Source organism: Pinus tabuliformis, chromosome X (assembly GCF_031772625.1).
Source record: "Pinus tabuliformis cultivar Carrire ecotype Pingquan chromosome X, CPIR1, whole genome shotgun sequence".
Lineage (NCBI taxonomy): Eukaryota > Viridiplantae > Streptophyta > Pinopsida > Pinales > Pinaceae > Pinus > Pinus tabuliformis.
This window is the reverse complement of record NC_142308.1, coordinates 1,643,552,426-1,643,624,514: the sequence shown is the minus strand read 5'-3', so window position 1 is coordinate 1,643,624,514 and position 72,089 is coordinate 1,643,552,426. Positions and strand designations below refer to the sequence as shown.

Below are 72,089 nucleotides of genomic sequence, written 5' to 3'. Positions count from 1 at the left end.
CTTTGATGATGTCCATCTCCTCCTCTATCTCAGCCAACACATTAGCATCATAACAACCAACAACATCATGATGACACAGACTACATACAATGGCATCATGATGCATGTATGAGCTACTATAATGCATAACTATAACCATGAAAATGCATGCATAACAACATATAAACAAATTCATAACAAATGCATATACAACTGACATGCATACATGACATACACATCCCAACAACAACATCATCAATTCCCTACATGGAAACACAACTGTAACAATGAATACCACCATGCATACATAATAAGCACATATACATCCTTCACGCATGCATGACAAACACATTTCACCCATCCAATCCAAAGGGTGAACGATGCTCTGATGCCACTCTGTAACACCCTCCTCCCACATTTACCGAAGCGAACAGGCCAATTGGGGTAAACGTGTGAAAAAGAGTTACTATGATATGATTCAACTCCCCATGTATAGTTAAGGAACTGGAACCGACAATCCAATACCAATTTGGCCTTCCACAGGAGCTACAAAACCTTAAGGAGACAACCAACCCTTCCAGGTGCCCGACCCATGAGACAACTTGATGTTTTGCTAATCTATGCTAGAAAATCATAAATGCACAAAGATTTTATTTATATTAATAATTAATTGTGATATTATTGTTTTTCGTATGTTCCTCTTTTATATTTTAGTTCATCAAGCAATTACCAAAGTAATAGCACAAATATCACATGCACCAGATTTAGGCAGACAGCTAGGGAAAACCCCCTATCTAGGGTAAAACCCAATCAACAACTCTTCCTTAATAATATCATGAGATGATCCAAGAATATTGGCCTAGACATAGACTTCCTCCACACCAATTCAATTCAACCCTTTCAACAATAACTTTGACCTAGCAGTAACAACTTGTAGCAGCAACATAACTTTGATGTTACAGAACTTCGACCCAACAGCAGCCTAGCAAAAAATTTGATCCAACAGTTATCCCAGCAACAACTTCAACCTAGTAGTTAGCCTAGCAACAACTTTGATCCAGCATCTAGCCCAACAATAACTTAAACCCAGTAGTATCTTCATCCTTCCAAAAAATATCCCAGTAAATCCACACGAGTGAGAGAGAGACAAACCCATAAACTTTAATCTTCCTTCTTCTAGCAACTTCACACTTTTTCTACTCTTCTTCTCTTAGATATCGAACTTGTGAGTGTGAAACTCCAAATGAATTAGAAATGATTGTATATATACCCTTTTGGTGAGGTTGAATTACCATGTTTGTTGCCGATTTGATTTCCTTGAGGTTGACTTGGTGTGGAGGTGACAAATACCTTATTTGACTCCGTAATAAATATATTTACATGATTCAAAAGCCCAAGAAGGGTCTCTTTAAGTAGAAAATGGCTCTGATGACTCAAAAAAAATCCTAGAAGTCCTCAATGGGGACTTTGACCTAAAACATGATGACCCAAGCATGAAACCCATGCTTTAATAAGACATATCAATAATAATAATAAATCCTTTTTCTTTATTTTGATAAATACATTACATTAAGACTCAAATACAAATATGAAGCCCGAACCTAGTTACATTATTCAACACTCCCTCTTAACTAGGAAGGTATTCATACTTACATATACAAGCACATGGCAGATCTCAAAACACACAAACAATGAAGAGTTTCGGCACTTACGGTGCCACAGACTATATTCCTGACCAAGGAAATCTATCCAGGTGGGACTAAGATGGAATAATGCTTGCAACCTCTCTAGGTACCATTAGGATTACTTGCTAACCATCAGCTAGGGGAACTAGGTGAAAAATGCAAGGTGAGAGCTCTATGACCAATGCCACCCTCCCTACTACTTCGAGAACTAGACATCACATATGTTCTCCAGATGTCCTCCCAGGAATTTACACACAAAATGCCCCAACACATCAAATATCTCTAACCTTAAGAATGATTTTCAAAAGTTTCAAGAGATTTACTTGAAAAGTCACAACCCCAATTAGTAGCAACCTTTTAAATGCTCATGAGTAAACACAAACCTTCATGATCTTCTAACATCTTGATGTTTCTTCATAATTTATCATAGTAGGACTTAGAGGATTCTCAAACAAATAAAAGGTTTCCTCAATCACTCATATTCCTTTCATATATCAAATCATGATTTGTTTCTTTCAGCAGCACCTCAATATGCATTGTCGAAATTCTTTAAGGTATCCATCATGACTATAACATGCCCTCCCTCTCAACTCAAGAGATATACTCTTTTATTTATCCAGGCTCCCTCTTAAGTTAGGTATATCAACTTATTTTCTACGACATTGGATAATATTTCATGGATTCCGCCCTTCTTATCAGAGTCATCTAGATCATCATCATTCATATAACTTCCTTCATCATGCTTATCAACCAAATCAATGAATATCTTTAGCATCTTGAAGATTATGCACCTGCACAACTTAGATAGAAAGTACAACCAAATACATATATAGAGGCATGAATTTAACTATATCAGAATCATATAATAGTGGAAGAATTAAGCTTTAGACAAAAAATACCTAAACTTAGTTAGGTTCACAAACAATAATAGACACATACTTTTTACTTCAACTTATTTTTCTTGTACCGGGTTATAACCCTTAGATCACATCAGTAACTTAATTTTCTCATTATATCTAGGGCCTCAATATTTCTTGCAGAGGTATGGCATACTCTACTATAATATATTGCAAACCGTAGAAGCAATTCAAGAAAGTACACATATAATGCATTTATACTTCTATTGGGATTTAATGCAAACCCTAGATTCCATCTTATAAACACTCAGCCTTAGATGTCAACAATCAAAACCAATCACATCATAATCTAAGGTTTCAACGATATGACCAAGCTCTACCTGTGTTTGTTGTAAACCCTATATTTTATCATAAACAATATCTCCATATCCTAGAATATCAAACTTCTATTATGGCTTAATTACAAACCCTAGAATTTATCAACCAACAAGTCATCACATATAAATATCTAGAATAATCATGCACAAGCATATCATAACATATATTGGACAAACCCAAGACACAAGTATCACTACATTTAAATTCAGACATATAACAATCTCGATTAGGATCGGGTTTTGATCAGAGGGACAAACATTCATTTAGGGTTTCATTCCTAGGAGCATATTCTCGATAGATAAGGGTTTTACTCATAAACCCTAATTTATTAAAAGATAAAGGTTTAGGAACACATTACCATCCAACCCTAAAGGACTAGGGTTTCCATAATTAATACTAAAACTCCAAAACCATCAAAACCCCAAACATTAAAAGAATAGTATTTTCTATATTTCATCAATACCCCTAAGTAGATTAGGGTTTTTCACATTAGCATTGACATACCCTTAGGTTAGGGTTTTACAGGGAACCTATTAAGGTTCCAAAAAAATAATGAATTTAATGAGAGTAGAGTCCATCTAATGATTAATCTCCCAAACAAGAATCTCTATGATTCAAAGGTCCTTAGACATAACACTTGTTAGTAATGTAAAGCAGATTTATTAGAATGAATGAATGTACCTTTTTCTTGAATAGAACACAGCTTAGGGTCTAAGACATACCTTAGAGTTTCTTTTTAGAAACACCTTATATAACATCAATTCCAATACTTTGTCTTGTGAGATATTTTCGGTAGCCCTTGAGCATATCAGCAAGCATTTCCTAAACAAGGAAAATATAAAAGAAATGTTATTAGCATCAAGTGTAAACATATCTAGATAGGAAAAGGAAAACCAAATATAAAATATAATACAAGGGTTAATATACTTGTCTTTGGAAAAATGGTGAGGGATCCCTCTTAATCCAATCTTCGAGGGATATATATAACTTTAACAAAATAATTCAATAATGTCTTTCCAAAGAATGCTAAACCTATAAGTTCTAGAAATCAAAAATACAAAACAAATAAAAAACTTAGAGTAGAAGGACTTAGTAGTATAAGTCCTTTACTTCCAATTCTTCGGTCTTGTACTTCTTTGGAGATCCTTCTTCGGAAACATTTTCATGATCCCTATTTCTCTTTCTACTTCTCAGATTCTCAATAAAATTTCTTTTATAGTGACCCATATTGTGAAAATTGTAGCATTAAACTTTGGATGGGTCTATCTTCCTTCTATGCCCTTTAGAATTCTTGAATGATTGTTTGTTCTTGTAATGAGCAGAGTAGGAATTTGAAACTTTTTCTTCTTCATTCTCTTTGTTTCTTACCAGAGAAATTCTAACTTCTTCTTGACTGCAAGCATTCCATAGTTGTTTGAATGTAGGATTTTCATTCCAACTTCTAATACCTAATGAGAAGTCACTCCAAGACGATCGTAATTCTAGAAGTGTAATAATTACAAGATCCCTTTTCAGGTACTATTTCATCAGTTGTTTGGAGTTAATCTCTTAATCTAGCTATTCTCACAAAGAAGGATGCCACAATGTCTTCATTTGTCATCTTTGTAGGTCTCAACTCATTCTTAAGGCTCTTTATTTGACCAAGATTCTTGAGAGTGAATAAATTGGATAATGTGTCATACATCTCTTGAGCAGAATCTATGTTGGATAATTACGGGATGAGGTTATCCTTTATTCCATCCACCATTAGTGTCATGGTCAATATTTATGTTACCCTTCACTTTTCCTTTTTTGCATCACTTGACTCATTAGTAATCTTATTTACCTTTCCTTCGACTAAATCCTATACTTTATTCTTCTCGAGGACGAGGTCTATCCTCTTATTGCATGCCCTGTAGTTGGATGCTCCTTCTAATTTGTTTTCTACCTTCATTGAGTTAGATATTTCCCTTGAATATGGTATACTTGACTTCTTATATGATCCTTTAGATGATTCTTATTCAAATTTCTTAAAACTCCTTATTCTTCTGCCTTTTTCCCTTTGTCACCTTAGCTATGAAACCATGTTAGAAATTAGAAATGGCAAAAATATTTTATTTATATTGATAATTACTTGTGATATTCTTATGTTTTTAGTATGTTCCTCTTTTATATTTTAGTTCATCAAGTAATTACCAAAAAAATAGCACACATTTCACAGACACCAAATGTAGGTAGACAACAAAGGAAAAACCCCTATCTAGGGGAAAACGCAATTAAAAAATATTCCTTAATAATTTCATGAGATGATCCAAGACTCTTGACATAGACACAGACTTCCTCCACACCAAGTCAACCCTCTCTTCCTTCTATAGATGATAACCTTTTCAACAATAACTTTGATGTAGTAGTAACAACTTGTAGCAGCAATAGAACTTCGATCTAGCATAACTTCAATCCAAAAGTAGCCCAACAACAAATTTGACCTAGAAGTTAGCTAAGTAAGAAATTCGACCTAGTAGTTAGCCCATCAACAAATTTGATCCAACAGTTATCTGAAAAACAACTTCAACCTAGCAATGTCTTTATCCTTCTACTAAATATCCTAGTAAATCCACACGAGTGGGAGAGAGACAAACCCAAAAACTTCGATCTTCCTTCTTCCAACAACTTCACACTTTTTCTTCTCTTCTTCTCTTAGATATCGAACTTGTGAGTCTGAAATTCTGAATGAATTTGAACTAATTGTATATATACCCTTTTAGTGAGGTTGAATTACCCTGTTTGAGGCCAACTTGATGTCCTTGAGGCTGACTTGGTATGGAGGTGACAAATACCTTATTTGACTCAATAATTAATCTTTTTACATTATTCAAAATCCTAAGAAGGTTCTCTTTAAATGAAAAATGACGCTAATGACTCAGAATAAATCTTAGAATTCCTCAATTAGAACTTTGACCTAAAACATGATGACCCAAGCATGAAACCCATGCTTTAATAAGTCATATTAATAATAATAAGAAAGTCTTTTTCTTTCTTTTGATAAATACATTTCATTAATACTCAAATACAAATATGAAGACCGAACCTGCTTACATTCCTCAACAATCTAGATTCCAAACCTCTCCCATGAGAAGCCATGCATGTGATTGAGACCCTCCAGTTATTGATTTTTGAGTAGCTTGGGAGGTACTCCAAGCCCTAGGGTTCGAGGATTGGAGGACAAAGCACCACAAGAGTCACTTGTGGGCTTGGAACCCAAGGTAGGGGTTTTTCAGCCATAGTAATTTGGGCCAAAACCATGAGTACATATCGACATGTGATGGATGAGGATGATAGCTCTTGGTGAGACGAATCTAATGCAATGAGAATTATCTGATTATGAGTTGTAGAAATGGAGATAATAATTTTTAAAGTTAATGCTTGGGTTTGCACATAAGGAATCTAGGTTGGCTTGGTGTTAAGAAGACATATGACATATGTTCAAGACCTATTATTACATTTTAAGGATCCCTTCTATTGGTGTATAAATAGAAGGTGTTGGAGGACACTTTAAACCATCCATTTGTGCAACATAAGATCACATTAAAGGAGCCTCAGGAATTCAGTCTAGGGAGCAAGGGAAATTTTGTTAGGGTCGCAGGACTAGGGCTACTTCAGTGAGGAAGATAAGGCATTATGGAGCCTTCTAGGGACTATTTGAAGGGAAAATTACTCTTGCATGGAGGCCAAGTAAGACAGTGTTGGACACAAGTCTATTTGGAATCGAAAAGAGGTAAGGGAGGTTTGTTTTGGTTTGGCTGTAGGTGACAACAAGGAACTATGTGTTAGAGAATTATATATTACAGAGCAATGGAACACATAAAATATATTGCAGAAATATAAACACAAAAAACACATAAAACAAGAGAGACACAAATATACGTGGTTCACCCAATTTGGGCTACGTCCACAGAGAAACAACCAGTCCTTCCTTTTATATTATCCAGCAAACTGAAGAGATACAACCTACAATAGATCCGTTGTAATTCCCTCTTCACTCTCACACAATATCCTCTCTCTTTCTCACTTAGGATATAGATCTATATAGAAGCAATACAATTTTCTCATATATAGTGATGGGTTGCGTTTTAGGGAAAAAAAACCCTAAATTAAACATAGCTTCTATCGTTAGATCTTCGCCTAATGAACGACCCAGATTGACTACGAAATTACAACATTTTTACAAGGAAATTTTACATCTATTTTTAGCTTCGGGGGTGCTGCACTTGATCTCCCACTAGGGGGGGCCTCCAAATAATCATTGTCGCCCCCCCCCCCCCCAAGAACCCCCTAGAGGCGTTGCCGCCACTTTACAAACTGCGGTCCTATGCTGTGATACCTCTGCATAAAGAAGATAATCAGGCTCCACACCCAACACTCTGGTAGGTCATTGATCCAGGTGGATGTTGGTGGCCACCCACCCATCCCGTTTGGACCCCCACAACTGTCTCTTTCAGTGTTTTCAGTTTCCTAAATTGTAGCACAGTATACTATTTTTAGTAGTTTTTCGGGCCCTAAACTTCCGGAGCCGTTTTGAGGCCCTAAACGATGTTTTTTGGGAAATCTACCGCCAACAATTTTTCTGTCAAAAAATCGTATTTTCCGTCGTAGTCCTCGGAGAGATCTTTCCAACGGTCTATCATGCGCGTCAAAGTAGAAATAATACTTCATTTCATTAATGGAATACTGAAATATGCTTACAAACAATAATGGAAATAAACAACTAGGGCGATGGTAGCTTATCTCTGAGAAGAGATGTGGTGGCTATATGCCTCTGAACTATTCTAAACTGTGTTACAATGAGGCTCAAAGGCCTGTTTATTATTGAGAAACAATGGAAAACCCTTCACATCCCAAAACCTAACCCTAGAAGATGAAATGCCAAATTGTGGGCCCCGTTTTGGGGTGAGTTGGACAGCCAACTTCCCAGGGTTGCGAATTGGTCATATTATCGCTGTTTGACGTGCATGATAGCCTGTTGGAAAGATCTCTCCGAGCAATACGACAGAAAAGATGATTTTTTGATAGAAAAATTGCCAGCAGTATATTTCCCAAAAATCGTCATTAGGGCCTCAAAACGGCTCCGGAAGTTTAGGACCCGAAAACCTGCTAAAAATAGTAAACTGTGATACAATTTAGGAAACTAAAAACACTGAAAGAGACAGTTGTGGGGGTCCAAATGGGATAGGTCGGTGGCCACCAATATCCACCTGGATCAATTGTAGTCCTTACCAACCTAAAATATGGACAACGTGGAGGCGTTAGGGGCTACAAAGTGCCTAGAACAACAACATACATTGGGAGGATCTTTCCATGATGGGGCCGCAGCCATTAAGGGTTGTTTTGGTGCATGGTTGAGGGTTGTTGCAACATGTTGGATGCCCTAACGAGTCACAGTTTGGAACAATAGTAACACAATAGACTTGGATCAGAATAACCTTGTCTTGGATCATAGTTTGTGACCTCTTTTGGATTTGTTTCATTATCAGCATGTGGGTGCCATTCAGAGGATTTTTTGTGGAGGTAAAAATTCCATCCTAGGAGTAGAACTTGCAGTGAAGTATTGGGTGTCATTGATCTGGTGGAGGGAAGTCTGTTGGCTACCCAAAGTAGTCGTATTCAAGCTACCTTGAAGTGACAAAGAGATTTGAAGGTTGGGTGAAGTTTGACCCTAATGAGCAGCACTTTGATGGATAAAAGTGACTGCTAGACTGGGAAATTGGAGCTCAGGTATTGGCCAGCCTAGAGAGTAGATTGGATCAACCCATGTACATGCAACAAAAGTGACTTGCAGCAGTGTTAGGTGGCCTCCCTCCTGGAGTCTCGATGTGTTATCCCTTGAAGGACTAAGGGGAAGCTAGTGAGTAGTATGGGAGCGAAGCGCCGATAGGACAAGATACGACATAGAAGCTGCAACGAAGTTTGTCATTGTATCTTATATACCATATATTGTTGTATTATTCATATTTGGTTTAATATAATGAAAATTGGGTTGTACATTATTATACAATATTTGTTAAAAATTATGTATACTTGTGCATATGTGATTTATTGCTTTATATTTTCCATTGTGCAAATTAGTTCTTATTGAAATTCTTGGTCTGGTAGTGTCAGAGATTTTAAGATTCTAACCTAGACGCAAGATCGTGGAAATTCAACATGGAATTAGAGCTAGGCATAATGAAGTACAACTTAAGAGGGAATTGGTTATACTGTAGGTGACAATGTCGAAATTGCAGGCTCATATCCGGTATGAGGATAGGTTGGAGGGGTTGTCAAACTATAGTTGATGGAAGGAAAGGATCAAGTTGGTCTTGCAAGTCAAAATGATCTAGGAGTTCTCCAAGAAAGTTATCAAGAAGCCAACTAACCCAAATGAGTTGGAAGAGTACGAGGATTTTGACGAGGGGGAGATTGATCATCCTTGATGGTGTGAAGGATTCCCTAATACCTTATCCATCTGGGAAGAACACCACACATGAGATGTGGACGGCTCTTTAAAATTTGTTCCAGAATAAGAACGAGAACCGGGTATTGGTATTGGAGGATAAGTTGAAGTCCACCAAGATGATAAAGGGTGAAGGCGTGACTTTGTATCTGACGAGATTCTCTCAAGTCAAAGATGAGCTTGTTGTCATCGATGTGACTATTTAAGATGGAGATATGGTGACGATTTCCTTGAAATGGTTCATCGAGGAATGGAATCCCTTCATCAAAGAAATACTTTCCATTGAGAAGTTTCTAGACTGGAATAGGCTATGGGACGACTTCATTCAGAAAGAGTTGAGAGACGAGGATATTCATCCCAAGAAGAAGAATTTTGATGATGATGTGGCACTTGCAGTGCGAATGAAGGGTAAGTAGAAGAAGGACTTGATTATGGTCAAGTGTTTCAACTATGGTGAGATGGGTCATCTTTCATCGATATTTCAGCTAAAGAAGAAGGGCGATGACAAGAAGAAGAAAGGAAAGAAGGTCATCGGTGCTTCCACTTCTACTGAGATAGATGATCTTACCAAGAGATTGGAGGAGGATGACTTTGCTATGATCTCTCATTTTTGGTAGGGTACTATCAATGAGAATGGATGGTACATGGATAGTGTTGTGAAAAAACATATGACAAGGTCACAAGAGGTTTTTAAGACTCTACTTGAATGGGACTCGAAGTTGCACATGGTGTTGGGCGACAAGAGCCAGAAGGAGATCCAACAATCGGAAGTTGTGCCATTCAGGATGGAGACATGCTTGAGTGATGTGGGTCTGAGATGTATTGTTTGTAACAGGACTCAGATATAGTGTGATTTATGTCTCGATGATTGAGAAGAAGGGGTTTGAGGTCTTGTTCTAGGATGCAAAGGAAAGACTTAGGCCTAGAGGCTCTAGCTCTGATGGGATATGCTTCAAGTTAGACTACATGGTCTATATAGGTTGATGGAAAAACCTATGGATCATGGGAAGAAGCAGGTGAAGTAGGCGTAAGTTCCAGAGAAGCAGGTGCAGGTGCAGGCTTCAGAGGAGCAGGTACAGGTTCCCGAAAAGAAGGTACAGGTTCTAGAGACATAGAGGGAGTCGAGTTCTAGAGGGAGCTTGCACATTCAAAGGGAGACTTTGAAGTCCAAGAAGAGTGCATGGTCAGTGGCGAGAAAGGGTACTCCTATAGCTGCCAAGAAGCAATCATGGAGAGAGTGGAAGACATTACAGGATAAGAAGAAGAAGCAGGGTGCTTCCAGTAGTGACAGTGACACTTCCGAGAGAGGCGTAGTTCACAAAACAAGGATTGCTGCAATTGTGAGCACTAAGAGTTGGGAAAGTGTTATAAGTAGCGATGATGTTGATGAGTTACTTCCTAGTCTTGGAAGTACCTTCGTTTCTAAGAGGGAGTGTTGATTTTTTAGTAGATTGGGAGGTACTTGTTACGTGCAAATTTAGTGTATTTTCGAATGACTAACCCCCAGACCTAGTAACAAGTCTAGAACAACAGTTAAAGTAATTCCACTTCTTTTCCTATAACTAACAGATAAAATAAAGAGGAGAAAAAGTACCAACCTGTATCTCTCTCTCAATCCCTCTTCCCTTTGACCACTTTCGCTGCTCCCTTCCTTAACTCACTTGAAAGGTACCTGCACACAAGGTGAGATAGAAAACCATCAAAGCATACATATCGATCTGTTAACTAAACATATTATAGAAGAAAAAGTAAAATATACATCACATAACACATGAATGGGAAAAAGCATAGAACTCTTTATTCATAGAAGAAAAGATTACAACCCATGCAGATGCATGTTCAATTCAGTGTCTCTCCTCATGGAACAACAATTTGACATGATAACATTACTCTCTCTACTAATCTCATCCAAGCAACATTTCCTTAGCTTAAGAAGTCTCAACCTTGACCAGCCAATGGGAGCTTGGTCCTTTTATAGTTGAATAGAGAAGTTAGGCCATTAATGGCCCTCATGAATGCTTTGCCATATTTGGGAAGTGGTTCCATGGAGGAAGGGATAATGGATTAAGGTTCATTCATCTCCTTCCTCATCCAAAAGCGAGCCCAATCCTTCTAGAAACCTCTAGAATCCTCCATTGGATGAGGAATCCAATGGATTCATTTGAAAATTTTGATTGATATTGCTCAACGAAGGTGTAACAAAGGCTAGGTGCAATCAATAACACCCAGACAGTGTAGTGCCTGCCATTCATTGCAGCCAGATAGAAGGCCACCTGTGATGATCTCCTTATGGACATTTTTTGGATGAATAGTGTCATGAAACTCTTGGGAAGCAAGCATGATGTGGGTTAACTTCATAAGGGAATGAAAAAAACTAAATTAGGGGTTGATGGACCCTAATATCATTGATCTAGAAGTTGGGGTTGATGTGCCCAAATTTTCCTGTAACAGATGCCCCCTAAAGCATGAAGTCAAAAATAACCATGTCAAGTGATATGCTTTAGCATTTGGAGAGAAGGTTTCGAAGCGGAAGGTGACCTACATCAGTTACAATACAAATATCATAATACTTTGATTTTTTCTCATAATTAGTTGAGGGAAGGCATACCCATGCTTAGCTTTATAAACTTTCATTACATGTACATATATAGTCGTCTACAGATGTAGACCCATGAATGTATGACCATGAATGTAAGGCCACTGTACATTTGATATAGTACTCCTAAATATATCACAGCTCGGATGGATGAAACTAGATCCAGGGTCTTCAATCTCGTGCAATCTTTCTCTCAAGTACAAGTCTAACCATGTGAATAGATGATCTGAAGTTGAACATGGAGAGACATCATCTGATTACCAGCCAATGATGTAAGCCGTTAACAGATGCAAGAGGAATCACTGATAATGATAATGACCCTCAAGGTACTACAGTACATTCCATGTGGTGTGAACAAATGATTTGATGTCGAACACCATACGAAGTCTTTTAGTCGAAGGCTAGTGATGTCAACCTATTGCTGGAAGTGAGAAACCTTCCATTGATGTATGCAAGCCTCAAGGTACTGAAGGGGTGTTTCTAAGTCAACTTCTTGGATGATGTGTTGATGTCGACAAGAAGCGACTCATCGCAGGTGGGCCTTGATGTATCCCACATCATGACACAAAACAAGGTAATGATTTTGGAGATGAAACATCGACTGATAACACAAGATTTAGGAATGACGGGCATGAAAATGAAGGTTTACTGTATTGTAAAGGATGAATTTTTGAGCTGAATGACTTCTCTTTGAACATATCGGTGACACTGAAGTGAATTGGTAGCATTGACCCAAAACAAAGTGATGGATGATATGATAGACCAACAATGTGATAACCATCAAGCTGAATGACCCAACCCACATAGTCATGATGATGAGGTAAAAGTGTCAAGTTCAAGAGTGACCTGCTACCATAAAGTGTTCCCAACTTTTTCCCCTTTTCCCCGGTTATTTCTGACCAGTACCTCTTTATTTTTTATCAAGCTTGAGGAGGATAACATATGCTTGTTGTATAATTCCACCCTTCGAGTGAATCCATCGTTATTTGATGTTTTAATGAGTCTAGCGAAGGTGAAACAAGGTCTTGTCTAGATGGACAAGTTTGTCGCTATTTAATGTTTTTAACGAGTTTAATGACAAAGATAACTTGGTCCTTTTCATATTTAGAGAGTCTGAAAAGGAACTGAAAGGAAACTCCACAAGTTCTTTTTCGTACATTTGTCTCTCACGTCTGAAAAAGCATAAAACAATACAAGAGAGAACCTATTGATCATGTTTGACCAATGAGTACCTTTTTTGTAGTTAATCTATCTCAGCCCGAAGAAGGGGTAAAACTATACTGAGTAGATATTGACTCTAATCCATTAACGATCTAGAAATGACAAGTGCTCGACAATCTTTTCATGTTTAGAGAGTTTGAAAAGACGTTAAAGAGGACTCCATTTTGAGGAATGAGTGGTGTCTAGGGTAGCAACTGGTTCCGGCGATGTTGGAACTTCTCAAAACATGTTGATTTATGTGAAGAGGCTGGCTAATAAGACCACTCATTGCAAATGTTCCTCAAAAAGGGTAAAACAACCAAGTGAGAGGGTATGATCGGACAAAGAGATGGCGGTGATGGAATGAAACACCAAGGCTCATCTGATAGAAAAGGTTGATAGAATGGAAATCAAAAGTGTTAAAATGGAAATGGGTTCATTTTTAGACAAGCTTGAACCATAGGGAACTATGCTTGGATTCAGTTTCATGTTTACACAAGTTTGAAATGAACAAACTATGCTTGGATTCAGTTTCATTTTTATACAAGCCCGAAACGAAAAACTATGCTTGGTTTCTGTTTCATTTTTACACAAGATTGAAATGAAGAACTATGCTTGAGATTGGTTTACATGCCCACGGCATGATGAAAGGGAGAGTCTCTTGAAACCAGATGGAAGTCACTGCGGTGAAGCAGGATGGTTATCCAACACCTTTTTGGGTTTGTGTTACACTAAAAAATGTCACCATGACTACTTACAGTTAGTATGGCTCAAATCAACAGTCATGCTACCCTCTTAGGCAAGTCTTATGCCTCTGCTATCCATCTCAAACTCAAAGAAGAGAGAAAGTCTTGTAAAAAATGTGTTTATCTCTGGGGTCGCAGGTTCTCTCTAGCCTTACCTGCGGGGACGCTCACAATGTTCACAAAAGTTGCGTCCATGGACGCTCTGTATGTTAAGGGACAGGTGCGTCCTTCTGTAAAAGGCAAAATGCGCGAGTTTCATCTTAAAAAAGTTACTTGTGGTTACTTCTAGAACTTTCTAGAGGTCGGTTTGATGAATTGGATGCGCCTCCAGTTGGTTCATGTATCTCTATTAAGGAGGAAATTATCCCATCAATAAGGGAGCTATCCCACCCAAAGAGGGGGATTATCCCATTGATGGTGGACCTGAATAACCTCTTTACAGCACTATAAATAAAGACATTGAGCCAGAGGGAGGAGAGGTTGGAGCTATACATTTTCTTTGGGTAAATGCTGCAGGAATTAGGACTCCCATTTAGAACCTTGTGAGGAGAGATTGTCTTTGCTTGATTCTACTTGGAAGTGGGTGAGCTTTGTCAAAGTAGAGGAAAACCCTTGATGGACCCTGGGAGGAACTTGCACAACACCAAGGCCAGGTTGTAAGAGTTTCTTTGTTTCGTTATTAATACAAACTGGTTTATTTTTCTCAATAGCTTGTGTTAATGAGTTATTTCATGTGTTCCTTGGTCTGCATGTTGAATATATGTTTTATTATATGAAATGCAAGTGCTTGGTAATTGTTTGATTGTTTGTGGTTGCAGGAATTGACTTGAAGGAGGAGCTCATCCGGATCGGCAAGGACGGACTACAACAACAGCGTTTTGGAATAAGGTAAGCCTAAACACTTGTAGTTTTCATGTCTTAAAAGGTATATTTAGAGAAAGATCACTCCATTTTGTCTTGTTTGTCGCTAGAGAGTTTAGACTCCTAGGGAGGTCAGTTGTGTCCGCACAAACGACTTTTTCCGCCACGACAAATTGGCGACTCCGCTGGGGAATCCATTAATGAGAAAGTCTTTTCCTTTGTGTGAACTTTGCTCTGAGAAAATCATTTTTATTTTCTGGTTTTTGACTGTGAGAATTAGTATTTGGGTGGCTTAGCTTTAGATTTAGTTAGATTTGGTTTTTCTTAACTTTTCCAGAAGGACGCACCCTCTGAGTACTGCACAGTGCGTCTTTGGACGCGCTGTTGCCGTTTGCACAGAGCGGGCCCGCACCTGTTATAACGGGTTGCCTGCGTCTTCCTGTAAAATTTAGGAAAATTCCATTTTTTGCTTTAATTGCTTTTAGATTTTGATTTTTCTTAGTGTTTTCTGCCCAGATCCTTTAGTACCCTGTCAAGAATTTTCACCTGAACTTGTTTTGTGAGCTTTGAGTGTTTTAGTGGTTTTCAACGAAGTTTAGGCCTAGGGTTTGATTTTTCAATAGGTCCTGTAGTGACTTTGACGGTAGAAAGTTGTCCAGCCTTAGATCTCTCTGGTTAGTCAGCCTTCTTAGAAGTCGGGCCTGTCGTAAAGTCTCCTTGTGTGAGCAGCTTGCCATTTAAGTTGTTTTGGGTCAAATTTCGAATTACTTGTTTATAAAGTGTTGATTTCCATTTTACAAAAGAACAAAAAGATTAGAGTTTTGTTTTGACTAGTTTTTGGTTCTGCAATAAGCTAGTCCTTGATTTGATTGTGATCAAGTAAAACACCTTAGAATAATCATTGTTGGTTTTGGCCTCGTTAAGATTGCTTAGAGTAAATTTACCTTTTAGTTTGCTTATGAGTGAATTTTCGTAGATTTTAATAGTTGGTAAGATTGATTTTTGGTTATATTAGATTTATTTGCTTTATTAAAAGAAAAATACAAAAACATCTTCTTTAAAAGTCTTGTTTCAAGTAGCTTTTTGTTTTTGAAAGAGAAAAAGGGTTTTTTCGTGCATGTAAAGAGCGGTCATGTTTTTATGTTTGGAAAAGACAAACGAATTGTTTCTTTGATTGTCTTCACTTAAGAAGTTGCTTTTATAAAGATTGCATTCTCTCAACTTTTTAGTTAAGCAATTCATCGAAAAAGTAAAGTAGTGGGTAAATCATCCTAGGTGCATTTTGTAGTGGTTTCGAGTCGAGTCAACACACCACTGGTTTCACTTCCATCACCTTTTGACTTAAGAAACAACCTTAAAAGTAACGCTTAAATTAAAATCAATCTAGTAATCTTTATTTTTCTAGGGCTCTGAAACACCAACATAGCTTAGGCTAGGGTCTTGGAGTAGGTGAGTACTTAACTCTCCAAGACTATAAAACCAAACAGATAGTTTATCTTGAGTAGATTAAATCCAATTGTTTCAGTTATACTCTGGGAAAGCTCCTCTTAAAGGAGAAGCACGAGCTCGTGTCCGAACCAGTGAGGGGATCATTCCTCCCTCGTTGGGAACGACGCCAGACAGTACGTATTACAAACGGTAAACCTCGGATTAACCATTGTCGAGGAGCCAGGGGTCACTTATCGGTAAACCTTGGATTATTGTCAAGGAGCCGGTAAGGGGATTGAGCTTGTTACTCTGCCCTTGCGTGCTGTCGGAGTTTAGACTGTTCCCCCAGGTGTAATTGTTGTGATTGGTAACTTTAGTGACCATAATCTTTAGGGTTCTACCGAGGTGACGGTGGAGGGAAGGTCCCACTGTACCTGGAGCAGACGTCGGTTATACTCACTTGGATTTTCCGGGGGGTTCACTTCACTTCGAGACGGTTAAAGTGGAGGAACTTGTGCCGGTCTATTCATTAAGCAGGTTGCCGGGGTAACTGTTCCACCCACCATTTCTGTACTGAATCCTGCGAGGTTGGGCCTAATCACCAACTAGCGCTTTTGGTCCGGAAGACTACTGTTTGTGTTTGGTTTGACGCTCTAGATTCTTTAGGCGTGTGCTTCAAATTTGTTTGCTTCTTTAGAAGACTTTAGGTGGTTTGATTTGAAATTTTTACTTTGTTTTCGTGTGTTGTAGTTAAAAATCTTTAATTGTGGCGGAATTACCGAGACAGTCCCGTAGACTTCGGGGCCAGTCTCCTGAAGTTGTTTCTGTGGCCGAATTGTTGAGAAGATCCCGTAGACTTAGGGGATCCCCTCCTCGAGACGACCCGGGTAATTTAGAAGGGTTAAAGGTCCTTGTAACTCCTCCTAGTGACAGTAGAGTAGGTTCACCTGAAGAAGGAGAATCTTCCTTGGTAGTCCATCCAGATTACCAAAGTTTAGAAACAGGTTACAATCCCGAAACTGTTACAGTTTCCGAGCTTGCTGGTAGTTTTTCATCTGCCAGTGAAACAGGCGAAGAACCTGAAATTTCCGAACCTGTCACTCCAACTTCTAGTGTCCCTGATTCACCGAGAATAGAAAGAATTATCACCGAAAATCTACCTTCTGGTTTGATTGCTATAGAAGAACTTGCTCCAGAAGAAGATATAGGTGTCTCTCACCTTGAAGGTCAACTTACTATTGATCTAAGGGAGCGTGAATCCATCTTTTACAGTCCTCCTAGAAGTACTTCTTGGTACCTTGCGTTAACCAATTTTTTAGACAACTCAGTCGGTTTTTCCACACCTCGTACTCCTTTTCCACCTGGAGGTATTCATACTCCTGTAAATATGTCTGGTCAGTCGTCCGTGTTTACACAAAGTCCTGAATCTTTTTTACACGGCGGTCCTTCTGTTCCCACTGGGTATCAGTCACTTTCTGGTACCTTTGCGGGGGCATCTCCTCAACCCATTGATCATGGGTTATTTGCTGGAAACAGTGGTAATATACCATTGGGTGTAGGAGACATTTACATGATGTCAGGTTCAGTTCCCGTTTCCCAACCTCAAGGTGGCCAATTACCGCCTGGGGGGCAACCGCAGTTAACGCCTGGGGGGCAACCTCAAGGTACACAAATCGTGTCTGGGGGGCAACCTCAAAGTCAGTATGTACCTATGGTGCAATACTTGCCTCAAGGTCAACCTCAGCCTCAATATGTACCCCAAGGTCAACCTCAGTATCGATATCAACCTCAAGGATGGCAACCCCAAGGATGGCAACCTCAAGGGTATCAACCCCAAGGTTATCAACCTCAAGGGTACCAACCTCAAGGTCAAGGTCAACCCCAGTATCAGTATTTACCTCAAGGTTATCAACCTCAAGGTCAATACTCAAGTCAAGGTTATCAACCGCCTCAAGGTCAGTCATATGTTCCAAGTATGGGAACTGCACCTTACAATTATCAATCCTACCCTCAATCTGGTTATGGATCTCAGTACCCTCAACCTATTACGGGTCAGTACCCTGGAATGTTAGTGTGGGATCCATCACAGGGTCAACAGGTGTTGCAGCCAAGTGTACAGATGGTTCCTCAAGCTGGACAACCCGTAGTTTCTGGTCCAACCCAGCAACCGCAACCTGTCCAGCCAAATGTTCAAACCACTGTAGCTTCGGTAGTTACTCAGCCGTCAATTGCACCTAGTACTCCATCTCAAACGGCTGCTGCAACTATCGCTACATCTACCATGCTTACTTCTGGAGTATCGACGGCTCCAGTTTCTACTGTCCCTGTTACCACACCTCAGACATCTTTACCGTTGTCTGGATCTACGATTCAAACCACAGTCCAGATGCCTGTAGGTCAGCCTGGTATAAGTACGGTTGTGACTACTCAACCTCAATTTGTTCAACCTCCGTACCAGGGACAGTACCAACCTGGGCAAGCTGTCCAACAACCGGTTTACCAGTATCAACCGTATCCTGGGTACACTTATCAACAACCTCAACAACCCCAGTACGGTCCGGTTAATCCTGGTTTTCCAGGAGGATATAATATCCCAAATGCGACTCCTGTTCCTAGTTATCCTGGATATCCTCCTCCTGGGGCTGGTATTGTGACCCAGAGTTTTAGAGATCCTAACCGGCAGTTACCGTTTATTGCAACTTTAGATTTACCCGACTTGACGCGCCTAACGAACGATCCAATTCAATATCTTCAGTTCTGGCCGCCAATGCCAAATAAGTTGCCCAGCGATATACCCAAGTTCGAAGGTAAGTCTGGAGAGGATCCGTCCAATCATGTGATGACTTACCACCTCTGGTGTGCTTCGAATTCTATCTCAGATGATTCCATCCGCTTACGTCTTTTCCAGCGTACACTCATTGGTCTCGCGGCCAAGTGGTACATTGAGTTACCACGGGCCTCTTTTTACAACTTTAGCCAGTTAGCTACCTCGTTCTTAACTCACTTTCAGTTGCCGGTCAGATACGATAACGGCACGGAGTTATTAACTTCACTAAAACAATCGACGTCCACGTATATTTCTGATCACATTCATGAGTGGAGACGTCGAAGGCGATTAGTGAAAGTTTTTATCCCGGACCAAATCTTAGCTGAATGGTTTGTCAAATCATTATTACCGAAGATTACTGAAGATGTAGCTAAGGCCGGAGTAGTTACTGAGGAGCAAGTCATTGCTCAGGCACAATACCTTGACTTAGTTTACACTCAGTCGGGTACGTTACACGAGAAGATTTCGGATCTTCCAAAGTCGAATCAAATCGCTGCTGCTCCTTCGGGATCTCATGCCGCTGATGGTATGATTGGTATCGTGACTACGAAGAGCAAGAAGAAGTCTTCCAAGGCTTCAACTACTCCAATTATCACTTTGCCTGATTCTCCGACAGGAGAGTCTTCTCCTGAACTCACCGCCGACATTCACGCTGTAGAGTCATCTACGGCCAAACCAAAAAACGGTGGAAAGAAGAAAGGAAAGAAGAAGGCTAAAGCAGACAAGGCTCCAAAGGAGAAAACTGAAAAGTCGGAAACCAATGACGAAAAACGCAAACCTCGATATCCTTGTCTTATTTGTGAAGAGGATCATTTTACGAGAGATTGCCCTCATCGGGCCGAGGTTGTAAAAATAGTCAAAGGTTCTCCCACTCCTGCTGTGTTAAAGAATCCATTTCCAGAGCAGGAGAATAAGATGATAGGTTCTTCTTCGAATGCCAGTGAAGAACCCATTTTGATGATGTCTCATGTGAGGATTGCGACTCGATCGCAAGATTATGGTAGTAAGGCTCCTGTTGATGGCAAGGAAGCAGAATCTTCTCACTCTAACCCATCAACCTCAGCTCCTGGTTCCGATCCACTACAGATCGAAAAACCTAACCCAGACTTAGTGATTAAGCCGCCCGCCAAGGGTGTACTTCGAAGGTCTGCTTTCAATCCACATGCGAGAGCAGCCCAGAATTACAACATTGTTGAGGACTTAGCTGTTTCACCTTCAGCAATGTCGGCACTCGAAGTGCTGCAATCATGCCCAGCACAACGGAAATTGCTTTTGTCGGCTATCGGAGCTGTCGATGTTCAGGACCCGAACCTAATGATCTTTGATCTAGAAAATAGTACGCCACGTCTCCCCCATCAAATGGCTTTCCAAATTCCAGTGATAGTCAAAAACAGGCCTATTCATCGGACTGTGATTGATGAGGGAGCTTCTACGTGTATTATGTCGATTCAATGTTGGAGATCGCTTGGTTCTCCTTCGTTGAACCAATCCCCCACCATCCTTAAGGCCTTTGATGGCCGTGGGTTCCGTCCGTTTGGTATTCTACAAGAATTGCCTATAGGGGTTGAAGGTAAAACCGTTAGTCTGGATGTGGAAGTGGTTGATGCCCCTCTAGACTACAACCTTCTTTTGGGTCGAAGTTGGTCATATGCTATGACAGCGGTCGTTTCATCGGTCTTCAGAGTAATTAAGTTTCCACATAACGGTAAGATCGTGACTATTGATCAGCTGACATACTTTTCATCCGACCCAGCCTCTTCAGAGAGTATCCAGCATGTTGGTAAAACGACAATCCCTTATAGGGACGTTGGTGTAGGTTTAGTTAAGGATTCCGGTTTACTGGGAACTTTTCCTCTCCCTCCACTCAGCGCAGATCCTTCGTTTGCAACCATTCATATGATTACATCAGAAAACATTATTTATGATGATCCTTGGTTCGTCCCATCTGACTCTGAGATAGACTCACTCGGTAATGTTATGCCTTTGAGTCCATATGAAATTGCTTATGAAGCTCTCATGTCTTTTACTGACTTTCATTCAACCGAAGTCGACCAAATGAATGTGGTCGGTGAAGAGTCACTTTCCACCTCACCCTTAGAACGGATAACGTTTCCCGAAGTCGTGTCATCTGACGAACAACTTCGTGAAATCCTAAGTGTAGATGATCTACCATGGGAGGATCTCCATCACAGATCTTCGTTTTTACCTAAGGATGATGCATTTGAAAATGATTTTTCATCTATCTTTACCGCTGAATATGTCAAAGACGCTCAGGATCCAACGAAACATTCTGATTCAGAGTTGAATTTAGGGAATATTTCTCGTACTATTCCCATTGATATTTCAGTGAAGCCCGGAATCGAGGAAAACATTCATATAGGTGCCGCATGTACTGAAGAAGAAATCCAAACTTACAAGGCCCTATTCCAAGAATTCCGCGACGTGTTTGCCTGGTCTTACGAGGAAATGCCGGGAATTGATCCTGCCATTGTTGTTCATGAAATAAAGACCTACCCGGATGCTAAACCCGTCCGGCAACGGTTGCGTCAAATTCACCCTCGAAAAGCGGCTGCGATTAAAGCAGAAGTCGAAAAGCTGTTGAAAGCAGGTTTCATTTATCCGATCCCGTTAACGGATTGGGTATCGAATATTGTTCCAGTCAACAAGAAACAAGGAACAATAAGAATCTGTATCGACTATAGGGATATAAATCGAGCTTGTCCAAAAGACAACTATCCTACGCCTTATATCGATCAAATTATTGATGATTGTGCCGGAAGTGAAATGTTTTCCTTCATGGATGGTTTCTCGGGCTATAATCAAATCAATATTCTACCTGCCGACCAACCAAAAACGGCATTCATTTGTCCATGGGGGACATTTGCTTATTGCAAGTTACCTTTTGGGCTTAAGAATGCCGGGGCCACTTTTCAACGGGCGATGTCTTATGCATTTCATGACATCAAGCACATTGTGCAACCCTATCTCGATGATTTGCCTGCTCATTCTTTACATCGAGCTGATCACCTTGTCCACCTACGAGCAATCTTTATGAGGTGTAGGCATTATCGAATTCGGTTGAATCCCCACAAGTGTGTTTTCTGTATAGAAACAGGTCGATTGCTGGGATTTGTTGTTTCAAAAGCCGGCATTCGCGTCGATCCCTCGAAAGTCGAGGCTATCATCAAATTGCCTCCTCCTTCGAGTTTGCGCCAACTCCAAAGTTTGCAAGGGAAAGCAAACTTTTTACGCCGATTCATCCCAAACTACGCCGAGGTCACTAAAGGTTTTACACGGTTGTTGAAACAGAATGCACAATTCTTTTGGGACGAGATTGCCCAACAATCTTTTGATGCACTTAAACACGCGTTGACCCATGCACCGTTATTGCATCCTCCCAACTACAACCAAGACTACTTCTTATACCTCGCAGCTTCGCATTCCACCATTGGAATGGTGTTAGTTCAAGAAGATGAATTCGGAGCGGAGCATGTGATATATTATCTTAGTAGGACCTTGAATCCCACTGAGCTAAAATATTCGCATGTGGAGAAATTGGCCCTGGCAGCCGTTCAAGCTGTCCAGCGTTTCCGTCACTACATTCTTCTCCGCAAAACTACAGTTATTTCGGATTGCAACCCTATGATTTATATTTTGACAAAACAACTGCTAGGGGGCAAGTACTCTAAATGGATTGTCATCCTGCAAGAGTTCGACTTGGAGTTCGAGAAGTCCAAGTCTAAGAAATCCTTAGTTTTTGCGGAATTGATGTGTGATTTCCCGAGTGCTGACACAGAGACTGTGGCAGAGGAGTCCATTGCGGACGAATCTTTGTTTCTTATCAGTACTGTAGATCCGTGGTACGGGGATATAATCATTTATCTCCAAACCCAAACCTTTCGGCCTGAAGCTTCCAAAGCGGAACGTCGAAAAATTCGGTTTCAATCCCAGCCATACAAAATTATTGGAGATACACTTTATCGCCGGGGGGCAGACTTAGTTTTTCGACGTTGTTTAACTCACGAAGAGGCTGAGAGGGTTTTGAATGATTGTCACTCTGGAGCATGTGGCGGTCATATGTCTGGGTATGCCACAGCTCAGAAGGTGTTGCGCGCTGGCTATTTCTGGCCGTCTATGTTTAAAGATTGTATCATTGCAGTCAGGAAGTGCCACAACTGTCAAGTGTTTGATCGCAAGATGCGCGCTCCACCTGCTCCTCTCCACCCTATAATTGCCGTTGGTCCATTCGCCAAATGGGGTATCGACTTTATTACTTGTAACCCTCACTCGGCCGGGGGGCATGCGTATATCATCCTTGCGGTTGATTATTTTACTAAGTGGGCCGAGGCGATGCCTACATTCGACGCAAGCGGCAAAACAGCTGCAGTTTTCGTATTCAATCATATCATAACTAGGTTTGGTGTCCCACAAGCAATCATTACTGACCATGGGAGCCATTTTCGAAACGTCATGATGACTGAGCTTACAAGCCAGCTTGGTTTGCGCCACGATAGCTCTACTCCTTATTATCCGCAAGCCAACGGTTTGGTTGAGTCTATCAACAAAGTTCTAGTTATCATGATCCGACGAACCATTGGTGTTCATCGGTCGAATTGGCACAACATGTTATTTTCAGCGCTATGGGCATACCGAACCTCAGTGAAAAATTCAACAGGGTTCACTCCTTTTCAGCTAGTTTATGGCTTAGAAGCTGTGTTACCCATTGAATGCGAAATCCCATCACTTCAAATGGCTGTCGAATTACTTCCAGCTACTTCCGAAGAGGAGAAACGTTTATTGTACTTGGCTAAATTAGATGAGACTCGACGTGACGCTACATTGGCAATCGAGACTCACGCGAAACGAATGAAAGCTCAGTATGATAGAAATGTAACCCCTCGAAGTTTTTCGGAAGGAGACCTAGTACTATTATATGATCAAGCTAACGATAAGCTAGGTGCCGGAAAATTCGTTCCCATGTGGCATGGGCCCTACATTGTAAAGCGAAAGCTAGCAAAAGGGGCTTATGAGCTAGTTGACTTTGATGGGGACTCTTTGGGTAAACCCAGAAATGGACTTTACCTAAAGAGGTATTATGCTTAAATGATGGGTATGGAGAAATTTTTAGATAGGTTAGATTTTCTTTCTAGCTAGCAAGTGTGTTAGTTTAGTCAGTGTGCTTAGCTTAGAGAGTGTGGTTTTTCGTCGTTATTCTGGCTTATCTTGGTTTTACTCTTGATATTGCAGATGTCGACGCCTCTCCAAACATACATTGGATTTGCTGATGGTGCTTGTCGTAGTACACGGAACATCTCTTCCGCAGCTTGGGTTATCTATTCGCCCTCTGACGAGTTAGTTTCTATGCATGGGGTAAGCCTCGGTCAAACAACGAACAACATTGCAGAATACAGTGCAGTGATTGAATTATTATCCGAATCTATTTCATTTGGAATTCGACGTTTGACAGTGAGGTTAGATTCTGAACTTGTTGTATTACAGCTTAATAGAGTTTATGCCATTAGGAATCCTGTGTTATTAAGGTTGTTTTTGAGAGTGCGTCTCTTGGAACGTGAATTTGATTACATTGAATATCAACATATTCCAAGGTCTTTGAATACATTAGCAGATGCAATTGCTTCTCGAATGTTGGACAGACATTTACGATAATCATGCAAGTAAATTTAAAAACATTTCATCACATATGTTAAACAAGATAAGCCGGTAATAGTGATATATATAGATAGAAGTGTGTCAAAAAATATATACATCGTCTTCGATCATAGGTTGAAAACACCTTATGATCGGCAAAATGATAGTACAAAAAGTCAAAATGTCACATGTGACTACAAAAGTGACTAGTCAATCACTGGTGGTGCTCTCTGTATGACACCACTGCGCGGGCTACCTTACGCAAAAATCTCCTAAACGGTCCAGGGACCGCGACTACGAAGCGCTGAAGCCGGGTAGGAATGTCATCCATAGTAGTCTCAGGTATATCTGCCGTGAGACGCTCTAGATCATGCTCCAACTCAGCTAGTACTTCTGCAGCCGCGTCCTGTGGGGCCGGTACCGGTGCAGCTGGATGTAGTCTATCAAAAGGCCGGAGGTTGGCTGGACGCTGTGGACCAACATCTGCATTTTGAAAATTTTACTGTTAGTTTTGAGACGATATATATGAAAAATAAAAAAAATACATAATTAGAGAACTTGTGAAAATAAAAGTACCTCTGTCATCCCATTGTTCTCCCGGTGGAAGAACCATGTCCGGATCACCTCTAAAATCCACTCCGGCATACGGAAAGTCCTGTATCGAAAAAACCTGGTCCTCTAACCAGTGAAAGTAACTATCTGAGAATCGAACCACTGTCGCACCCTCGTCAGGATGCCGGGCCATCACCGCAACCCATCGTATCAGCTTTGGCTCCCGAGGACCCAAGATATCAACAGTGAGTTGCTGAGGGATCAGCATTGGAACTCTCTCCAAGGCAAAGCTCACGACTAGAGGCCCATATCCAAAAGTTTTTAGTCGTCCGTTCTTTGCCTTGGTCAGTTGGCTCTTCATATGAGCCGACACAGCTTCACACCAGTTGAAAATGGTGCCTTGGTAACAGTCAATTGCCATCCGCATTTGGGATCCGGAAGCAATGTGTAAAGCGGCCGCGCCGCAAATTCTGGTAACCGTGAACGCTATGACTTTGAGTTCACGCAGAGTGATGTGTTTTATCTCTATGCCTTTTGAATGGTGAGCCCCAGGTGTGCACCACTCGTCGCGGAGACTATCAAGGGATTGGCCACCCGGCCTAGTCCCCGCAAGACTAAGTTGCTCACCTCTGTTCGGCAAGCCAGTGAGAAAGTATACATCCGAGGGCTCTATCTCGAGCTGGTGCCCTCCTATGTAAAAGCATTGTTCTTGAACGTTCCATCGCTCAACCAGCCATTCCAAGAATCTTACCTGGCCCCTCATGCCCGGTATGGTCCAATATTTGTATAATCCGCATGCTCTTAGGGCATCCAGGGAAGGTTGATGATTTATTGCAACTTCATCATCCTCTACATGCTCTCTTTCTCTCCAATCTAACATGGTTAATACCCTGCACATCAAAAATAGCAATTAGAAATTGATTTGGGAATTTTTGGTAGTTTTTTGAGGGAGTTGGGGTTTTGAAATGCGCACTTCTCGGAAGACGCACCCCGGCTTTGTAGCACAGGGCGCCCGGACGCGGCTGGCCTGAAGGCGGGCTGCGTCTTCCGACCATTTTCCCGTATGAGAAAAAGTCGGGGGACGCGGGTCACCCGAAGGACACCCGCGTCCGCCGAGAGGCGCATTCCAAAACCAAAACCCCCCCAAAAAATGAAACTAAGACCTAAAAATTGATTCTAAACGGATAGAAATGCAGAGTAGGATGTGTAAAATACCTGGATAAGACGGCGTTCGATTCCGACGGTCGGATTTTCCGCAGCGACCACGGGAAGTTTCTTGTCAAAAGCTCCTTTTTCAACCTCAACAGTGAAACGGTAAAAATGACATGGTAAAAGGTCTTTTTATAGGTTTTTTGGATGAATTAGTTCATTTTTTACCATGAAAAGATGCTTTTCGACGTATTTTTGCCTATTTTAAACAGGTATGAGTAATGTGTTGCTTTTGTGCAGGACAAAGGGATTTCGAGGGAAATTGTCATTTTTCACAAACAAAAATATCAGAGTCATCTTTTAAGCCCTTTTCTGACTCCTAAAAACATGAAAAGATCGCCGAGCGTTTCTTTTACACTCGTTAAAACGGAATTAAAAGACGGTCCCCTTTTAGCTCTTTTCTGACCGCAAAATCAGGAAAAGATTGCCGGGTTTTTGTCGTTTCAAACTCGATAAGGAAATAAAACGACGTGTCCTTGATCGCTTTTTACTTTTCAGGTCAACGACACTATTATGAAAGTACTCCTTGGTCGCAAGATCAAGCGGTTCCCCCAGGTATTATTTTATACTTTTTCGGGCTTGAGGGACACAAATATACGAAAAAGTTCAACGTGGAGTCTCCTTTTGTTTTTTCAGACTCTCTAAAAATGAAAAACGCCGAGTTTCTCCTATACTGGGCTCGTTAAACTTTTACAGTAAAGGACCTGTTCAATTACAAACAGGAACGAACCACTCCTTCCTAGGGTTCGAATTTAAACTAGGTTGGACTCGTCCGAAGGATGAGCTTATAATCAAGCATATGTTATCCTCCTCAAGCTTGTTAAAAATAAAGAGGTACTTGCCAGAAATGGTGGGGGAAAAGAGAGAAGAATGAACCTGTTTGTTACCTTTTGTCTCAAAAGAAACTTTATTACCACTCTTGAACACGACACTTTTCATTCACCTGGGTTGGGAAATCTTTTACCTCACAGTTGACCAAACCACTTTGAAAGTCTTTAACCGGGTTCCGGGGATTAACTTTGAGTTATTCGTCACCAAGCCATCTGTCGTGTCGTTATGTGTTCAAGAGGTCTGCAAGCAAAAACTTTCATCTGCAAAATACTTGTCATCCATTTGACCATCCCTGAGTCAGTCCTTACAGCAACATTTCTTCAACTTGAACAATGATTTCGTGTTGCAGGCTTGCCTGCAACGGGTCGCTTTCTATCGACATTGACACATTATCTAGAAAGATGACTTAGAAATCGACAGTACCTTGAAGTCTGCATGCATCAATGGCAGGTTTCTCGCCTTTGACGTCAGTTTACATCATTGACTTTCGATCAAAGGATTCCGTGAAGTGTTCGACATCAAAACATCTATTCACATTTCACGGGTTGTGCTTGGTACTTTGAGAACCATTGACATTACTGGTGGTCTCTCTCACGCTTGTTAACAGTTTACATCATCGACTGGTAATCAAGTGGTTTCTAACATGTTCGACATCAAATCATTTAAATCACATGGCTAGAATCGTACCAATTCGGGAAGTAGAAGTGAAGACCCTGGATCTAGTTTCTACCATCCAGGCTGCGAGGAGTTTTGTATTCATTATCTATGTAGACTAATCATAAACAGATGGCTGCGTCCATACTGTGTCTACAAGAGTCTATAAAAAATGATGTACTGCAAGATCATTCCTGTATCAGAATAGTTAGTCCATTAGTTAAAGTTTTGAATCTGAGTATGGGAATGCCTACCTCAGTGATGATATAATCTTATACATGTATTTTGTGTTGAAAATTGCAGGTTCCAACCAGGTCATCCACAAGACAATCCTTGAAATGATAAAGCGCTTCACCCTTCCTAGAATTACAAAACCCTAATCTATTCCAGGCTTTGCACTTTAGGGGGCAATCTGTTACACTAAAAAATGTCACCATGACTACTTACAGTTAGTATGGCTCAAATCAATGCTATAGGCAAGTCAGTCATGCTACCCTCTAGACGCTCTGTATGTTAAGGGACAGGTGCGTCCTTCTGTAAAAGGCAAAATGCGCGAGTTTCATCTTAAAAAAGTTACTTGTGGTTACTTCTAGAACTTTCTAGAGGTCGGTTTGATGAATTGGATGCGCCTCCAGTTGGTTCATGTATCTCTATTAAGGAGGAACTTATCCCATCAATAAGGGAGCTATCCCACCCAAAGAGGGGGATTATCCCATTGATGGTGGACCTGAATAACCTCTTTACAGCACTATAAATAAAGACATTGAGCCAGAGGGAGGAGAGGTTGGAGCTATACATTTTCTTTGGGTAAATGCTGCAGGAATTAGGACTCCCATTTAGAACCTTGTGAGGAGAGATTGTCTTTGCTTGATTCTACTTGGAAGTGGGTGAGCTTTGTCAAAGTAGAGGAAAACCCTTGATGGACCCTGGGAGGAACTTGCACAACACCAAGGCCAGGTTGTAAGAGTTTCTTTGTTTCGTTATTAATACAAACTGGTTTATTTTTCTCAATAGCTTGTGTTAATGAGTTATTTCATGTGTTCCTTGGTCTGCATGTTGAATATATGTTTTATTATATGAAATGCAAGTGCTTGGTAATTGTTTGATTGTTTGTGGTTGCAGGAATTGACTTGAAGGAGGAGCTCATCCGGATCGGCAAGGACGGACTACAACAACAGCGTTTTGGAATAAGGTAAGCCTAAACACTTGTAGTTTTCATGTCTTAAAAGGTATATTTAGAGAAAGATCACTCCATTTTGTCTTGTTTGTCGCTAGAGAGTTTAGACTCCTAGGGAGGTCAGTTGTGTCCGCACAAACGACTTTTTCCGCCACGACAGTTTGACAAAGGAAACTTAACTTTACCATTAGGTGCATGCCCCCCAAGCTTCATTACATTCACCTAGGTAGACTACTCATGGCTATCAGGTGGATGGAATGAAGGTTCTTTTATGAGATCAAGTGAAAGAATCAACTGGGATTTTACGAGATCTAATCAAAGACTCGAATTAGAACTTTGCTCCAGGGGTCCGTGTTTCATTTTTTAACGAGCTTGACACAAGACAAGGAAATCTTCTCTTGATTCCCTATTTCATTTTTTAACGAGGTTGACACAAGACCAGGAACTATCCTCATGGACATGTTTCATTTTTTAATGAGGTTGACACAGTATAAGGACTATCCTCATATCCATTGTTTCATTTTTTAACGAGGTTGACACAAGACAAGGAACTATCCTCAGACCCCTTGTTTCATTCTTTAACGAGGTTGACACAAGACAACGAACTTTCCTTGAACCCCTTGTTTCATTTTTTAATGTGGTTGACACAAGACAACGAACTTTCCTCATACCTGTTTCATTTTTTAACGAGGTTGACACAACAAAATAACTATCCTCGGACCCCTTGTTTCATTTTTTAATGAGGTTGACACAAGATAATGAACTTTCCTTGTAAACCCTTGTTTCATTTTTTAACGAGGTTGAAACAAGACAACGAACTTTCCTCGGGCTCTTTGATCACAAATCATAATTGGTCATGAAGGAAAGATCTGGTTCCAATGCCCCCAGTACATGATGTACAACATCACTGAATTGATCGTCAGTGGATGTAGGTATGGAACATGTTGCCACATAATCAACCCATGGCAGGGATCATACCATTGGTATAAAAGGAACATTTAGGGAAGATGGTTGACTAGGAGCCATATTTGGACCGGGAAATGAAAGTTGGTCAACAGTGACTATTCTTCCTTCATGCAGGAAACACATCACTCGAAAGAGTGTTGAAACAATAGCTCCCATGCCCTAAACATAGTCGTGCTCAAGAAGTAAATTGTAATCTAAAGGGCCTGGGACTATCATCACATTCAGATAAATGATTTTTCCTCCCAAAGTAATAGGTAACTGAGGGAGGATCCCTAATGGTTGACTAGTTACTCTGTTAAAACCCAACAGATCTGTGTAATAGGAACAAGCGGTGGCAAACCAAGCGCTTTCCAAGCAGTTGAGGAAAGGATACTCACTGATGTACCTTCATTTATAATAGTTCCTGATACAATCATATTACAAACTTGTACTATGATTTGGAAAGGCACATAAGAAGGAAGGCGGAATCCTACCAGTCGATTCCAATCAAAGGAAGTGACTAGACTACTTGGAGGGGGTACCGTAGAAATGGAAGAATTAACCCCTTGAGTTACAAGAACAAGAGGATTTTCCTCATGTCTTGATGGAATAGGAGGATTGCCCCCAAGCTCACTTGAATCTGAAGAAATGAAAAGAACTTCAGTGATATCATTTTCACTCTCTTCAGGAAAGGTACGATTGACTGAAGGTGAAATTGAGTCAACTGTTACCTTGACCTGTTGATTTGGGTCAGGTATAGACTCAGAGGATTCACTTTCAGAGAGAGTGGGTTTGACCAATGATTGATTTGAGTCAGTCAATTCATCAACCAGTGAAGGATTTAGGGAGAGTTTCCTGTAACCAAATGGAAGTCGCTGCGGTGAAGTAGGACGGTTATCCAACACTTTCTTGGCTTCATCCAAATACGGAAAAAGGTGAATGGGGTGATTCCCTTCACATAACCTACAAGGAAACTTGATTTCACCCTTCTTTCCATGAACTTTATTACCTCTAGTTGATGGTATGTCACCAACATGATCTCGAGAAGTTGATGACACAGGATGATGTGAACGGGAAGACCATTCTTCTGAGATCTGAGGAATATCAGGAAAATTTCGAAGAAGATGGTCTCTCGCAAAAATTTTGCATTGATATCGAACTTTGTGAGGCTTAATGGACGGTTTCTCATCAAATTTTGCATTTAAAGCAATGGTTGCTTGGTTGCCCCTCTGCTGAATTTTCTTCTTCTTCTTAGCCACCTGGTTACTAGTACCAATACTTTCACAAGGTGAAGAGGAAGAATGGGAGGAAGAAACAACCGAGGAAGAAGGCAAAGGGTCAACTTTAGGATCAACTGGAGGTTGATTTTGTCCAGTTGGAGGTGTACTTGATTGTGGAGAAATCACAACATTTTGAACCAAGGAGGTTGAAAGCAACCATACTAGCAAGCCAATGGTAAATCCCAAAAGGGACAATGTAGCCATATAAGGAGCACCAATATTTTCGAAAGAAGGAAAAGATCTAGGATTCCCATCAAAAGGAATTCCTTGATTGGTGGACTCCAAATTTTTTGCCATATGTTTCAACTCAAGATCAACTAAAAAAAACAAGCGTGGAGGATGTTATCTACGGTCACACTAGAACTTAACTTTGCTTTTTCATTTTTTAAGAGTCGAGAAAAAGCAAAAGATGACTCTAGTCGCTTTCGTTGTTTAATGAGCTTGAAAGGACAAGCGCTCAGATGGACCTTTTCTTTTAAGGAGTCGAAAAGGAACAAAAGTGACTACTCTGGAGATACTAAACAAGAGGAATTACCAAAATAATCACAAAACTGCAATATACACCTTGGTGGTAAATTAAAGAGAAATTACCAAGGATTTACCGTACGACAGTCAATCTTCTTGAATGTTGTGTTTGGTGCATTGTGATTAGTAAGGTGGCATACTTGGCTTCCTAGGGAAAAAGGAGTTAAGCCTATTGGGGTCTCCCACTATATACACGACGGTACAAGGAGCACAAGTCCATACTAGTACTTATTGGTTCAAAGAGGAGGAATCAGCCAACCTTAATGAAACGACAACAACTAAGTTTTAAGACGCCAGAACACGTCTCTAGCCTAGACAACTCTAGATGTTTGTGTTAAATTCCAATGCATCTTTTGGTTAATTTAGGGTTAATTTTAGGTTGATCTTGATTAAAATTTGCCTTTGGGTTTCGCCATGAGATGTTTTCCAAGATTCCTAAGAATGCAACTAAAATGAGAAGCACTCTTTCCATTTTGCTTTCAACAATGAAAATCCTAACTAATAAGGGATAGAGCAAACAAGTACTTTTTGGATCAAAAAATAAAGAGCACTCACTAATGTCTTTCCCTAACCATTTTGTTTAAGCACACACAATCAAACTCTAAGATGCAATTACATGTATTTCTTTTTCTTTCCCATTCTCCTTAATGTGAATTATGCACTAAGAAAAACAAATCAACAAATGATTCAAAAGCTCTTTTCACACAAATGTTGATTAATGACAATTTCACTTAAAGATAAAGGAAGACTAAACAACACTTTCAACTTTAAGGAAATAAAGATTTTCGACACCTAAACGAAAATATGAATCAGATGCACAAAATAGACCAATCGATTATTCTAAGAAGGAATATTTTACGACACTTCATATTTGAGTTGTAGAAATGGAGATATGAATTTTTGAAGACAATGATTGGGTTTGCACATGAGGAGTCTAGGGCAGCTTGGTGTTAAGAATACATATGACAGTTGTCCAAGCCCTATTATGACATTTTAAGGAGCCCTTCTATTAGTGTATAAATAGAAGGTGTTGGAGGACACTTTAGACCATCCATTTGTGCAACACAAGAGCTCATTAAAGGAGCCTAAGGAAATTAGTCTAGGGAGTAAGGGAAATTATGTTAGGGCCGCAAGACTAGGGCTACTTCAGTGAACAAGAGAAGGCAACGTGGAGCCTTCTAGGGACTATTTGAAGGGAAAATTACTTGCATGGAGGCCAAGTAAAAGAGGGTTGGATGCACGTTTGTTGGGCAGTGAAAATAGGTAAGGGAAGTCTATTTTGGGTTGGTTGTAGATGACAACAAGGAATTGTGGTAGGTCACAGGCCTTACCAACCTAAAAGAGGGACAACTTGGAGACGTTAAGGGCTGCAAAGTGCGCATAACAATAACAGAGGTTGGGAGGACCCTTCCTTGCTGAGGTCACAGTCATTAAGGGTTGTTTTGGTACATGTTGGATGTCCTAACTAGTCACAGTTTGGAACAACAGTAACACAACAGACTTGGAGCAACATAACCTTGTGTTGGGTCATAGTTTGTTACCTAATTTGGATCAGTTTTGTTAGCAGCCCGTGGGTGCTATTTGGAGGAATTTGAAAAGTCCATCCTAGGGGTAGAACTTACAGTGAATTATTGGGTGTCATTGATATGGTGGCAGGCAGTGTGTTGGCTACCAAAAGCAGTCGTAGACAAGCTATCTTGAAGTGATGAAGAGAGTTGAAGGTTAGGTGAAGTTTGAGCCTAATGAGCATCACTTTTATGGACCAAAGTGACTGCTAGATTGGCATATTGGAGCTCAGGTATTGGCCAACCTAGAGAGCAGATTGGATTAGCCCGTGTACATGTAGCATAAGTGACTTGCAACAGTGTTAGGTGGAATCCCTCCTGGAGTCTTGATGTGTTGTCCTTTGAAGGACTAAAGGGTAGCTAGTGAGCAATATGGGAGCGAAGAACTGACAAGACAATATATTACATAGAAGTTGTAGCGAATTTTTTCATTGTATCTTGTATACCATAGACTATTGTATTATTCAGATTTGGTTCAATATAATGAAGGTTGGGTTATACATTTTTGTACAATATTTGTTAAAAATTGTATATACTTGTGCATATGTGATTTACTGCTCTATATTTTCCGTTGTGCAAAGTAGTTCTTGTTGAGATTCTTGGTTTGGTAGCGCCATAGATTTTAAGACTCTAACCTAGACCCAAGATCATGGAAATTCAACATCAGTCACTCCCACAACCAGGCCTGCATGCGATTTTGGCCTTTTCTAGATAGTTATGTGCCATTGACCCCAAATTTTGTGCCACTTTTCAGGGTTAGGGCTCAGGCCACTACCCATAACCTTATGAAACCTCCAGAAAAGATAATTAAAAATGATATAAGGTACCGATGCAAACATTTGATCAAGGACTTGATCTGATCCCTACTAACCATGACAAGAATTTCATCAAACATATCGTAAACATGAAATCTATAGGTCATAACAAAATATTTGAACATAGGGATCTCATATTTATCTGAGAATCGTCAAGAAGGTATAATGCCCTCTCATGTTAGCTACAATAATATCTATTCAGTCATGCATTCAATAACCAATCACATATTCATCAAATATGTCAAGAGACATAAAAAATATATGTCATATAACTAGCATATAAACAACTAATAAGCATAATATATACCAATAATAACCAACATATAAACCATGGAAAATCATCCATAAGGTCACCATTGTAATAAATACATATGTTCATAGATAACAATAGGAAACACCTCTTATTAACATATGAAAATTCCATCTAAGTCAAGGACTTCCATGTACCACCCGACCATAGACTGGGATGAAACAAATATTTCTTTCAGTCAGTCACCCTCGTGCCATATTCCAAGCTTGAATTTGGGATCTCATGGAATAAACCAAGAAAGAAAAACCAGGTCATCCAAGGAAAAAACTAGCTCAACCCTCAACCAGTAATTCCACCTCATGGTCGGACATCACTAACCATCACTAGATTGGACTCTACCCAAGTTGTCTAGGGCTTCAGAGTGTTTGTTACAACTAAGGCTTCTAGGACTAGTAACTGAACCCACAACTATCGTCGAGCTCCAAAGCATTCTAGTAACTCAATGCACTAAGGGCTCCAAAGTGTTTTTCCAACCAAGGTTTCCAGGACTAGTAACTTAACCCAAGTTTTTATAGGGATTCCAAAGAAATTTTCCAAACAAGGCTCTAGGAACTAGTAACTCAACCCACATCCAAAGGAACATGAGCACTAACTATAAAAAAAAAAGTAAAACCTACAACAACATGGCTATCCAAGAAATGCCAATGCTAGTCCAAACAAGTGTCAAGCCAGGAAATCCTCCATGCCAATGATAGATCATAACCAAGAAACTACATGCATGTGTCATGCATGGAAAAAATAGCAAGGAAATCATATATGAAACTCAGTAACTGCAAGAGAAACCCACTGTAGATGTTGATCCCATTGTCCTCTTGCACTTTGTTTCTCTTCCTTTGCCTTCTTTCTCCAAATCCCATGTATGCCACACTCCTCCAAGAGTGCTTCAAGAAAACTTGAAGTGTCCAAGAGTATGAGAGAGAGAGTAGAATGAGAGAGCTCCAATACTGAGCTGTCAAAAACCTAACTCTGACAAAAGCTACCAATTGATCCTCATAATCCTTTTTATTAATGAGACCTCTATTTTCTTCAATTTCCATTATTTTTCCTTCATTTTACTCCTCAGATGCAACTTGTGACCTTTCACCTTCCTTTTCTCCTATTTTCCATTATTTTCATAAATAAAATGTTAATTAATGTCTATTTCCTTTCAAAATCCTTTTCCATTTCCTTTTCCAATTCCCATAGCCATTAATATACCAAATGAACACCCACTAGGATGTTTTCCCCAACATTTAGCTTGGAATACATGTCCCATGACCTTGGTCTTATATTTTTTTAACATGAATTTTTAGTCGGGGTTGTTACGATAGTTCCATCACTATGGTGCCATGTTATCAAGGTATCTACAACAAGAAATCTAAGTCATGATCCAAGAATTAATTCATCAATTGGTGTAAAATATCGAGGGTGTTTCCATCATACATATACCTACGAATAAAACCTCCTCATGAATAATGCCTCTTTGGCCAAAATTCTAAATCATTTACAGTTTTAATGGCCACATTTATTTCCCAAAAGTAACGGAATATATGTTAAATAGAACCTCATTATGTTGCAATGAAACCCAACATGTAGTTTCATTGGTTCTAATGCAAGATTCCCACTTCTTTGAATATAGGGAGGAGGATATTTCTTCAGAGAGTTCCACCAAATTTGTCTGATATCCTGAGGTAATTACGTTTGTCTTCCCTTGAATTTTAATGAGCTCCAAAGTACCCACTTGATCTTAGTTGGAAGGTCCCTCAGTTCCATAGGCATAACTATTATCTTTGTAAGAGGAAAGAATTGTAGGATACCATCAACTCCTTTTCTTTTGCCATAAATTTTGTTAAGACTTGCAAACTAGTAGAAATCCAATAAAGATAAGCAAAAACATCCCAAGATGGTATGTCATTTAGGCTCAATTACTCTTTAATTGAATTTATTATAAATGCAATGTATGCACTCTCTCTTTGAAACCTTAGTCCTAGAAATTCCCATAACAATCCCAATGTTATCTTCATACAAAGCCGGTGCATCATTTGTTGCATCACCTATCACAACAACAAATTCTCCCAGATTTGTGAACAACTATTTCATCACAGTGTTCTTTTCCAATGGTGAATACCTTGTCATAACATAAATCTTTGGTATCTGATTATTCATCTCTTATAAGTTCTATTCATGAAAATCAAGCCTTTCATTTTTCGTGCCACATTCTGGTGCGATTTACTTTCACTATGTTAATATTTTCACCCATGACCATCCCCACTATAATACCCATAGTTCTATAGAGTTCGCATCTTCTTTGATACCAGGACGCATAGTATCCTTGATGCTAAGAATTCATATACATGTATAGGCATTTGTAGGAATGGTTTATCACTCTGGATCCAAATTATCTTCCAAGCCTATATAAGCAAGGCAGAGAGTTCGAAGAGATTCAACAACAACATTATTAATGTTATTCTTAATATCACCTCTTACTACTTCATCCAGTATAACAACACTACCACTACTGTCTAGAATTTGTTACACATTTTTAGTATGATTTATAAGGAGCCTTTTCATTCAAGTTATATTTTTCTTATCCTTTTAGCAATGTCATGTAATTGAGACACCTGATTTTCAAGGTCCTCCCTTATTTTTTGCGTGTATTTCAATTTCTCTTTCCAGACAAAATATAACAAGAGAGAAACCAATTGTTCAACTATGGAAACCCTGAACATGCCATTGAACATGAGTTTTGTAATATCTAAATCATTAGCACTACTAATTTCACATGCAACCTTCCCTCTAAGCTCCACAACATCATCACTTGTTGCATACCCTAATCTCTGAAGTACACAATTTTAATTCTTCAACTCATCTTTGAAATCCAATGATGTCGAAGCACAAACCTCCTTTTGGGTAGCATGGACCATTACTGTTAGCTATTCCTTCTTTCTTAGTACTTTTGGGTGCATCTGGAGAATGGGAGGTTTGAAAACAACATGTTTAGAAAGCAATCCTTCAAGGGTTTCTATTCAGCGATCAACCTTCTTATATGACCTACTTTGTACATGCATGTAATCTTCTAGATCTAAAAGTCGCACACCATTTATAAAGCAGTTCAACAACTCCTACACTTTTTTCAGTGTGCTTTCATGAGCTTCAACAAATAATAAGTCCTTGGGAATATAAATGAAGCCATCTCCCCAAAAGGGGAAGGGATAGTACTACAACGGTGTGAGCCGGTAATTTATATAAATAATGTGACAAGGCTATTGGTGTACCTTTGCAACCCAATCAAAAAAATATCTTGGATTTGGCATGGTTGTAAAGAGGAATACAAATCATGAATTTTTGGGAGCCATTATAATGCTCTCTTCCCATACCACACCCTTTTTCTCTATCATGCATGTAATGTACTTCATCAAAGATTATCCAAGCCACTTCTCACATAACCTTAGAAAACATTTTTTGCATGTTCTATAAAATGTCAGTTGACATCATCAAGAAAGCTACATTTGGTGGACTCGTGAAATCACAAGTCATTAGTCCAACATCTAAGAACTCCTTGTTAAATTCCATAAATTTTGATTGCTAAGATCCTTGATTAGAGAAGTGTAAATAATCTTTTGCTCATCTCATAATGACATTGCAATGACATATAAAGCAACAATAGTTTTTCTAGTTGATGTATGGTTTGATACCTTGCTAATGATTGTTGCAACACCATTAATATTGACATGCAACGAAGTTTCATCTTCACCTCCTTCTGTCAACATTGCAACCAATTAACTTAGGAAGTTCTCATGCCAATAGTTGTGACTAACATTTTACCAAAGCCGTCCTAGACCTCTGTTCTTTAGTCAGGTCACAATTTGCATCCATAGGCTTAGTTGCACCTTTGAGTGGCATTCACGGATGTACTTTTGAGTAGTAGCACAAATCACATCTACAATCATCCATTGGAGAGGCTTACAAATGTGACTTGTGATATCGTAACATCCCATAGCTTTATATCAAGTCAAATTTTCTGGTTACATTACCGAGGAATGGAGATGTTATTAGTGACTTGGGGAGACATCACATATGAGAAATATGATGGTGGTAGTGGTCGCAAATGAATAAAGTGACTTGGGCCAGTCACATAGTCACATTCCAATGCAGGTCGCATTTTCTAACCACTTGTCTAAGATCCTGAAATGTGACTTTGGGACTTAGACAACAGTTAAGGGAGGATGGTCGCAGTTTGGAATTGTGAGTTATAAAGATTTTTCATGCTAAAATGAAACTTATGGAAGATATTTCAACCTATGGTGATACATGAGCATTATAGCTTCTAATCCATTAAGCCTTCGATGTGAAAAAATTCAAAATGGAGCCTTGATTTTTGAGAAGAATTTATATTCTTCTTTGTAAATAAATTGTATTTTCTAAGTTGGTATATTTTATGACTTTTAGAACTATATGATTCATAGTTTTAGAAAATTTATGGATAGGTGAGATTTTATTCGTAAGGAAAAAGAAAATCTAACTTTAAAAAAATGAGAGATTCTATGGATATAATGAGTGATTTTAGAGTTTAGAAAAATATGATTTATGGAGTTATTTATGAAGTGATTTTAGGATTCAGGAAAATATGGTTTATGGAGTGATTTTAAGATTTATAAAAGCTATTGCATTTCTTAATTCTACTTATTGTAAACCTACGGGCAATGAGAACTTATGGTCAAATGCATGTAGAATGAGCACAAGAGAGAGGAATGAGTGTTTTTTATTATTTATATGTATAAAATGTGTTGAATGAAAGTATTTTGAAAGCATATTTATGCTCATGATTGTATTTGTGTATGAATGAATGAAGAATTTTGGCATCTTTGTGTGATTTGGAATTAAGTGAGAAGAAAATGTTGTGTGCATATGTATTTTTTTTGCAGGACAAATAGGAGAAATATTTGTATAAGAAAAGTGGGATTAAGTTCAAGTTAAATAACTCGAGGAATAATTTCTATATTATTAAATCTTGTAATACAAGTATCATATCTCGTTGATGAATACCTTTGAAAAATGAATTTTCCTGCATTTGAATACCTTTAAAAGATGAATTTTCTTGCATCAAGTGGTATCAAAGCTGGTTAGCTCTTTAGAGAAGAGAGTCGGAGATGGATATGATGTTTTATATTAATTATGTTTGTTGAGGCAAATTAATTACCTATCATGTAATTGTCAACCCATGGGTTTCGTAAAACTAGCAAAGTGTGCATGCTCTGTATATGCTAGAAATTAACTTTCAATTTAGATCAATCTAACTATGAAACCAAATAACGACAAACCAAATTCACCTATTCTAATTAAACAATCAATTCAAAAGAAATTATAGTAAAATTATAGTATAGCGCGTGGAATTGAAATCTTAATCTTTCACACTTGCAGGAATTGAAATCTTAATCTACCACACTTGCAGGAATTCAAAAGCACACCACTCTTTCAAAAATGAAATCTACTCTAAGAGATCATGTGTGCATTATCAAATCAGGATCCTATGAAATGAATAATCAAAACCACATGACATGAAATGAAAGCAAAAACAATCATTCTTAACCTCTCACACAGGAAAAGATATGAAATAAATAAATCTTAATCTATGAAAAACAATAAATCTCACACGTTGTAGGTGGCCAATCCAAAAGCATGAGAGATGGAAAGTTGAGAGGCTCCCAGTGCAAGCTTTAACAGAAAGAGGTGAACATCACTCATGAGCATGGTTCTAAATCTAAATTTCTTTCAAAGCATGAGTAATCTTAACTTTCCACTTGAGTATCTCTAACTTTACACATGCCTTTGAAAGGAGAAGGCTCTCCTATTTATACAAAAAAATAAGAAGATACCTCACTAATGGTCCATTATTCTCTCCCTAGATCTCTAGAAAATCTCATAGAGTTACAACTCAAATTGGTAATGATAAGACACATATAGAGTTACAACTCAAATAGGTAATGATGAGACACATATCCTCTTTGACCTTTATCCAAATCTTCTTCCATATCTTGAAGGGAATTCGAATTTTAGCATTGGAGGCCACATAAGGGTGTCTTGGAAGCTTCCAAATGACCTACACATGTCATGAAACTCAAGCCACTTTTAAGTATTAGCAAGTATATGTCATTTTTCTATGTTTTAACCATTTAATTCACTTATAATACTAGAAATCATTAACTTTTGGAAAACACAAATGGAACCCATAGAATTCTGACAATGGAGGCTAATGAAAGGTTATATGGTCATGGAGTTACGACATGTAAGTGAAATGGTGGCGATGAAGGTGAAAGTGGATGGTATTGTGAATACATTTTGGAGACTATACAATGTTTGTAAATATTTTTTGTTTGTAGGTAGTGGAGAACGAAAGTTGTAGATAGCATCCACTATAGCAAGTGTAACTATGGTAGAGGAAGAGGGAGAATGTAGAGCTCTCAAGAGAAGGAATTGTGACAGAACCCAACGACAAAATGAATTGCTAAAGAGGAAGAGGACAAGCAGAATTTTTTCAGTAAGTGAGTAAGGTAAATGCCACAACCAAGAGAGAAAGGAGTTCTCAAAAAGAAGGTTCAGGTGAAGTGAACCGTTCGCCAAGTTTTGAGGAGATAGATTGGTGAGGTGTTGGCTAGATTACAACTCACAAGTGGACAAGGAGATTTCATGAAAGAAGGAAGTGGCAATGACTATCAATACTCATTTCAAGGGTTCAATGAGAAGTCACAATTAGATGAAAGAAAATTCCAAAGAAGTTGGCATGAGGAAGATGAGGGATGAGGAATTTCAGAAAGAGATGATGAAGATGACGGCATGATTGAATGGTGAAGTTGCACAAGTTACAGGTGAAGCTGAAACATAGGTTAGGTACTCAACAAAGTAGTGAAAAGCTTAAGGCAATTGAGAATAATGTGTGCATTTGTAAACCAGAGAAAGGACCATTGCTTGGTGAGAATGAAGATAAGTGACTGTTGGCTTAGTGGGTCCTAACCCAGGTTCAGAGTTAATTCCAAATAAATCCCTACACTACTGGCCCTTTTGGCATCAACCTGCAGAGCACGGACTAAAGTCTCATTCGAAGAAGTATAGGGGGATGCTGGAACCAAGTTTCCACACCCAGAGATTAGTGTAATGTCATTTTATACCCTTAACCTGCCTTCGTGCAGATCAATAAGCCTTTAAGGCTTATAGATATAACTTCCTTTAACCAACCTCTAGACCTTCGCGAAGGTCTACGACTGCCTTTCGCGAACCCTAAACAAGTGAATCAACTACTTATGCGCCTCTGTAATTACCCTTAGCTCTGTATTTTCCCAAATCGGCCTAAGTAGCTAATATCTTTAACATGCATTAAGATATTCTTCACGTAAACAAACATTAGTACTTGAAATCATATAACAATGTAAACCATGTAGAATCACGCATCAATACAATATTAAATCATAAACCCAAGATTCATCATAACATAAACACATTCAATCATAGCATAAGTAAATGGATAAAACACAGATATTTCCAAAATAATCTCTTTATTAATACTTTAGTTCTGCTTACAGACTCGAGACTTACCTGCACACTCAGTTGTAGGGGTCCGTGCACTCAGTTACAGACTCTACTCTAGGCCTCTGCACACACAACTGTAGAGCCTCTCTCTTACTCTAAGACTCTTCATTCTTCACTTATAATGCCCCATTATATTCATTCTTCACTCATTACTATGCCTTAGACTCTCTAGGACTCTCCTTTTTATACAATCCCATGGTCCGCAGATCATGGGTAGATCTACTAAAGCCGACACAACATACATAAAATAAGGGAAAATCCCTGTATGAAACTTACTATCTACTCACTCCATGACCACAATTTTCGGAGACTTTACACTGTACATAACAAAAACTTGGGCTTTCTGCCCCAAAACTTGTGCTTTTCCCCCAAAATTGACCTTAGGGGACCCTGTCCCAACAAGACCCCAACACAAATATAGTGACTCACCCTCGAGTCACTTTGCTGGCACAGAGATCTTAGTGCGGAGACCTTCGAGCTCTACTTGTGCTACTACTACCTCAGGCGTGCTCTGCATGGCTACCTGCTTGAGCTACTCAACCATCTGCTCTGATGCTGGTCCTGCATTGTCTGCTTTTACCATCTGTTGTGTCCTCTTTAGGCCTTCCAGCTTCTCTTCAATGGTGGAAAAGATGGAATAGGCCTCATCCATCCAAGGCCCAAATATGGCCTTGAGGACTACCTATTTTCATTGCAATGCCTCCACCTGTTCGAGCAATTGCTTTGCCTCATGCAGCTTAGCCAATCGGTGTGATATAGCGACGGTGAATGCTGTCACTCTTGCTTCGTCATATTGTTGCAGCAATTACTAGGCCTCTATGCTCAACCTTTGTAGGTTAGGATCCTCCTGCAGAGTCTAACGACCTCCATAGACTGCTCAAAGAGCGCGGTACAATCCACCACCGAATCATCAACTGTTGTGACTGCATCCTTTACATATGCCTTGCACTGTTCTCTGAGCTTTGGTGGAGTTGAAGGTTGTGACTTCGACTCAAGCTCTATGATTTTAAGGTTTAGTTCAAACTAAACCTTGGCCATATCTATCTTTGCATCATGCAAACTTGCAACCAATTTCCTAATCTTGGCCTCCAACAACGCTTCTTCAGGTATGTGCAGTTCTGGAATGGTTTTGCATTCTTCAGCTACCATGGCTGCGATTCGCTCATTCTTCCCTTGAACCTTCTTCCATGCTTCAAGCCCTGTTGTCTTCTCGACAAACATCTATTCATTTTTGACCTTTTGTTCACTGATCATGCTCAGCAAGCGCTGCTCTCGAGCCCTAAGCTTTGCAATCACACCTGCTTGCAGCGTGTGAAGGAATTCACTGCGGAGTGTGGCCAAGTTTAGACAAATATTATTTAAAGTGTTGACAATAGCCTTGTCAATGTCCACCTCCACACTCAGAGCTCCATCTGGCAGTGCGACTGCCCATAGATCCAAGGATCGAACCAACTCTGCTGCTTGAGTGGTCCCTGACACCAAACTAGTTCATGTCGTGGTGCTCTGCCCTGCACCTGCCTGAAGTCTAGTTATTTGGATATACAGCTCATGCAGACCTGTCTGTATAGTGACCAGTGCTTTCTTCTGCTACTGCTCAAACTGCTTCAGCAGTTCTGTTGTCATGTCCCTTACCTTGTCACCAATTGTGGGGTTGCATTATATTCTTTCCACGACTAGCCCATGTAGTTAACTAGGGGTTAGAGGGGGGGCAGAGCCCCCCTTTGTTGCATCGATTGTTTAGCGGGGGTGGGGGTGGGGGTCCCAGGGGGTTTGAGGTGCACCCATAACCCCACTTTATGGGGTCCGGGGCAGCGCTGTGGAAACTTTTGGTTTTGGACCCTATGTTAGTATGGGCGGACCTACCTATGGTTCTATGCATGATTTTCGCACATGTTTTTGGACGTGATGGTTTTCGGTCCATGGTATTGGATGCTTCGGCATATATAAATATGTATTATAACATTGAAAGGAATATAATGAAAAATCAAGCTGGTAGTCTCAGTTTTGGGATCCAGGGGAAAATCTCTATGTATATGTGTTTTATGTGTTATGCTCTCACATTGTTTATTTTCTGTGTTTTAGAATTCGTATGTAGGTAATTTCTGTATGGGGTTAAAACTTACATTTGGTATCAGAGCAATTTTGGCTTCAAGGGGATGCCTTTGTTGCTAAGGGGTTTCGCTCGGGCTTGTGGTAGACCCTGTTTAGTGGGAGATTTGCGAGATCAATTTTGGTGGTGAAAGAAGATGGCGAGCAGTGGAAAGATAAATATCGAGAAATTTAATGGTCAGAGTTTTGAGTTGTGGAAACTCAAGATGGAGGATCTATTGGTGGATAAATATTAGCGGATCGTGGTAGATCCAAGTACTAAACCAATGGGAGTGTCAGATGAAGAATGGAAGAAGTTGGATCAGAAGGTAGGGGAAGCTATGGCGAAGGCTTTGTGGGACAAGTTAGGGACTTTGTACCAATCTAAGTCTCTGGTGAATAAACTGTTCCTGTGGAAAAAGATGTATAACCTGAGGATGAAAGATGGAGACTCGATGACGAAGCATCTGAACGCATTTAATACTGTGGTAAGTCAGTTAGCATCTGTTGATATTAAAATTTTAGATGTAGATAAGTGCATCATTTTGTTGTGTTCTTTACCAGATTCATGGGATAGTTTGGTTATTGCAATAGGTAGCAATGCAACTGCCTTGTAGTTTAATGAAATAGTCTCATCCTTGCTAATGGAGGAGATGAGACGGAAAAATATGCAGAGCTAGAATGATGATGCCTTGTCTGTATGAGGACAGTCCTAGAACAGAAACAAAAATAAGTCATTGAGTGGGAGATCTAAATCTAGAGGGAGATCTAAATCTCCAAGAAAACCTGTAAAGGTGGTGTGCTGGAAATGCAGAAAGGAAGGGCACTACAAAAGGGACTGTAAATCTAAAGCTCCCAATAAAGTAAAGGGATCTGATGATGCTCCTTCTACAGAGGCAAAAACTACCTTAGATGAAGGTGGGGATGTGTACTTGGCTTCTTCAAGTACACATGTAGATCATGAGGCATGGTTGATTGACTCAGGTGCATCCTTTCACTTCACACCCCATAGAGAGTGGTTCTGCGAGTATGAGAAATACGATGGTGGTGATGTCTTCTTAGGGGATGATAGGAAGGCTAGAATCATTAGTCACAGAAAAGTAAAGTTGAAGCTGCAAGGTGGAAGGGTTAGAACACTTCCGGGTGTTCTGCATATTCCTACATTAGCCAAAAATTTGATTTCTGTAAGCAAGTTGGATGATGAAGGTGTAAAAAAAGTGTTCGAGAAGGATACCTGCAAAATGGTTTGAGGAGCACTGGTATTGATGCGAGGAGTTCGAATTGGAACTCTGTACAAGCTGCAAGGTAGCATTGTTATTGATGGGTGCAACAGTTCTGTGGTTCCTGAAAGTGGAACAGAAAATCTAGTGGTCTCTGGAGAGAATACCATGTTGTGGCATCAAAGGTTTGGACATATTGGAGAGAAGGGCCTTCGAATACTTCATGGTAAAGGTATGGTAGAAGGCATGAGTAATAGCTCTCTGTATTTTGATTTCTATGAAAATTGTGTATACGGGAAGCAGAATTGTGTGAGTTTCCCCTCTGATGGTAAGAGGGCAAAACATATATTAGAGCTTGTGCACAGTGATGTGTTTGGACCTGTGAAGGTTCCATCACTGGGTAAGTCTATGTACTATGTATTATTTATAGATGACTTCTCAAGGAATACATGGATATATTTCCTTAAGAAGAAATCTGAATTCTTTGACAGGTTTAAAGAATTTAAGGCTCTGGTGGAAAACCAGACAGAGAAGAAGATAAAGGTGCTAAGGACATATAACAGTGGAGAGTTTTGTAGTAAGGAATTTGAAGAATTATGTAAGAAGTGTGGTATAGCAAGACAGAAGACTACTCCATATACACCTCAGCAAAATAGAGTTAAAAAAAGAATGAATAAGACATTGATGGAAAGGGCAAGAAGTATTCTTAGTGGTGTCGGGTTAGCACAGGAATTCTGGGCAGAGGCGGTGGATATTGCATGTTACCTGGTCAACAGGTCACCTTCGTCAGCGTTGGAGGATAAGACTCCACAAGAGGCATGGACTGGTGAGAAACCCTCTCTTTCACATCTGAGGGTATTTGGATGTGATGCATATGTACATATTCCAAAGGAGAAATGAACCAAGTTGGATAGTAAATCTGAAAAGTGAATCTTTATTGGATATAAGGATGGTTTAAAGGGTTATAAGCTTTGGAACCCAGTCACACAGAAGGTTGTGTATAGCAGAGATGTGGTGTTCAGAGAGGTAAAAGATGTTATTAAACATGAAGTCCAACCAAAGGAACCCGAGAAGATAGAGTTTGACCTTAAGGAGGAAGAATCAGACTCTACAGCAGAGGAGGAATCAGAATATGAAGAGCCACAAACTCCAGGAGTGAGAAGATCAGTTCAAGAAAGAAGGCAGCCATAAAGGTATAGTCCATCTACTTTCTATTCAAATTTTTATTTATCTATTACTCACAATGATCCCAGAACTGTGAAGGAAGCAGTAGATTCAAAGGATGGCAAACTCTAGAAAGAGGCCATGGTTGATGAAATGGCATCTTTGCACAAAAATGAGGCTTGGGATCTGGTGGAGTTGCCGGTTGGAAGGAAACCCATTGGAAGCAAATGGGTGTTCAAGAAGAAGAAAAATGCAGAAGGAAAGGTGGAGAAATACAAAGCTCAGTTGGTAGCAAAAGGTTATTCCCAGGTGTCGGGAATTGATTTTGGTGATATTTTTTTCTCCTATTTCCAAGGTAACTTCTATTAGATTACTTTTATCTGTTGCTATTGCTTTTGATTTTGAGGTAGAACAGATGGATGTGAAGACAACATTTCTTCATGGGGATCTGGAAGAGGAAATATACATGAAGCAACCTGAAGGCTTTGCAGTGAAGGGTAAGAAAGAACTGGACTGCAAGTTAAAGAAGTCTTTGTATGGGTTAAAACAATCACCAAGGATGTGGTATTAGAAATTTGAAACATATATACGGGGACTTGGCTTCACCAGAAGCAAAGCAGATCACTGTGTGTATTTTAAATTAATTGGTGACCGTGTTATTTATCTGGTCTTGTATGTGGATGATATGTTGCTGGTTGGAAATGACAAAGAAATTATCCAGGATTTGAAGACCCAATTGTCCTGAAATTCAACATTAAAGATCTTGGTGTTGTAAACTATATTTTGGGCATGGAAATTAAAAGTGATCAGGCAAAGAGGAAGCTCTGGTTAAACCAGAGGAATTATGTCGAGACAATACTGCAGAGGTTTAATATGCAAGATAGTAAACCGGTGAAGGTTCCTATTCCTATAGGTGTGAGGTTATCTGCTAAACAGTGTCCCAAGACACAAGAAGAGGAAGAGGATATGTCCCGTGTTCCATATGCAAGTGCAGTTAGTAGCCTGATGTATGCAATGGTCTGTACTAGACCAAACATTGCACATGCAGTGGCAGTATTAAGCAAGTTTATGTCAGAACGAGGGAAGGAGCATTGGACAACAGTGAAGCAGGTTTTCAGGTATTTGCGTGGCACTAGTGATTATGGTTTATGCTACCAAGGAAGACCAGAATTGGACAGAGTGTTGGATATTCGTGGCTTTGTTGATACAGAATGGGCTAGAGATCTAGATCAGAGAAGATCTACAAGTGGGTATGTGTTTAACCTATTTGGAGGTGCAGTTAGTTGGATGAGTAAGAAACAATCTTTAGTGACACTGTCAACTACAGAGGCAGAATACATGGTAGCCACTCATGCAAGCAAGGAAGCAATTTGGTTGCAGAGATTGTGTTCAAGTATGGGGTTAGTACAGGGAGCTATAAGGATAAACTGTGACAACCAAAGTGAAATTTTCTTGGAAAAGAACCTTGCATATCATTCAAAGACAAAGCACATTTATGTTCAGTATCACTTTGTGAGGGATATGATAGAAGGCAAAAAGGTGTTGCTAGTAAAGGTGGACACTTTGAAGAATATTGTAGATGCATTGACAAAATTTGTGATCTCTGAGAAGTTCTCTTGGTGTAGAGAGACAATGGGCGTTTCAGGGCTGGAAAAATGACTAAGCTCTCTTGTGGCCCCCTCTGGAAAGAAAACAACAAGTGGGAGAATGTTGGGTCGTGTTATATTCTTTCCACAACTAGCCCACGTAGTTAACCGGGGGGTTAGAGGGGGTGGGGAGCCCCCCTTCATTGCACCGATTGTGTAACGGCCCGGGGGGGGGGTGCACAGGGGGTTTGAGGCGCACCCATAACCCCACTTTATTGGGTTCAGGGCAGCGCCCCAAAAAAATTTTGTTTTGGATCCTATGTTAGGATGGCCAGACCCACCTATGGTTTTGTGCATGATTTTCGCACATGCTTTTAGACATGATGGTTTTTGGTCCATGGTATTGGACACGATGGTTTTTGGTCCATTGTATTTGATGCTTTGGCATGTATAAATATGTATTACAACATTGAAAGTAATATAATGAAAAATCAAGTTGGTAGTCCCGATTTTGAGATCCAGGGGAAAATCTCTGTGTATATGTGTTTTATGTGTTATGTTCTTGCATTGTTTATTTTCTGTGTTTTAGAATTCGTATGCAGGTAATTTCTGTACGGGGTTAAAACCTACACCAATGTCATCCAAGTCACCCTCCATCAAGGTAATTTGATCAAGAGATGACTTGGATTCTTTGGTCATATTTTGTTGTCCATATTTTTCCTGTTCCCTATGTCACTTTACATGGAAATGAGTGCTCTCTTGATCTCCGCCACCATATTCTGACTATTCTTCATCCTCCTCTTGGGGTGAAGGATATTTGTGACTTCTGCCAAAGTCACACTCTTCCTTCTCCGCTTGCTCCTTGGCGGCATGCTCTGCTTCTGTGCAGGCCTTCTCCTTAGTCTCCTTCTTCCTTTTTTATGCCAACAGTTGAACCTTCAGTCGAGCTGCTTCCTTTTTCTACTTCTCTGAAGACTTGTTAGTCCCTGCAGCTAAATGTGATGGTGTGTGCCAATCTGCTAGCCATCGCTTGAGGACCTCTACAATGGGATCCTCCATAGCCAAGTAGGAAGATCATACCACTTCCGGTCTAGAACTTCAACACTCGGATGTAAACACGGTGGAAGTATGCTTTGAACTCTGCGTACCCAAAAAATTGCTCAAAGACAATTGGGGAAAACCATGGGTTTTGGATAATGACCATATTAATGCTCATCTCCATCAATACCCAAAAAACGTTACTTTCTCAAACCTGCGCAGCGTCCTTTGTCGGCCATAGTGAAGAAAACTTCATTGCTTCTGGTAAATTTGTCTCAATCGGAGGAAACTGGTTTTCCTTTGGCAACTCCCACGCGACCAACACAATTGACAGTAATAGCCAGGAATAATGGAATTCTTTCTTTGGTCTTGTGCCTCTCGATAGTTCGCAAGGAACTCGTCGCACAGGTAGCACGCCCTCTGCATACTCGGCCGCTAACGAAACCATTGGTGTTGGCACCTTGTCTACGCGACACTTTCTCATCACTTTGCCAGCCAAAATTTGGGTGACCAACTTCACCGCGGGGTTAGTAATACCTATGCACCTCCTTGACAAGTTTGAACTTGTCCTTCATCTTCTTGGTGAGGTCGCGCTCACTTGTCTTTCCACCAAATACCTTCGCTAAATTCAGCCCTGAATGGGGGAGTAATGTGATCCTATGGATCAGCATGTCAATGATTGGTATCATCTCACTCAAACACAAGCATCCATACTTAATAACTATCAAATCTATAGGGGCGTGGTGGTAGTGAGGCACCCATAGCAGGTTCAACAACCCTGCCTTATTTACCCTGCGAATCCATTCCACCGGCTCCAGTTCGGTGACACCAGACTCCTTGTAGAACACTTGCTTCATGAAGGTATCGGTAGCTAGGTGGGGGAACCACTCAATTTCCCCCAAATCCCAATCTTCAAGCTTCAAATGTGTGATGTGCACTGAACGCGGACCTTCAAAAGTTATGTTTTCTGGCAACAGGGGTGTGTTTAGGAGGAACTGTCCCTCATCTGGGTCCTTTGAGACCTTCACCTTTACCTGGCATGGAGAGATTATTCCAACAACTTAGAAATAGGATCTACCCCCTCAATATCGATGTCTTTCGCGCCCTCCTTGGCCTCCAGATCGACCACTTTTCCTTTCTCCTATGCGGTCAGCTTTTCTTTCCGCTGCACCTATGTAGCTAGATGTTTCCTCGGTGACTTGTGCACTGATAATGTCTTTTTTTGTTTATCCTTCTTTTTCTTGGAAACCTCTCTTGTCAGCGTAGGCTTCAGCCTAGGAGACCTTGGCGCCTTAGGCACTACTACGAGAGTCTCCATACTCACAACCTCAAGGGCAACTCCCTCAGAAGCAACAGTGCTCCTAGTACTAGCGGTCTCAGCTGGTGCAGACATGATGCTGTTAATGAGGTTTTGATCGGACTTAGACATAGGGCTTACACAAAAATTTTCAAAGATCTCACGCAACAGACAACATAACTCAGAAATTCTCATAATGAAAAGTGTTTCTCGTTGGATGGCCACCTGTAATTTATAGGCAAATTCGAATTAAAATTTGACTATTCCCCCCAAAATCCATCCATAAATTCGAGATTGACATCATATTTCCAAAGATTTCACACTTGATTTCAACCTTAAACGCCTTAAATGTCGATCGCCTACTCCTCCCAACCATCTTCTAGCATTCAAATCATGAACAGTGACAGTAACGGTCACTTTGTGGCTATGTTGCGTGGTCTCTCCTTTTGTAGCATAGCTCCCTTCACGCTTCTACTGATACCGTGACACTCTCCCATTTCATGCAAACCCTTCGTCACGCAGCTCTACACCCTGGGCAGTGTAATTTATAGTCTCGTGCCTCCTTGCAACTGCCTGGAGCACTAAGACTGTGCTACCATCATATAGTCATTTGGCTGGATCCCTGTTGTATGGCTTCAACCGGCTTCCATTTACCTTTCTGGGAAATGGATCTCCATTCAATTTCATAAGTTGAACTACGCCACCATCGGTAATCTCCTTGATAACATACGACCCTAGCCAATGCATCTGAAATTTTCTTGGATACTTATCAAACTTGTTGTCATATAATAGAATTAAATCATTTACCTTGAAGGTCCGTAGTTTGATGTGTTGATCGTGCCATGCCTTTTCACACTCCTTCTGAAGTTGTATATGGAATCCAGTCAAGAATCTATCTTCCTCAAGCTCTGTCAGTTGTGTGAGCCACTCTTCCAAGGCTCAATGGTACACCATTCCTGTGATCGCCACTATGCATAGACTAGGCACAATGTATTCCATTGGCATCACAACTTCTATGCCATAGATCAGCATGAAAGGTGTCTGTCCAGTCAGCTTCTTACAAGTAGTTCTATAAGCCCATAGCATTGTTGGTATGCGCACGTCCCAATCATTCCTCTGTGCAGTTCAAACCTTTGTCAGTGCATTCTCCAATATCTTATTAAACACTTCCACCATCCCATTAGCCTAAGGATGATATGGCATGCTCTTTTGATGATACACTTGGAACTCTTCTATAGGCGCACTGATCGTTTCATTAAGGAAGTGTATACCATGGTCACTCATCAAAATCTTTGGGCAATCGAACCTAGTTAGCACATATTCAAATAGGAACTTCACTAGTGTTTCCCCTGTATAGTCCTTTATAGGCTGTGCCTCCGCCCATCTGGTCAAATAATCAGTTGCAGTGATGATATTCCGCACACCCGTCTTCTTTCCTAGAGGTTGAATCGGCCCTACAAAATAAATCACCCATTTCTCAAATGGTTGCAATGACACTTGCGGATTCAAAGGCAGCTCATCCCTATACGATGGCCTGCCCGTCCTCTAACATGCATCGCATGCCCTACAATATGATTTGGAATCCTTATGTAATGTTGGCCACCACAACCTGAGCATAAAATCTTCTGCATTGTTGCTTTTCCTGCATAATGGCCTCCCATAGCCCCTCCATGAGCTTCAACTAGGATACTGCTTCGTTTAAAATAAGGCACATAACATCATAGTATTTCGCCTAACCCCATCTTATACAAGTGACCTGCAATAACAGAGAAGTCCGTTACGTGCACCACTAATTCCTTCTTCGGTTGACTAGTGTACACTTTTAGAGCCATTCCTGTAGTTAGGAAGTGGATGATATCTGCAAAATGATTGTCTGCCACATGCACCGCAAAGAGCTTCACATCAAGCAATCCTTCCTCCAAATTAGTAGGCTCCTCTCCTGTTTCAATGCATGACAGATGATTTGGTCCTGCATTCAATCGCCCTAGCTTCACAATTACTTCAAGATCATACTCTTGAAATAGCAGAAGCCATCTACATATTCCCACCCCCCCCCCCCAACACAAGCTTGTTGACCAGGTACTTTAATGTAGAATGGTCTGTATACATCTTAAAGTGTCCGTCTAGCAAGTAATGCCTAAAATTCTAGAGCATGTACACCATAGCCAACCCTTCGCACTTAGTCATCAAATAGTTTTTTTTAGCCTTCAACAGCTTCCTACTTGCGAATTCTATTGGGTGATCCAATTCCCCTTCACCAGCCTGTGTCAGCACTTCTCCCAATGCGATACATGATGCATCCACATGCACATGAAATTCCTTCTTCCAATCTGGGAAGACTAGGATCGTCACGATGACCATCTTTTCTTTTAACACATCCAGGCGTCGTTAACATTCTTCATTCCAACAGAATGTAGCGTCCTTCTTCAAGAGTTTTTTCATCAGCGCGGTAATCTGGGCATAACTCTTGATGAAATTTTCATAATAACCAGTATGACCCAGTGTTGTGCGCAACTGCTTAACACTCCTTGGCACCTCCAAGTTAATTATGACCGCGATCTTAGTAGGATCCACCATTAATCCTTGTTTGCACACTACATGACCCAATAAGATTCTGAAAGGGACACAAAATAGACACTTCTTGAAGTTTAGCGCAATCTGATACCTCTGGCACGTATCCAGCATCAAGCGCACACTAGCTACATGGCATTTGACCAGTCCAGACACCGTCCAATCATCAAAGTATACCTCCAAAAACTTTTGAATAAACTCTTTGAACACTGCAATGACTGTGCGCAAAAATATTGTTGGTGCATTCTTAAGTCCAAAAGGCATTACCATATACTGAAAGAATCCCCACTCAGTCATGAAGGTAGTCTTACTCTTTTCTTCCAGTGCAATCTTTATCTGATGGCGTCCAGAGAACCCATCAGTAAATGAATATGATTCTTGTCCTCCTACATTATCAGCACTTCATCGGTGAATGGATTTGGAAAAGGATCATATACGCAAGCATCATTTAGCTTCCTCAGATCTAAGCATATCCTTATTTCATCCTTTTGCTTCTTTTCCTGAACTACCATAGGACTTACCCAATCAGACTTCTCCACTGGTTCAATGATTCCTTCTACCAACATTTTGTCCAACTCCAAGAAGACCTTTTCCTTGTAGTTAGGATTAAGGCGATATGGCCTTTGCTTCACAAGCTTCGCGTCTAGTTTCAATGCTATTTTCATCATTCCTAAATCGCCTATTATCCCTTTCATGTATGAAAACTTTGTAGGGAACAAATCCTAGTACTCGCGGAGCAACTTAGCGACCTTATCCACCGTAGCATCATCCTAGTATTCCCCCACCCTCGCAAACTTTGGCTCTGCCTATATTCCAATGTTCACTTGTCTCATTTTCAGTGGTGCGGTGATATTTGGGTTCTCTATCTGCAACCCCTCAACTTTGTGGTGAGCTTTTGTCCCTGGGATATTAATGTTCCTTAGATCCTCCTCTTCTTCTTCAACAGTCACATTGTAGCACTCTAGCGCATGGCACAGCTAGGTGGTCCAATCCGATTGAATCAAATCCAAGGGGTCTTGTGGGATTCTAAAGATCATTTCCTTGACCTCCTGTAGCGCTTCATAGATGCACTCGAATCCATCCTCAAAGCTGAATGTCATCAAGAATCCTTGCCTCAGGATATCCCATTCATCTGTACCATGGTGGAGCGATGTTTCCAAGTACCAATTCATTGGTATGACATCCATGTAGGTTTTAACCCTGCACAGAAATTACCTGCATACGAATTCTAAAACAAAGAAAATAAACAATGCAAGAGCATAACACATAAAACACATATACACAAGGATTTTCCCCTGGATCCCAAAACCGGACTACCAGCTTGATTTTTCATTATGTTCCTTTCAATGTTACAATACATATTTATACATGCCAAAGCATCCAATACCATGGACCGAAAACCATCGCATCCAAAAAACATGTGTGAAAATCATGCACAAAACCATAGGTGGGTCCGCCCAACCTAACATAGGTTCCAAAACCAAAATTTTCTGGGGCACTGCCTCGGACCCCATAAAGTGGGGTTACGTGTACAACTCAAACCCCCTGTGACCCCCCCCCCCCCCCCCCACCCCAAATTTGGTGCAATGAAGGGGGGATCTACCCCCCCTCTAACCCCCCGGTTAACTACGTGGGCTAGTCGTGGAAAGAATATAAAACAACCCAACATTCTCCCACTTGTTGTTTTCTTTCCACAGGGGGCCACAAGAGAGTTTAGTCATTTTTCCAGCCCTGAAATGCCCATTGTCTCTCTACACCAAGAGAACTTCTCAGAGCTCACAGAGTTGTTCAATGCATATGCAGTATTCTTCAAAGTGTCCACCTTTACCAGCAACACCTTTTTTTTTTCTATCATATCCCTCACAAAGTGATACTCAACATAAATGTGCTTTGTCTTTGAATGATATGTGGGGTTCTTTGCCAAGAAAATTGCACTTTGGTTGTCACATTCTATCCTTATAGCTCCCTGTATTAACCCCATACTTGAACACAATCTTTGCAACCAAACTGCTTCCTTGCTTGCATGAGTGGCTGCCATGTATTTTGCCTCTGTAGTTGATAGTGCCACTACAGATTGTTTCTTACTCATCCAACTGACTGCACCTCCAAATAGGTTAAACACATGCCCACTTGTAGATATTCTCTGATCCAGATCTCCAGCCCAGTCTGCATCAACAAATCCATGAATATCCAACATTCTGTCCAATCCTGATCTTCCTTGGTAGCACAAACCATAATCACTAGTGCCACACAAATACCTGAAACCTCACTTCACTACTGTCCAGTGCTCCTTCCCTGGTTTTGACATAAACCTGCTCAATACTCCCACTACATGTGCAATGTCTGGTCTAGTACAGACCATTTCATACATCAGGCTACTGATTGCACTTGCATATGGAACATGAGACATATCTTCTTCCTCTTCTTGTGTCTTGGGACACTGTTTAGCAGATAACTCACACCTATAGGAATAGGAACCTTTACAGGTTTTCCTGGAGATTTAGATCTCCCTCTAGATTTAGATTTCCCACTCGATGACTTATTTTTGTTTCTGTTCTGGGACTATCCTCGTACAGATAAGGCATCACCATTCTAGCTCTCCATATTTTTCCGTCTCATCTCCTCCATCAGCAAGGCTGAGACTATTTCATCAAATTGCAAGGTAGTCGCATTGCTACCTATTGCAATAACCAGACTATCCCACGAATCTGGTAGAGAACACAACAAACTGATGCACTTATCTTCATCTGAAATTTTAATATCAACAGATGCTAACTGACTTACCACAGTATTAAATTCATTCAGATGCTCTGTCATCGAGTCTCCATCTTTCATCCTCAGGTTATACAACTTTTTCCGCAGGAATAGTTTATTCACCAGAGACTTAGATTGGTACAAAGTCCCTAACTTGTCCCACAAAGCCTTCACCATAGCTTCCCCTGATACATTCAACACTACTGAATCTAAGATACACAATCATATTGTGCTCTTTTCCTTCCGATCCAACTTCTTCCATTCTTCATCGAATAGTCCCGTTGGTTTAGTACCTGGATCTACCGCGATCCACTGATCTTTATCCACCAACAGATCCTCCATCTTGAGTTTCCACAACTCAAAAATCTGACCATTAAATTTCTTGATCTCTATCTTTCCACTGCTCGCCATCTTCTTTCACCACTATAATCGATCTTGCAGATCTCCCACTAAACAGGGTCTACCACAGGCCCGAGTGAAACCCCTCAGCAACAAAGGCATCTCCTTGAAGCCAAAACAGCTCTGATAGCAAATATAGGTTTTAACCCTGCACAGAAATTACTTGCATACGAATTCTAAAACATAGAAAATAAACAATGCGAGAGCATAACCCATAAAACACATATACACAGAGATTTTCCCCTGGATCCCAAAACCGAGACTACCATCTTGATTTTTCATTATGTTCCTTTCAATGTTACAATACATATTTATACATGCCGAATCATCCAATACCATGTACTGAAAACCATCGCGTCCAATACCATGGACCGAAAACCATTGCGTCCAAAAAACATGTGCGAAAATCATCCACAAAACCATAGGTGGGTCCACCCAACCTAACATAGGTTCCAAAACAAAAAAAAATTGGGGCGCTGCCCCGGACCCCATAAAGTGGGGTTACGGGTACAACTCAAACCCCCTGTGACCCCCCCTTGCTACACAATTGGCACAACGAAGGGGGGCTCCACCCCTCCTCTAACCCCCTGGTTAACTACGTGGGCTAGTCGTGGAAAGAATATAACACAACCCAACAATCCAAAGTGTGACAAAACAAATGCACCCACTCCAGTTGTGGTTCTGCTCCATAAGCATCAGTCCATTTTGATAAGTGATCGCGCGGGTCACTCCTCAATTTCACCTTTGAGCGATAAAATCGCACCCTCATCATCCTGTTGTATTCACGCCATCCATCAAAATTTTCTTTATGCGTACCCCACCATCTTGTATACATAGCACACAGCGCCGATTCCAAGGCTTAGAAGCGATGCTTCTATGGTACTTCCCTTTCAAATGCATCCAAAAATTTATCAACATCAGTTAGACCATCATAATAAGGCAAACTCCTTACCTCCAACGATACACAACACAATGATTTAGTCATCATGTTATAACGTAGCGTAAACACTTCGTGCAAGTGTCATGAACAACTTAGATGGTTCATATCAACATGCAAATGTATTGATAGAAGAGATAAAAGAGGTTGAAAATCCAAATATTTTTTAAACTGATATTTTGTGTATGGTTGCAGGTTATGTTATGGCCTAAATCTACCTCAGGCTAAGAAAGGCCGGATCTAGGGTAACGTCAAACCATGCTTAACCTGGTAGCTAGCCCTACCAGGTTGGGAGAGGGCTCTCTCCTTGTCAATCTCAGAAAAGATGGCCAATAAAGCTTGAGATGAGTAATGTAAAGACTGATTTTAGGCTAGGTATGTGCACTGAGGAGTGTGAATGAATTTAATTTTGGTTTGCTGGCTCAAATGTGAAAGGTAGATTTGGGTCCGAGGAATGGACATAGTCTTGCAGAGATCTCTATGGGGCGAGGTAGGAAAATGGTTTAGCACTTCAAATTGAGTGAGATGGAGAGCTTTTAGACTAGTGAACAGTTGAAGAGGGCATGAAAGTCTCAGGAATCGTCTTCAAACAGCTGAAAACATAAATAACTAAACAAACCCTAGGTAGAGCACTGCAACTTCAATGAATTCTACCTTTATCCTTGTTTCATTTAGTTAAGATGAATAGAGAGAGATGCTGGCATACATAAAACACATGGAAACTTGCAGTTACAGAAGGAAACACAATACCAAATCAAGTTTCCACAATAATCCCATAAAGTGCTGTAAACCCTGGTCCATTCCTTTGCCAAACTGGTGAAATGAGTGTACAATATGTTAGAGCCTAGATTTACCTTAGGCTGAAGAAGGTAGGATCCAGGGCCAACATCAAACCACGCTCAGCCTGGTAGCTAGCCCTACTAGGTCAGGAGAGGGCTCTCTCCAGGTCAATCTTAGCAAATGATGATCTATGGGGCTTGAGATGACTGAAATATCTTTTGATTTTAGGCTAGGCATATGTGCAAAAGAGTTTGATTTGATAAAATGGTGATTTGTTGGCTCAGAGAGAAAGACACATTTTGGAGTGCGAGGATTGAGGCTCAGTTCTGCAGAGATCTCGATGGGGCAAGGTAGGCAATCATTTTGGCACTTAAATTTTAGTGAGATGGAAGGAAAAGACAGGTGAGGTGTTGAATAGGGCAAGAGCAATCATGAATCCTCCCCAAATAGCTAAAAACATCAAACAACTAAAGCAAACTTCAAGTAGAGCATTTCACTTTCAATGAATTCTACTTACACTCTTGTTTGTTTAGTTTAGAAGAAATAGGATAGATAATGCAATCACATAAAAAAATTCACAATCACAAGGAGAATCATTGTACCAAGACAAATTGCCACATGAATCCCAAAGAGTGCTGCAAATCCTGGTCTCAATTCCTTAGCCAAAATACTGAAAATGGATGTACAATGAAGCTCAAGGCTTTCTCAAGAGTCCAACCATGCTAATGACTAAAAATTAACATAATATAGAAAAACATATCTCATCCTTGCCTCTAGGGGTCGAGCTCACAAGTTTAGGAGCTAATCCAACTGATTCTAAACTGAGAACTAGAAACTAGGCAACATAACAACATGCCTCTAGAAACAAGGGAACTGATTCATTCAGTTTCAAACAACCTCTAAACTGATGAATCTACCTCTACAAGTGAAAATCCAACATATTTACATCATAATCCATCAATGTTCATCAAATTACATCATAAATTTGCCATTAGGAAAGTGAAAAAGTCAAACTAGGCGAAGCTGGGCGAAAAATAGAGCAAAACTTGGTCAAACTGGCAATTTTTCCTCTATGCACCGCGCCTGATTCTCTATGCGTAGCGCCTGTTTGGACCCACTTTTGGAGGCCTTCCCGATGTCCAAATGAGCTCCAGGTGTGCTTGTTGGAAAGGTCTTCCTGTCTAATTTCCAACCCAAGTGGAATTTTTCAATTGTGCCTCCATGTCCCCCCCCCCCCAAAAGTCCATTCTCCCAACACTACTTCCTGTGTGTCAAAATAGGGGCAGTGAGGTCATTTTTTGAGTGTTTTTGACCTTTTTGAGGGCTCAAAACCTGCCCAAACTTCTTGGCCATAGGTAGACAAGTGTAATTTTGCATGAAAAATCTAAAAATGTTGAGTTTTTGAGATTTGGAGGCCTCTAGCAAAAGCGAGCGCCACGTAGCGCGGCGCATAGGGCAGAAAAACCTGTTTTTTGTGCCAAAAATTTGCAAAAATGCAAAAATTTCTCCAAATTTCTTGAAATTTGGGCTGAGTCTTCTCTATAAAGTTCTGTGATGGTCCAAGGAAGCCTCAGCCAAGATTTGAAGTCCTTCATACTCTTTTTGCCTCCTTGATGCTCTCTTCAACTTTGCTTTCAAATTCCTAATTCTCGCTTGGCACACCAAGTTCCGGGAAAAGTAATGATATGACAAGTTTCTAAGCATATTCTTCTCATTTATTTCCTTCTCCAGCTTCCTCTCTAAGTGGATATTGACTCTTTCGAGCCATGACTCCCTATTGGCATTGATCTCTTACTCCAATGAAGTGAACTCCACCCTCCTCCTTCGGGCAGCTTGGCGGTTTTGCTGAATGTTTTGCAACTCCATAACCACCTTCTAATCCTCAAGCTACTTCTTCCTCTGCTCCAAGTATTGTATAGTCCATTGGGCTCTATCCAAGTTGGTAGACAAGGCATCAATGTCTGCCTGCTGCTCCTTAATGATCTCTCTAATATTTTCAATTTGCGAGCCCATATCAGTATCATCACCCTCAATGAGGATGAAATCAGTCTCCCGCTCACCTGATGGTCCATCCTCCTGTAGTGGCCTTCTTAAGCCCAAAAGGTAATTTGCAATAATCAAATGTCCCCCATGGACAAATGAATGCCGTTTTTGGTTGATCGGCAGGTAGAATATTGATTTGATTATAGCCCGAAAAACCATCCATGAAGGAAAACATTTCACTTCCGGCACAATCATCAATAATTTGATCGATATAAGGCTTAGGATAGTTGTCTTTTGGACAAGCTCGATTGATATCCCTATAGTTGATACAGATTCTTATTGTTCCTTGTTTCTTATTGACCGGAACAATATTCGATACCCAATCCGTTAACGGGATCGGATAAATGAAACCTGCTTTCAACAGCTTTTCGACTTCTGCTTTAATCGCAGCTGCTTTTCGAGGGTGAATTTGACGCAACAGTTGCCGGACGGGTTTAGCATCCGGGTAGGTCTTTATTTCATGAACAACAATGGCAGGATCGATTCCCGGCATTTCCTCGTAAGACCAGGCAAACACATCGCGGAATTCTTGGAATAGGGCCTTGTAAGTTTGGATTTCTTCTTCTGTACATGCGGCACCTATATGAATGTTCTCCTCAATTCCGGGCTTCACTGAAATATCAATGGGAATAGTACGAGAAATATTCCCTAAATTCAACTCTGAATCAGAATGTTTCGTTGGATCCTGAGCGTCTTTGACATATTCAGTGGTAAAGATAGATGAAAAATCATTTTCAAATGCATCATCCTTAGGTAAAAACGAAGATCTGTGATGGAGATCCTCCCATGGTAGATCGTCTACACTTAGGATTTCGCGAAGTTGTTCATCAGATGACACGACTTCGGGAAATGCTATCCGTTCTAAGGGTGAGGTGAAAAGTGACTCTTCACTGACCACATTCATTTGGTCGACCTCGGTCGAATGAAAGTCGGTAAAAGACATGAGAGCTTCATAAGCAATTTCATATGGACTCAAGGGCATAGCATTACCGAATGAGTCTATCTCAGAGTCAGATGGGACAAACCAAGGATCATCATAAATAATGTTTTCTGATGTAATCATATGAATTGTTGCAAACGAAGGTTCTACGCTGAGTGGAGGGAGAGGAAAAGTTCCCAGTAAACCGGAATCTTTAACTAAACCTACACCAATGTCCCTGTAAGGGATTGTCGTCTTACCGACATGCTGGATACTCTCTGAAGAGCCTGGGTCGGATGAAAAGTATGTCAGCTGATCAATAGTCATGATCTTACCGTTATGTGGAAACTTAATTACTCTGAAGACCGATGAAACGACCGCTGTCATAGCATATGACCAACTTCGACCCAAAAGAAGGTTGTAGTCTAGAGGGGCATCAACCACTTCCACATCCAGACTAACGGTTTTACCTTCTACCCCTATAGGCAATTCCTGTAGAATACCAAACGGACGGAACCCACGGCCATCAAAGGCCTTAAGGATGGTGGGGGATTGGTTCAATGAAGGAGAACCAAGGGATCTCCAACATTGAATCGACATAATACACGTAGAAGCTCCCTCATCAATCACAGTCCTATGAATAGGCCTGTTTTTTACTATCACTAGAATTTGGAAAGCCATTTGATGGGGGAGACGCGGTGTACTATTTTCTAGATCGAAGATCATTAGATTTGGATCCTGAACATCAACAGCTCCTATAGCCGACAAAAGCAATTTTCGTTGTGCTGGGCATGATTGCAGCACTTCTAACGCCGACATTGCTGAGGGTGAAACAGCTAAGTCCTCAACAATGTTGTAATTCTGGGCCGCTCTCGCATGTGGATTGAAAGCAGACCTTCGAAGTACACCCTTGGCGGGCGGTTTAATTACTAAGTCTGGGTTAGGTTTTTCGATCTGTAGTGGATCGGAACCAGGAGCTGAGGTTGATGGGTTAGAGTGAGAAGATTCTGCTTCCTTACCATCAACAGGATTCTTACTACCATAATCTTGCGATCGAGTCGCAATCCTCACATGAGACATCATCAAAATGGGTTCTTCACTGGCATTCGAGGAAGAACCTATCATCTTATTCTCCTGCTCCGGAAATGGATTTTTTAACACAGCAGGAGTGGGAGAACCTTTGACTATTTTCACTACCTCGGCCCGATGAGGGCAATCTCTCGTAAAATGATCCTCTTCACAAATAAGACAAGGATATCAAGGTTTGCGCTTTTCGTCATTGGTTTCCGACTTTTCTGTTTTCTCCTTCGAAGCCTTGTCTGCTTTAGCCTTCTTCTTTCCTTTCTTCTTTCCGCCGTTTTTTGATTTGGCCGTAGATGACTCTACAGCGTGAATGTCGGCGGTAAGTTCAGGAGAAGACTCTCCTGTCGGGGAATCGGGCAAAGTGATAATAGGAGTAGTTGAAGCCTTGGAAGACTTCTTCTTGCTCTTTTTATTCACGATACCAATCATACCATCAGCGGCATGAGATCCCAAAGGAGCAGCAGCGATTTGATTCGACTTTGGAAGATCCGAAATCTTCTCATGTAATGTACCTGACTGAGTGTAAACTAAGTCAAGGTATTGCGCCTGAGCAATGACTTGCTCCTCAGTAACTACTCCGGCCTTAGCTACATCTTCAGTAATCCTTGGTAATAATGATTTAACAAACCATTCAGCTAAGATTTGGTCCGGGATAAAAACTTTCACTAGCCTTCTTCGACGTCTCCACTCATGAATGTGATCGGAAATATACGTGGAGGTTGATTGTTTTAGTGAAGTTAATAACTCCGTACCGTTATCGTATCTGACCGGTAACTGAAAATGAGTTAAGAACGAGGTAGCTAACTGGCTAAAATTGTAAAAAGAGGCCCGTGGTAACTCAATGTACCACTTGGCCGCGAGACCAATGAGTGTACGCTGGAAAAGACGTAAGCGGATCGAATCATCCGAGATAGAATTTGAAGCACACCAGAGGTGGTAAGTCATCACGTGATTGGACGGATCCTCTCCAGACTTACCTTCGAACTTGGGTATATCGCTGGGCAACTTATTTGGCATTGGCGGCCAGAACGGAAGATATTGAATTGGATCGTTCGTTAGGCGCGTCAAGTCTGGTAAATCCAAAGTTGCGATAAACGGTAACTGCCGGTTAGGATCTCTAAAACTATGGGTCACAATACCGGCCCCAGGAGGAGGATATCCAGGATAACTAGGAACAGGAGTTGCATTTGGGATATTATATCCTCCTGGAAAACCAGGATTAACCGGACCGTACTGGGGTTGCTGAGGTTGTTGATAAGTGTAACCAGGATACGGTTGATACTGGTAAACTGGTTGTTGGACAGCTTGCCCAGGTTGATACTGTCCCTGGTACGGAGGTTGAACAAATTGAGGTTGAGTAGTGACAACCGTACTTATACCAGGCTGGCCTACAGGCATCTGGACCGTCGTTTGAATCGTGATCCGGACAACGGTATAGATGTCTGAGGAGTGGTTACAGAGACAGTAGAAACCGGAGCCGTCGATACTCCAGAAGTAAGTATGGTAGATGTGGCGGTAGTTACAGCAGCCGTTTGAGATGGAGTACTAGGTGCAATTGGCGGCTGAGTAACTACCGAAGTTACAGAGGTTTGAACACTTGACTGGACAGGTTGTGGTTGCTGGGGTGGACCAGAAACTACAGGTTGTCTAGCTTGAGGTACCGACTGTATACTTGGCTGCAACACCTGTTGACCCTGTGATGGATCCCACACTAACATTCCAGGGTATTGACCCATAACAGGTTGAGGATACTGAGATCCATAGCCGGATTGAGGATAGGATTGATAATTGTAAGATGCAGTTCCCATACCTTGACCATATGATTGACCTTGAGGTGGTTGATAATTTTGACTTGAGTATTGACCTTGGGGTTGATAACCTTGAGGTAAATACAAATACTGGGGTTGACCTTGACCTTGAGGTTGGTACCCTTGAGGTTGATACCCTTGGGGTTGATACCCTTGGGGTTGCCATCCTTGAGGTTGCCATCCTTGAGGTTGATATTGATACTGAGGTTGACCTTGGGGTACATATTGAGGCTGGGGTTGACCTTGAGGTATGTATTGCCCCATAGGAGCGTACTGACCTTGAGGTTGCCCCCCAGACACGAATGAAGTACCTTGAGGTTGCCCCCCAGGCATTAACGGAGGCTGCCCCCCAGGCGGTAATTGGCCACCTTGAGGTTGGGAAACAGGAACTGAACTTGACATCATGTAAATGTCTCCTACACCCAATGGTACATTACCACTGTTTCCAACTAATAACCCATGATCAACGGGTTGAGGAGATGCTCCCGCAAAGGTACCAGAAAGAGATTGATACCCAGTAGGGACAGAAGGACCACCATGTAAAAAAGATTCAGGACTTTGTGTAAACACGGACGACTGACCAGACATATTTACAGGAGTATGAATACCTCCAGGTGGAAAAGGAGTACGAGGTGTAGAAAAACCTAGCCCAAAGTTGTCTAGATAATTGGTTAACGAAAGGTACCAAGTAGTACTTCTAGGAGGACTGTAAAAGATAGATTCACACTCCCTTAGATCAAGGGTAATTTGATCTTCAGGATCAGAGACGCTTATTTCTTCTTCTGGAACAAGTTCTTCAATAGCAATCAAACCAACAGGAAGATTTTCGGTGATAATTCTTTCTATTCTCGGTGAATCAGGAACACTAGGAGTCGGAGTAACAGGTTCGGATATTTCTGGTTCTTCGCCTGTATCACTAGCAGACGAAAAACTACCAACAAGCTCAGAAACTGTAACAGCTTCGGGATTATAACCTGTCTCTAAACTTTGGTAATCTGGATGGACCACCAAGGAAGATTCTCCTTCTTCAGGTGAACCTACTCTACTGCCACTAGGAGGAGTTACAAGGACCTTTAAACCTTCTAGATGACTGGACTCGTCTTGAGGAGTTTCACCCCTAAGTCTACGGGATCTTCTCAACAATTCGGCCACAGAAACAACTTCAGGAGACTGGCCCCGAAGTCTACGGGACTGTCTCGGTAATTCCGCCACAGCTAAAAACTTTTAACTACTACACACGAAAACAAAATAAAATTTCAAATCAAACCACCTAAAGTCTCTAAAGAACCAAACAAATTTAAATCACACGCCTAAAGAATCTAGGGCGTCAAACCAAACACAAACAGTAGTCTTCCGGACCAAAAGCGCTAGTTGGTGATGAAGCCCAACCTCGCTGGATTCAGTACAGAAATGGCGGGTGGAACAGTTACCCCGACAACCTGCTTAATGAATAGACTGGACCAAGTTCCTCCACTTTAACCGTCTCGAGTGAAGTGAACCCCCCAGAAAATCCAAGTGAGTATAGCCGACGTCTGCTCCAGGTACAGTGGGACCTTCCCTCCACCGTCACCTCGGTAGAATCCTAAAGATAATGGCCACTAAGGTTACCAACCGCAACAAATGCACCTGGGGGAACAGTCTAAACTCCGACAGCACGCAAGGGCAGAGTAGCAAGCTCAATCCCCTTGCCGGCTCCTTGACAATAATCCAAGGTTTACCGACAAGTGACCCCTGGCTCCTCGACAATGGTTAATCCGAGGTTTACCGTTTGTAATACGTGCGTGTCTGGCGTCGTTCCCAACGAGGGGGGAATGATCCCCTCACTGGTTCGGACACGAGCTCGTGCTTCTCCTTTAAGAGGAGCTTTCCCAAAGTACAAGTGAGACAATTGGATTTATTCTATCACAAGATAAGCTACTTGTTTGGTTTTGTTGTCTTGGAGAGTTAATTACTCACCTACTCCAAGACACTAGCCTGATCTAAATTGGTGTTTCAGAGCCCTAGTAAATAAAAGTTATTATTTCAATTTTACTTTAAGCGTTACTTTTATGGTTTTTCTTTAAAGTCAAAAGGTAGTGGAAGTGAAACCAATGGCGTGTAGACTCGACTCCAACCACTACAAAGATGCACCTAAGATGATTTACGCTACTTTCCTTTTTCAATGAAATTCTTAACTAAGAGAGTTGAGAGAATGCAAATTTTAGAGAAAACAACTTCCTTAGAAAAGACAATCAAAGAAACAATTCTCTTTTTCTTTTCAAGCACACAAACATGACCACTCTTTACTTGCACGAAAAACTCTTTTTCTTTCAAAACTTTCAAAGCTACTTGAAACAAAACTTTTCAAAGGAGATGTTTTTGTATTTTCTCTTTTTAATAAAGCATATAAACCTATCTTAACACAAAATAATCTCAAAAGCTACAAAAACTATGAAAACTTGACTCACAAGAAAATCAAAAGAGAAATTACTCTAAACAAACCTAACAAGGCAAAAGCTCACAAAGATGATTCTAGGTTGTTTTACTTGATCAAAATCAAATCAAGGACCAGCTAATGCAGAATCAAAAGGCTAGTCAAAACAAAACTCAAATCTTTTTGTTCTTTTTGTAAAATGGAATTCAAGACTTAAACAACAAGCACTTCGAAATTGGCCCAAGAGACAACTCAATGGTAAGTTGCTCTCACAGGTAGACTTTATGACAGGTCTGACTTCTTAGAATGTTGACAAAACCAGAGAGATCTAAGGTTTGACAACTCCTACCGCCAAAGTCACTACAAGACCTACTCAAAATCAAACCCTAGGGCTTACACTTTGATGAAATCCACTAAAACACTCAATGCTATCGAAACAAGTTCAGGTGAAGATTCTTGGCAAGGGACTAATGAATCTGGGAAAAAAAACTAAGAAAAAACAAAAACTAAGAGCAAAAAGTGTAAAAAATGGAATTTTCTCAAATTTTGGCAGGGGACGCAGGCAACCCGTTAGCACAGGTGCGGGCCCGCTCTGTGCACACAGCAAAAGTGCGTCCAGGGACGCACTGTGCAGCACTCAGAGGGTGCGTCCTTCTGAAAAACTCAAGAAAAACCAAAATAAAACTAATCCTAAGCTAACCCACCCAGAGACAGAATCACAGAGCCAAAACCAGAAAAATAAACCAATTTTCTCAAAGCAAAGTTCACACAAAGGAAAAGACTTTTCTCATCAATGGAATCCCCAGTATGGTCGCCAATTTGTCACACGGAATCAGTCAAAAGTGCGGACACAAACGACCTTCCTAGAAGTCTAAGACATTCTAATGACAAACAAGACAAACTAGAACTATCCTTCTCTAAACATGCATTGTGATATGAGAAATCAAGTGTTTCGTTCTTACCTTTGTCCAAACGCTGTTGTAGAAGTCCAAGCTTTGTTGATCTGGATGAGTTCCTCCTTTTCTCCAAAACCTGCAATCACCAACAGTCAAACAATTAAATAGCACCTGATTATAACATAAAACAAAGCATATTCAACATATAGACCAAGGAGTACATGAAATAACTCATAAACAACAAGTTATTGAGAAGAATGGACCAATTTGCATTAAAGGTAATCAAAAGGAACCATTACAACCTGAGCCTTGGTGTTGTGCAAGCTCCTTCCAGGGTCCACAAGAGTCTTCCTTTACTTTGACAAAGCTCACCCACTTCCAAATAGAACAAGCAAAGATGGCAATCTCTCCTCACAAGCTTCTAAATGGGAGTCCTAATTCCTGCAGCATTTACCCTTAGAAATGTATAGCTTTCAACCTCCCTCCTTCTGGCCCAATGCCTGTATTTATAGTGCTCAAGAGGAAGTTAATCAGGTCCACCATCAATGGGATAGTCCCCTCTTTGGATGGGATCACTCCCTTATTGATGGGATAAGTTCCTCTTTGGTAGGGGTGCATGAACCATCTGGAGGCGCTCAATACACGTCGAACAACCTTCTAGAAAGCTCTAGAAATGACCACAAGTAAGTTTTTGAAGATAAAACTTGCGCATTTTAACCTTTTCAGAGGGACGCACCTGCCCCTTTAGATACAGAGCATCCTTGGACGCAGACCTCATGAACAATAGGTGCGTACCCGCAGGCAAGGTTTGAGAGAACCTGCGTACCCAGAGATAAACACATTTATAAAGACTTTCTCTCTTTCTTGGAGTTTGACATGGATAGCAGAGGCATAAGACTTGCTTAAGAGGGTAGTATGACTGTTGATAGAGCCATACCAACTGTAAATAGCCATGGTGACATTTTTTAGTGTAACAGGCCTCTTGCCTCGGTCTTGAACCTGCTGTGCTGATGAACGAAGCGAGGCCCCTTCCACCCCAAGTCGAGATAACACTCGCTTTGCTGCTGCAAACAACCGTCTAGTACCCCTCTAATAGGAGATGAACACCAGCACACTACCAATCTCATGGCCCTCATGCTGATAAGAAGGTCCACCTATCTCATGCCCAGCCTCTGAAGGTCCCTGTGAAGCTTTGAAAAACTCACGAGAGATGAAGTCATCCCAAGTGATTCCCTGTAAACCAAGCTGATGAACGACCACAATTTTGAGCAAAATGATAAATATTGTTGAATTGCTGCTGAGGGGTCTTGTGCTGCACAAGAGTGGTCATATTCACTATGTTTTGGCATATGAAATAAGGAATGTTCATCATCCGTACCCGAGTAAAATGCATCAGCAGCCTGATGTGATAAGCATACAAGCAGGAGAACTGGCCCTCACAGGTGAAATACTTCATGATGAGTTTCATTAAAGGAGCATATTCATCCCTGAGGTACCGAAAAGGAAACACTCTCTTGAGCTGTCTCAAAAAGTTGGGCTTGATGTACGGTTCATAGTGCTGCCAGTCAATTTTCTGCCTCTTGTTCCATGGTTCTCCAATGTTTGGTATGTCGGTTGCTAATGAAATGGTTTCTGGTGTTAATGTGAAAGTGACACCAGCAAGAGTGGCTTGATCACCATGTAAATGTAACACAAATAAGCGGGCCAACTCATGATGAAACTGAATATTAGCAACCTTCTCACAAAATTCATAACATGACTGATGCTGGAAACAAAAAATGGCAAGAGGGTAGGCCTGTAATTTAGTAAGAGTGGTTGGTTCCTCTCTGATATGTCTACCACCTCTATGAGGCCTCCTAGGTGCATGTCCCTCTGTGGGTGAGTCACTTTGGGTCTCCTCTTCATAATCATATGAAGGGTCAGATGCCATAGCTGCTGATAGACAAATTGCCTTGGAGAAATAGGTGCTGATGTGTCAAACTGTGGTGGACTATTTTTGGTGATGTGCTTGACCTCTGCCACCAAGGGAAAATAGTGAAATGAGGGACTATAAGGGGAGGGAAAAATAGTGGGGGATTAGGGGTTGTTGGGATAGATTTAGTTAGGGGAAATATGGGATGTTTTGGGAGTTTTTATATAGGATTAGGGTTTGGGGTTTTACATTTGGAAATTTGGGAAAGGGAACTTGGGATAGGGGATTAATGAATTTAGGGGGTAGGGGAACTTAGGGAATAATGAAATCAAGGGACAAATGGGATAAGGGAGTGATGGAGGAATGATACACTTAGTAGCAAAACAGTCACTTAAAACCCTAGCAGCAATCTCCTTTGACAGTTTGAAGAGATAGGGTTTGTTTTCCTTTACACATTCATCATGCAATAAAAATCATCACACAATCATCAAACTTGGATGCAAATTGGTGACAGAGGGTTAACCTACTTGTTGAAAGGCAAAACCATGCGATTTTTGGCGATTGGTGGTTGTTCTGGCGATTTTCGGGCCCTCTGGCTGTATGCGCCATGCATACAACCCAATGCGGCGCACCCTCCATATGCGCCGCACCCTTGCAAAATTACACAGGATCCTGAGGCCCAATGCGCTGTACCCAGTGAGTGCGTCGCGCCTAGTCAGTGCGCCGCGCCTCCTTCCTCGTGCGCTGCGTCGACAACTTACAACAATTTTTTACCAAAACTTCACACTCACTCACCCAAATCATTTTGCTTTGGTTCTCTTTGCTCTTGGAGTACAAATGAACTTCAAACACCTAGAGAAATGATTTATGCATGAGCTTTTCAAATTTAATTTTTCCAAACCCACTTTCATAATGTTTTGCAAATGACTTTATTTCAAACTCTGTTTTTTGGACTTTTTCACCTTTTTTTGGCTTTGTGATGAACTAAATGACCTGAGATTTTGGGCTAAGGAAAGAAACCAAGGTGCAGATGAAGGAATTTACAATGAGGAAAACAAAATTTTCATGATTTTTGTACAATAAAAGCTAAATACTCTGTTTTTCCTCAAAATAGAGTTTTGAGGAAAAACACATTTTCGAACACTTGGTAATGAAATTTATTGATGTTTCAACCTCCTCATGGCCTGCTGGTAATTATTGGACATTTTGACACATTTTTTGACAAAACCCTATTGAAACCCTAGACCTAATTGACCATGAAACCCTAAAGACAACTTTTGCATTTTTCGAAATAAAAGGAATACTGTATATGTTTTTTTAAATGAACAAACATGAGCCAGCAGGTAGATAACATGAGGGAAACTGTAGGAATGCCACTACCATTAGATGATCTATGCGCCTAATGGAATGCAAATTACTGGGCAGGACACCTAATATGAAATGCAACAAGAGGATTTGATCTCTGACGGAGGGATGAAAATACCGACTCTAACACAATAATACTCAAAGCATTCACAAGAGTCCAATCTTTACAAATGACTAAAAAACTACTAGATATAGGAAAAAAACAACTCATGCTAGGCTTTAGGGGTCAAATTCATGAGTTTAGGAGCTGTTTCAACAAGATCTAAACTAAGAACTGAAAGTAGGTAGTGGAACAACTTGCCTCTAAAACCTAGGAAACTGATTCATTCAGCTGCAAACTACTTTTTCATGATGAATCTACCTCTATGAGTCAAAATTTAGCGTATTTACATGAAAATCCATCAATTCACATTAAATTACATCATGATTTTCACTATTAGAAAGAGAAAAGTCAAACTATGAAGAAACTAGGCAAAAAACAGAGTTTTTTGGCCCAAATGAAAAAATTTCATCTTGTGCGCCACGCTCCTGTCCCTATGCATCGCGCTACTTCGGAGCTGGTTTTGGAGGCCTTCCTGTGCACCACATTTACTCCAAGTGGGCTTGTTGGAAAGGTATGCCTATCTACTTTCTAGAACAAGTCGAATTTCTAAATTTGGTCTTCATTTTCCTCTCCCAAAATGAGTTCTCCCAACGCTGCTTCCTATGTGGCCAAAATGGGGCAGAAAGGTCATTTCTGAGGTGTTTTTGGCCTTTTTGGAAGCTCAAAACTTGTCAAAGTCTCTTGGACATGTGAGTTCATTCATATTTTTCCATGAGGAATCCAAAAATTTTGATTTTTCCTCAAAAGGAGGTCCCTAGCAAAAGCGCGCACCAGATCGCGCGGCGCACCAGGCAGAAAAACCTGTTTTTTAGGCCAAAAATTCAAAATCTGCAAAACGTTTCCCAAATTTCTTGAAATTTGGGTTGAGTGTTATTCATCAGGTGCTGTGTTGAGCTAAGGAAGCCTCAGCCAAGATCTGGAGTCTATCTTGCTCTTTTCTCTTCCTCATGGCTTTCTTCAACTTGGCCTTCAAAATCCTAATTCTTGCTTTGCACACCTTGTTTCTCGCCAAGTGGTGGTATGCCATGTGCCTCAACATCTTTTTATCTCTGTTGGCCTTCTCCAAAATCCTCTCCAAGTGCAAATTTGACCTCTCAAACCAAGATTCACGATCAGCTTGAATTTCTTGTTCAAGTGTTGTCAACTTGATTTTCCTCCTCTTGGCAGCCTGCCAGTTTGCCCTTATGTTTTGGAGTTCCATAATGGTTTGCTGATCCTCTAACTGTTGGTTCCTCTACTCCAAATACTTAATTATCCACTTGGACCTTTCCAGGTTGAGGGACAAGTGATGAATGTCATCTTGCTGCTCCCAAATGATCTCTTTGAGCTTTGAGCTCAAATCAATGTCATCATCCTGAATAAGAATGAAATCTACCTCTTGACCTCCTGAATGTCCCTCATCATTCAAGGGCTTCTTACCCTTGTCCTATACCTGCTCTGCTAATGGACGAAACGAGACCCCTTGCACCACGGGTGGAGATAGTACTTGTTTTGCTGCTGCAAACAATCTTCTAGTGCCCTTTTGGTATGTGACAAACACTGGCACACTAGTGGTTTGTGTCTCATGAACATCCTGCTAATGTGAAGGCTCTCCCACCTCATGAAAAACTGA

The 72,089-nt window shown here is 40.6% G+C and overlaps 1 pseudogene; it reads right to left on the bottom strand.

The window, feature by feature from the left end:
- Positions 1-37,084: 37,084 nt before the first annotated feature.
- On the bottom strand, positions 37,085-38,287 carry LOC149146334 (DExH-box ATP-dependent RNA helicase DExH9-like; annotated as a pseudogene).
- Positions 38,288-72,089: the final 33,802 nt, after the last annotated feature.